Source organism: Thamnophis elegans, chromosome 6 (genome assembly GCF_009769535.1).
Source record: "Thamnophis elegans isolate rThaEle1 chromosome 6, rThaEle1.pri, whole genome shotgun sequence".
Lineage (NCBI taxonomy): Eukaryota > Metazoa > Chordata > Lepidosauria > Squamata > Colubridae > Thamnophis > Thamnophis elegans.
In genome coordinates this window covers 22,626,321-22,698,051 of record NC_045546.1, presented here as the reverse complement: position 1 = coordinate 22,698,051, position 71,731 = coordinate 22,626,321, and the positions used below count along the sequence as shown (strand labels likewise).

Below are 71,731 nucleotides of genomic sequence, written 5' to 3'. Positions count from 1 at the left end.
TGCAAAATAGATAAACAGATTTGAAGAGATGTTTTCAATGCAATTCCCACCCCCCCACCCCCATTCTAATAATAGAAGCATGGAATTGGAAGGAGCCGTCATAAGCCACCTCTTTCCATTCTCTCTGTTTGGTAGGAGCTGAGGTAGGCAATTCAGATAATTTTGTAGACATGCAGGTTGTCATCAGCTACAAACATGGGAAGGCTGCAGGGGTGGGCTTCAAATATTTCAGCAACCGGTTTTCTGCCCGGTTGCTGGGTGGGTGTGGCCATGGTAGGTGTGGTCTAGTCCAGTGTTTCTCAACCTTGGCCACTTGAAGATGTCTGGACTTCAACTCCCAGAATTCCCCAGCCAGCATTCGCTGGCTGGGGAATTCTGGGAGTTGAAGTCCAGACATCTTCAAGTAGCCAAGGTTGAGAAACACTGGTCTAGTCAGCCTCCTGCACAACTGGTTGGGGGGGGGGGCGTTTTTGCCTTCCCCAGGCTCCGGAGGCTTTCTTTGAGCCTTCAGGAGGACGAAAACTTCCTTCCCCGGGCTCCTGAAGATCTCAGGAGGTCAGTAATGGGCCTGTTTCTGGCCTTCCGGAACTTCTGGGAGGCCCATTGTTCAGGCTCTGCACTTACCTCACATCCAAAATTGGCCGCGTGGAGGCTCCTGGGAGGGCAGGATGGGGTTGGAGGGGTTGGGAGGGGCCAGTCAGGGGTGGAATTTGGAGGTTCTCCAAACCAGCTATAATGTTAGCTACAGGTTCTTCCAAACCCGGACGAACCCGTAGCAGCCCACCCCTGGAAGGCTGCCTCTTTGGATGGGTCTCCCTTGTTGGAAAAATCTCCCTCTCGCTGTGTGTTCTTCCCTGGTATAATTTACAAAGCCATGAGCCAAGGTGGCGCAGTGGTTAAATGCAGCACTGCAGGCTACTGCTAGATCAGCAGTTCAGCGGTTCAAATCCCACCGGCTCAGGGTTGACTCAGCCTTCCATCCTTCCGAGGTGGGTAAAATGAGGACCCAGATTGTTGGGGGCAATATGCTGACTCTCTGTAAACCACTTAGAGAGGGCTGAAAGCCCTATGAAGCGGTATATAAGTCTACTGCTATTGCTATTTACTGATTGTTTGACTTCTGCCTATAGCACCTGTATGTATAATATATATTCTTTGGTAGATAAAACCACTATTTATTACAAACCTCTGTTTGTTGTTATTGCTCCTGGGTTGTCTCACGTAGGAAAGCTGTGCACACTCTGACAGTTCATTTCTAAGTAACAGAAATACAAGTAGTTCTCAACTTATGATTGTTCATTCAACAACTATTTGAAATTACAATGATGCTGAATGAAGAGATTTACGACCCCTACCCAACGTTACGGCAATTAGAGTGACCCTCACAGTCACATGAGCAAAATTCAGGTATTTGGCAATCTGCCCACTCTTATGACCAACACTGCAGTGGTACCTCAGCTTATCTCTCCCCCCCATCCTCCCCTCCCCTGCCTTGGGCCTACTTCCCACCCTACTGGGTCCTAAATGTGTTCCCCCCCCAGCCCCATTACAGCAAGCACTTGATGAATTGTAGATAAAAGCATCCACAAACAAAACAAGCAATCCAGCCCAGTTCTGGAATAGCACTGTGAATGTATCTTTACATTTTTCCCTTGCAAATGTTTCTTTTACTTATATTCAGATTATGATGCTTTTTTAAAAAAACACATGGACACATATTATTGGATGTCTAATCTTTCATGATGTAACTGGGCAGATTATTTTTCCTAATCCAATCAGCTTTAATTTTGACGTTTCTGTGTTGTGCAAACTATAAAAGTAATAGTATGTCGTTCTTCATCTAAGGCAGGAGTATCAAACTCGCGTTGTCACGTTGTCCTCACATGACGTACCGTGACTTTCTTCCCCTTCGCTAAAACAGGGTGGGCATGGCCAGCATGTGACCCATCCGGCCCGCAAGCCACGGGTTTCACACCCCTGATCTAAGAGAATCCTTTTTAATTGAAATGTTTCAAATAAGTTGTAAATTAAAATGGTCTTCCTTGTCTCAATTGCTTAACTGGGGTATAGCATACCGAGGCACAAACCTAGAAGCCTAGGCACAAATACATTTTAAGTAGTATTTTTTTGATTATAGAACACACTTTTTTACCCCCCCAAAAGAGGGTGAAAATCTAGGTGCATCTTATACATTGAATATAGCATTTTTGGCCTCCTAAAACACTGCCCCTTCACAAAAAATGGACGTGCAGGGGGGTTGAGAGGCCTACAAAGTGCTCCTGGGGGCCTCCCAAAGCCTATGCATGTTTTTTTGCAAAAAAAACCCAAAAACCCAGGCCTGTTTTCACAAAAAATGGGCCATTTTTTTTGTTTGTTTTTGGTCCCCCCCCAGCCCCCAGCAGCACTCTACAAGCCTTCTAAAGGCTATGCATGCCCTGTTTTTTTTTGGGGGGGGGGGGAAACGGGGCAGTTTTTGTGAAAAACGGGCTGGTTTTTTGCTCATTGTTAGCCCCCCCCCCAGCCTCCAGAATCACTTTGCAGGCCTCTCAAACTCTCTGCATACCCTGTTTTTCACAAATAATGAGGCCTGCAGAGGGTTTGGGAGGCCTGAAAAATATCTTTAAATTTACCTCTTCAAAATATTGGAGCGTCTTATACTCTGAAAAATATGGTATATTTGTAAGGTGACCAGACATCCCGCTTTTGGCGGGACAGTCCCGATGTTTAACAATTTGTCCCACGTCCCGCGGCGTTTTAAAAAAGTCCCAATTTTTGTATAAATAACCGTGTTGCATAGAGGTCACACACCTCGTTGGAATGGCAGCCTAAGTAAGGACGATGGCCAGAAGCTCGGCTAATTTGGGGCGCGGGTCTAATCTGAAGCATCGGGCAGGAAAGGGCGAGACTGTTAGCTGTGAAAGAGGGCCAGGGAGGGAGGGAGAGATGGGGATGAACGGTCATATGCGATTTGCACCGAGCAGCGCTCACCCAGGGTAGTTTAGTAGGAGCTGGGTCCCCCCCCACTATTGAGTTGTGTTAAAATAATAATAATCCTGGGAGATTTTTGAGGGGTTTGCAAAACCGATAGAAATTTGCTAGGAAGAGGGGGGAAAAATCCATCCCAGATGGCTCGATCGGCAGAAGGCCGGCTCGCTTGCAAGCCGTGATCATTTTGCACCAGGGAGGAAGCGCTTGCTCGGCTTACATGCTGCCAGCAAAGGGTGGGTGGGTTCCGTGGGCGGGGAACAGTCGAGCGAGCGGCCAGGTGTGCGGGATGTCGGCCGCGTGCCTCTAATATCCAAGGCCAGTCATGCGCAGGTGCGAGGAGCACAAGTGTGGCGCGATTGCCGGACGTGCCAAGCGGATTGAAAAAGGAGTGCGCGGGAGCAGCCGCTTTGCCTAACTTGCTCGTTAAGGAGTAGGCTTGGATCGTCTGGGACTCTTCCGAGTTAAAGCTTTGGTTGGGGCTTTTATTAGGTTAGAGCCTCGTCGAAGTAGTGGGGGGTGAAAAGTGGGTGGGTGGAAGGAAGGAGGGGAGACTGGTTTGCCACCGCCTTGAAATAGGACCATATAGTAGGACCATGGACCATATAGACCAAATTTTTAATCAAGAAACACCCCCCCCCCCCCGGTCAATGGTGCCCCGCTTTACCAGTGTTAAAATCTGGTCACCTTATATATTTGGCCATCACTGAAGAGGATCTATGGAGTGGTGCGGTAGGCTAGAGGTGGAGCTCTCACCTCACAATCAGGAGGCTGTTTTGAGCAGTTGGTAAACGAATAGCCATCAGCCAAATATCACCTGTAAATAAACATTCTCAAAATAAAAAAAATAAATTACTTGTTTTCTCTTAAAAGTGTTTTGTTTTTTTTAAATTTCAGGTAGACTTGTATCTTACTTTTGTGGCACACAGCCCTTTAGTCTCTTCAAACTTCTCTAATAATATTCTATTGTTTTTAAAGATCAGAGATGGGAAACTAGAACCAAGAAATTGAAGGAAGGGTCTTACAAATTTCCTTTGATGATCCATGAATCAAGAATAATAGTGAAAGAACAGCCATTTGTTGCAACATACTGTATTCTTAATCCCTCAATGACTGGGACCTGTGAGGCATTCAGAGACTGTCTTCCGCTTGGCTCCAAAAGAATCAATAAAGAAACATAGCTTTACAAAACAAAGCACAGAAGATGACAGATTTATAGTATTTCACCCATCCACCCACTCCTCATAGCTCAAATTATGTAATGTGTTTGGCCTTTCCATTGTATCCACAGGATGCCCCACTCTGCAAGGATTTACTGGAAAGGCATGAAAATAGTTTAATCTTTTCCTTTATAGTTTTTGCTTTTGAAGAGAGATTTTTCTGGAACTCCTTCTTTTGTAAGGTGAATGATTGATGATCAAGCCCTTCAGACAAGGTTATTTTTCTTTTCTTTCTCTTTTTGTTGTTTCTGCAATTATTTTCACAAAGAGATGGAACATCTAGCAGTGCAACATACTGTGCTTATGAAACATTCAGAGAGAGAGAAAGAAAGAACCCTCAAGTTGTTTTCACTGCCTAGCAATGGTGGGTTTCAAAATTTTTTAGAACCTCTTCTGTAGTTGTGGCCTGCTTTGTGGGAGTGGCTTGCCAGCCATGTGGCAGGGTGGGAGTGGCTTGCCGGCCATGTGACCAAGTGGGAGTGGCTTGGCAGTCATGTGACTGGGTGGGCGTGACCAACTTGTAAAATGTGGTGAAACTCACTTAACAACGCTCTTGCTTAGCAACCAAAATGTTGGCTCTGAAACTCTGGCATTTGAAGCACGCAAGTCTTAAAGCTGTCAAGTTTACAAGACCCTTTCACCCCTAACCCTTTAGGAAAAAAAAAAACCAGGGATGTTCAAACTTGAAAGCTTTAAGACTTGTGGACTTCAACTCCCAGAATTCCTCCTCTCGCTCTTCATCTTGATGATGTACAGACAAATGGGGGGGAGGGAGCTGGAACTGGTTCTAAACCGCACTGTAGATTTGGGGAACCTCTTCTATAGAAGAGGTTAGAACTGGCAGGAACCCACCCCTGCTGCCTAGATACAGTAGAAGATTTTCCCTATGTGTGTATGCGTGCATGCGTGTGTTTGTATATCTTCTAAAACGCTTCATAAATTTTATTTACCCAATTTTGTTGTATACATGATGTACAGTGACAATGAAGGCTATACTAACATATTGGTGCTCAGGAGCCATGGTGGCGCAATGGTTAGAGTGCAGTACTGCACACTACTTCTGCAGACTGCTGGCTGCCAGCAGTTTGGCAGTTCAAGTCTCAACAGCTCAACGTTGACTCAGGCTTCCATCCTTCCGAAGTGGGTAAAATGAGGACCCAGATTGTTGGGGGCAATAGGCTGATTCTGTAAACCACTCAGAGAGTAAAGCATTGTGAAGCGGTATATAAGTCTAAGTGCCATAGTGCTATTATGGGAGAAAGAAAAATAGATTGGTTAATTCCAAGTTATTTGAGACATATACTTGATCGTTGACACAAGAAACAAAAAAGACCTGGATTTCTGAGCAGTTTCCTTTAATGTTCCTCACCTAGAGACAGAAATATCGCCAAACTAAAGCAACTATTTGCATCACTGTAGATGTCCTCTGAGAATTGCTAGAAGGGAAGATCCTTCTTAACTCTCTTTCTCCTGACCAAACCATCTAAGCTTCACTGCCTTCACTTTGCCCTCTGGGATGCAGCTTCTCCCTCCCAAGAATCCTGACTAAATTTCACCACTGGCTTCAGCATGAAGAACAATGACTCACCCATTCTGCAGTCCTAGCATTCTGTGGACCAGCCTTACCATTAGAAAGTGTGAAGCAGCCACCTGGAAGGGTTAATCAAAGAAGGTGACAAATTGGAGTCAGCCCCATTGTTTGAAACCATTATTTCTTTAGACCTGAGCTTCAAAAGCCCTTAAAGTATCTTGCCTTTTATACAAGTAGCTCTAAGCAGGTCTTCAGAGGAATATATTGTAAAGTATTGTCAGAAGTTCTTCTGAGAACTTTCAGATGAGGGCCTTTATAAGGCAGCAAATCTGGATGCAGTCAAGAATTGAATGTTGGCATGGTGACCAACAAAACAGATTTTATTCCGAGTTTGTTGCAGAAATCAAATCCAGAAAGCACAGAGAGATGACTGATTTAGCAAGATTGATTTAAATAAGAAATTTCTTTATATACAATACCACATAAGTAAATATACAGTACCAGCAGGCAGAGGAGAGAACAGTTTTTAGTTTCAGTTCAGAGAGCAGACTAGATTAGTTTGGATCTCAGCACAGACTCAAGAGTTGCAGGGCTAAGCCACACCCTGGCTCCAAACTGTTTCAGTTTCCAAACAGCCCTCATTGGCTGACCCAGTTGCTATGCTTATTCATTGACTGACTTTGTTACCTTGTCTTCCCAGTCATGAACTCTCATGTACTGATAATTTTTAATTTTTTTAATATCCTGACTTTATTATTTTTTTATGAATAAGGTGGTGAAGATGCCTGATATTCCTTCCTTTTCCTATTTTCCCCACAAAAATCACCCTGTGAGGTGGGTTGGGTTGAGAGAGAATGACTGGCTCAAAGTCACCCAGCCTACCTTCATGCCTAAGGCAGGACTAGAACTCACTCTCTCCCAGGTTCTCGTCTGGTGTCTTAAACAGTAAGGCAAACTGGATCTTTGAATAATGAGAGGAGTAGTTAGGTCTCCTTCCATTTCAAGAAAAGGTTTTTTCCCTAAAACTGCAAGTATTACATTTGCCAGGCTTGTGTGGTAGTCAGATGAGAAGCACACTGATGAATAATCACTCTAACTTTAGGTTACATTTCCACAAAATCACCCGAAAACAATATTTTGTTTGAAAAGCTATTGAGCAATTAATGTAAAAATAAAACTGATGGACATTTCTACTTCAATCTTATTATTTTAAATTCAGGGTTCTATTTTGTAATGGTTGGTGGGTTGGTTAGGAATGCTTTCATATACAGTATTTATTTAAAAGACATATGTAGTGTTATCCCCAAAAGGAACCGCTGCAGTCCAGGTTCTCCTGGCCCACTTGGTACGGCTACCAGTCCACACTGATGCAGAAGTGGTATTCAGCAGGTTTTGACCAGTTCTGGAGAACCAGTAGCGGACGTTTTGGGTAGTTCGGAGCAGTGGTGGATTTCCAGGTTTTTTTTTACTACTGGTTCTCTTGTACACGCTCATGCTGCTTCTGCGCATGCATGGGCAGGTGGGCAGAGTCTCCCGCTGCTGCTACTAGCGGTTCACCAAATCCGGCCCGAACTGGGGGCAACCCGCCTCTGGTTCAGAGAACCGCTAAATACCACCTCTTACTGGCCGCGCCCCAGGAGTGGGTTCCTGCCAGTTCTAACCTCTTCTACAGAAGAGGTTCCACAAATCTACAGTGCCATTTAGAACCGGTTCCAGCTCCCTCCCCCTGCCCATCCGCACATCATCAAGATGAAGAGCGAGAGGAGGAATTCTGGGAGTTGAAGTCCTTAAGTCTTAAAGCTATTATGTTTGAACACCTCTGGGGGTTTTTTTCCTAAAGGGTCAGGGGTGCAAGGGTCTTGTAAATTGACAGCTTTAAGGCTTGCGTGCTTCAAATGCCAGAATTTCTGAGCCAACATGACTGGATGAGGAATTCTGGGAGTTGAAGTCCTTAAGTCTTAAAGCTATTATGTTTGAACACCTCTGGGGTTTTTTTTCCTAAAGGGTCAGGGGTGCAAGGGTCTTGTTAATTGACAGCTTTAAGGCTTGCGTGCTTCAAATGCCAGAATTTCTGAGCCAACATGACTGGATGAGGAATTCTGGGAGTTGAAGTCCACAAGTCTTAAAGCTATTATGTTTGAACACCTCTGGTGTTTTTTTTCCTAAAGGGTCGGGGTGCAAGGGTCTTGTAAATTGACAGCTTTAAGGCTTGCGTGCTTCAAATGCCAGAATTTCTGAGCCAACATGACTGGATGAGGAATTCTGGGAGTTGAAGTCCTTAAGTCTTAAAGCTATTATGTTTGAACACCTCTGGGGTTTTTTTTCCTAAAGGGTCAGGGGTGCAAGGTTCTTGTTAATTGACAGCTTTAAGGCTTGCGTGCTTCAAATGCCAGAATTTCTGAGCCAACATGACTGGATGAGGAATTCTGGGAGTTGAAGTCCACAAGTCTTAAAGCTGTCAAGTTTGAACACCCCTGGAGTTTTTTTTTTCTAAAGGGTCAGGGGTGCAAGGGTCTTGTAACTTGACAGCTTTAAGACTTGCGTGCTTCAAATGCTAGAGTTTCTGAGGCAACATTTTGGTTGCTAAGCAAGAGCATTGTTAAGTGAGTTTCACCACATTTTACAAGTTGGCCACGCCCACCCAGTCACATGGCTGGCAAGCCACTCCCATCCAGTCACATGGCTGGCAAGCCACTCTCATCCGGTCACATGGCCAGAAAGCCCCTTCCACAAAGCAGGCCACATCCACAGAAGAGGTTCTAAACATTTTTGAAACCCACCACTGCCCATCTATTCACTGCATCCTGAGTCCAGCTGATCGAGTGGGAATGGGGATTTTGCAGTAACCTTCCCCTGGAGTGGGGAGGGAATGGAGATTTCACAGTATCCTTGCCCTACCATACCCACCAAGCCACACCCACCAAGCCACACCATGCCCACCAAGCCACGCCACATCCACAGAACCAGTAGTAGAAAAATTTGATTCCCACCACTGCACTGGTCCTTGCTGAGGCATCTTTACTGGCCTGGGTCATGTAGTGTCGTGGTGGTCAGTTTCCTTTCAGCAGGCAGGTCACATGGTGATCCTGCAAATAACCTGCTCCCATGCCATTTAGGGTTTTGTAAATGATAACCAGCATTTTGAATTACACCTAAAAAAAAAACACTCTAAAAGTCAGTGCAACTCACACAGCAGCAGTTAATTCAGGTAAAACTATACAATGTAGTTGCATTTCTTGCCCTGATTATGTAAAGTGATCCAGATCCTACTGGAACAGACATGTTTACTTTTTTGTGTGTTTGCAGAATTCACAGAAGTTGACCTTCCTCATCTCATCCCTATAGTTTTGCATTGAAATATGAATCCTTATTCTTCCTCTCTTTTCTATTTTCTCAAATTTCTAGGTTATATCATATCTCAAGACCTAAAATGTAGACCTAACATCAAAAATGTCATCAAAAAAGTACAACAAAGAATGTTCTTTCTGCGCCAACTCAAAAAGCTCAAACTACCCCAAGAGTTGCTGATTCAGTTCTACAAAAGAGTTATTATTAAATCTATCATCTGCACCTCCAGAACTGTCTGGTTTGGCTCTGCAACCAAACAAGACAAGCACAGACTTCAACGGATAATTAGATCTGCAGAAAAAACAATGGCTACCAACCTGCCTTCCATTGAGGATCTGTATACTACACGAGTCAAAAAAAGGGCTGTGAAAATATTTAGAGACCCTTCACATCCTGGACATAAATTGTTTCAACTCCTACCTTCAAAATGATGTTATAAAGCGCTGCACACCAGAACAACTAGACACAAGGACAGTTTTTCCCCAAATGCCATCACTCTGTTAAACAAATAATTCACTCAACACTGTCAAACTATTTACTAAGTCTGCATTACTATTACTATTAATCTTCTCATTGTTCCTATCACCCATCTCTTCCCACTTACAACTGTATGACTGTAACTTTATTGCTTGTATTCTTATGATTTATATTGATTGTTTCCTAGTATGATTTGATTGCTTATTTGTACCCTATGACTATCATTGTGATGTACCTTATAATTCATGATGAATGTATCTTTTCTTTTATGTACACTGAGAGCATATGCACCAAAGACAAATTCCTTGTGTGTCCAATCACACTTGGCCAATAAAGAATTCTACTCTACTCTACTCTACTCTACTCTACTCTACTCTACTCTACTCTACTCTACTCTACTCTACTCTACTCTACTCTATTCTTTGTAAAAGAATAAAAAGTAAAGAACACATGTTCTGAATTCTCCTTGAACATACCAGACTGTCTATGTTGTCAATTGTGGCCTGATTGCAACAAACCTCTGGAATGCACCAGGAAGAAGAACTTTGTTATGTGATCTTCTCTTTGTGGAAAGCCATGACCATTGAAACATATGGTTGGTTATTCCTCCTTGGTACTGTGCCCATTTCTATGAATTTTACACCACAAAGACCAAATACAATTATTAGTGCTTCACAAGAGCATTAAGTGATCAATGGAAGCTCACACCCCTTTAATTTTGTAGCCATGCTCTTCTCTGCAAGACTGACATATTTTATTGCTAATTTAGTATTTTATGATCTTTTTAAAATAACTCCTGCTCGCTGTGGCTGGATTTTTGTAAAAGGTGGCATAATAAACTTTAAAGCAATCAATTCTTGAGGTGGTTGTACGTGTGTCTGTCTGCCTGCCTGCCTGCCTGCCTGTCTGCCTGCCTGCCTGTCTGTCTGTGTATGTGTGCATAGGCTTGGGTGTGTGTGTGAGAGAGAGAGAGAGAGAGTGTGTGTGTATACACATACATACATATGCACGCATTGCAAAGAAGAAAGATTTATTTCTCATGTGCTTCTTTATCTACTATGAACTTGTGCATTTTATTTAAGAATGTATGTAGATGTAGATAACTTCTACATGTATTTATTCAGGAATGGGGCAGGGATTAACTATTTCCCAGAAATTCTTGAAAGATTCCTGTTGCAAAATGAAATCTATGTACACTTGGAATCTTCTCCCACATTCTATTTCAATACTGTGCTTAAATATAGTTTCCATGGTATCTGCCAGCATCAATTTTCCTCTCTTCCCTGATTTCGCTTTATTTCATTTTTTTCTTTAAAGAGCTCTCAAAGACCCAGAAGTTATTCTGTAATATTTATTTTTGGAACACTTTTTGGATTAAAATGAATTTTTGAAATGTTCATGTGAGTATTATAAATAGATAATTTATTATATTGTGCCACTCGAGGGAGGGCCTTCTCTGTAGCTGTGCCGGCCTTATGGAACGAGCTACCCGCAGAGATCCGGATCCTTACCACTCTCCCGGCCTTCCGTAAAGCGACTAAGACCTGGCTGTTCCGGCAGGCCTGGGGCTGTTGAGTAATATTCCAGCCCCACGTGACTGAATGGTGATTTTGTTTTAAATAATTGTATTTTTAATATTTTATGTCTTTGCTTTGTTGTGAGCCGCCCAGAGTCCCCTGGGAGTGGGCGGCATACAAATTTTATTAAAGTTACAAAGTTAAAGTTACACTCCAAAAGATTCTGGATGGCTGAGAGCATCCAATATACAATGAGAAACAATGAGAAGCACAACCCAAAGTATAGTAGCTCAGATTAAAAACAGAGGAAGGAAGGAAGGAAGGAAGGAAGGAAGGAAGGAAGGAAGGAAGGAAGGAAGGAAGGAAAGACAATGTCCTAAGAACCAAGAGACTTCCAGAACCTTAAGCGTAGGTACCATATCTATCTCTGGGAAGATGCTATTCCAGAAGGCAGGGTTTGCAACAGACCCACAAGATGACAATGGTTCAATTGAAAAGACCTGGAGCACAGGAGGACCCAAAGTTGTGTATAAGTCTCAAATGGGGAAATGAAACTTGATTCAAGACCAGAGGTGGGTTCCTACCGGTTCGGATTGGTTTGGCCAAACTGGTAGTGATTTGATAGCCTGGGTCGCTGGAACCGGCAGCGACCCAGGTCTGCCACGCCCCCAAACTGGTTTTCCTATGGGGCCGTCATCTTGATTTTCAGTTCTGCATATGCGCAGAACAATTGTAATTGCACAAATTTAATTGCGCGCACCGAACCGGCAGTAATGCTGGGAGCAACCCACCCCTGTCCAAGACCATCAATGAAAAGCTCCTCACCCGGAAGATCAAACACAAGTTTGTCAAAAATGACCCAAAATTCCTCCCCATCCATACTTGAACAGCCTCCAGACCAGGGGTCACCAACCGTAAACACTCAAAGAGCCATTTGGACCCCTTTCCCACAGAACAGAAAACACCAGGAGCCACAAAACCCTTCCCGTGCCTGACTATTTCCTGAGTGGCCACGGAACAAGCATTAAACATTCTGTTTTCTTCTGAAACTTTTCTTTTCTTGGATTTATCAGGGTTTGAAAAGCTCAATGAATTGTGTGCCCACAGGTATCACACATTGGCCGTTTTGGTGCATATTTTGAGCGACAGGGAGCCGCTGCAGAGGGATGAAAGAGCAACATGTGGCTCCAGAGCCACAGCTTGCTGACCTCTGCTCCAGACCCTGGCTTAGTGCACTGGCAGAATCATTTGCATAGCCTGGAGTTAAGAAGTGTAGTTGGTAAAATCCACATACTAATGGTACCAAACCCTAATCTGATGGATGATCTCACCCAACAATTGCATGAAGAGGTTAAATGGGAGGCGGGGAGAATATTGAACACTAAAGTATTCCACACATTAGGACGATATTGCCTCTCCTGTCAATACTAACTAGAAATGACCACCGAGGAAGTGAGCCACTGCATCACATAGACACACCTCACACACACATGAGTGTTGTGGCCGGCAGGAGCCATTGGAGTTGCCGCCCGACTCCGACGGCGAGGGGTCTTATGAGTCGGCCCTGGAGGAGATGGAGGACCCTGGACAGGGTGCCAACTCCAAGCAGGGCGAGGAGAGACTGGTTGGCCACCAGGTGGCACCGGAGCCTTGGATCAGAGGGAGTGATCCGGAAAACACTTGTGAGTTGTTTCGGGATGCATGCCATTGAAGGGCTACTCGGCGGCACGAAAAACTGTGTAATTATACAAAATGATTACGCTCAGCTGATGCTTATTAAGATCCTCTCCTGATAATAAAACAGACTGCTTATGCCACGCCCTTTTGCAGAAGTCAACGTTCACGATTAAGAGAAACCAACTTGGAGAATTGGTTTGCTGTGAGAGCTTGTTTGCATTGCTGCGAAGTTTGTAGGACTTGCTGCCAGAGTGCTTATCTCTTTGTTTATGTGGCTTGCAGCCAACGAGAGTCTGGACTGATTAAAAGAAACATTCTCTTTTACATTTGTTTTGGCATTCGTTCCTGGACAGAGGAGGAGGGGTCAGAACACATGAGTATCACTCATTGCTGATCCAGAAGAATATTGTGGTTGACAGTTATTAAAAGCCATTGAAAGATTGAGGAGCACAAGAAAGAATGCACCATCCCATTACAGCTCCATTAAAGATCATTGACAAGCTCAACCGGTGTTGAGCAATACCATTTAGACTTATAGACCACTTCATAGTGCTTTACAGCACTGCCTAAGTGGTTTACGAAGTCAGCATATTGCCCACAATAATTTGGATTCTCATTTTACCAATCTCAGATGGATGGAAGGCTGAAACGCTAGGTCAACCTTGAGCAGGTCAGGATCGAACTCCTGACACTCTGCCCTGGTCTTAAACCCAAATGAAACGGATTAGAAAATCTTACTTGTTGTTCATATCTTGAAGTAGCTGCTAAGAACTGCAAAGAACTAGCTACTTTACGGTACTATGATACTGTGTTTTGGGGGCAGAGCTATTTAAATACAATAAAGGTAAAGGTTCCCCTCGCACATATGTGCTAGTCGTTCCTGACCCTAGGGAGCAGTGCTCATCTGCATTTCTAAGCCAAAGAGCCAGTGCTGTCCTAAGACGTCTCTGTGGTCGGTCATGTGGCCGGCATGACTAAACGCCAAAGGCATATGGAATGCTGTTACCTTCCCACCAAAGGTGGTCCCTATTTCTCTACTTGCAATTTTATATGCTTTCAAACTGCTAGGTTGGCCAAAGCTGGTTCAAGTAATGGGAGCTCACTCCATTATGTGGTGTTAAGGATTCGAACCGCTGAACTGCTGAGCATCGTAGCCACTGAGCAAACGTGTCCCTTTTAAATGCAATACTTCATCTTAAATGTCAAGAAGGTTTATTCCTTATCATATCCAAGGTTGAGTTCTATATTGTTAGACTTCCTGAAATTTTTTATTACAAGTACACAGTTGCTTACACTTTCCTCTGAAGTGACTATTATCTGCCACCTCAATTGTACACTATTTTGAAGGTGCTTTAAAGATTATTACACTGAAGAATAGTCTAAAATAGGAAAGAAAAGCAATAACCGTAATTTGAAAGCAGTTATTTTGAAACTTTAGAGTGGCAAAGAAAATATAACCATTCACTGAAAGAACAGAATATGTTAGAATTCAGGAAGGATTATTTTAAAATGTTTAAATCTAAAAATTGTAGATAAAATAGTTCGCAAGATGATTCATGCAGTCTTTGTAGCCAATTAAATGGTCAGAGAATTTCTCTTCAAACATCAGAATATAATAAATAAGAGGCTTGCTTGTTTTAATGTCAAGGGTGTAGAAATATGTATTTCTAGCCAACTTCTAATTAGCCAGGAGTCAAGCTCAGTTTAAGGGTAAGTTTACCTTTTTTGTTTGTTTTATATACAGTACTTGTCTTTACACATATGCTGTAATGGAAAGATGATAAAATCCTTTTATTTTAGAGGAAGTGTAGGAGAGGGTATCCTTCTGTTCTCATCCTTTCTTAAGTATCTGGCTTTAAAAAAACATCAATTTTAATGGGGCAGTAAATGGAGGACTGTAGGTGTATGTCAGGGACATGCAGTCAGGGGAGGCAGAGGAGGCAGAGCCTCACCACTGTCATCATGAAAAGAAAAAAATGTAAAAGGAAAAAGGCAAGAGCTGAGGTCAGGCTGAGCTAGTTGCTGCCAGAGTCACCATGGATGACTCTGCTTAACTGTTTAAAAAAGCCTCTAAAAAGCGCCCTCTACAGGAGGCGGCAGGAGAATGAGGTGCCTCATCTAGTCTGACTTTATGATCACTTGAGCAGAGCTAAGCAAGGGTTAAAAGCTGAAAAATTCCTGATGTAGATGAGGCACGTCGTTCTCCTGCCTCCTCCTGTTGGGGGCCTGTTTTAAGAGGCTTTTTTAAACAGTTAACCAGAGTCATCCACACGGTGACTCTGGCAGCAACTAGCTCAGCCTGACCTCAGCTCTTGCCTTTTTCCTTTTACATTTTTTTTCTTTTCATGATGGCAGGCAAGAGCAGAGTTGAAATCTTCTCTGAAACATCTGGAAAAGGTATGTGTGGGTTGGAGGGAGGGGGAGGAACTCAAACTTCATCCTCCTGGTCCAACTGTGTGTGTGTGTGTGTGTGTGTGTGTTTGAGAGAGGGGGAGGGAGCATATTGAGACAGTTCTTTAGTTTATGCACTATGTAACACTCTAATACTATGCCTTTGGGTCTTCTGAAATTTTAATTATCCAATCATAAGCAAAAACAATGTTTTCAGTAGAATGAATTTGCAATTCTACTTACACCTACCAGCCAAAATGCTGCTAGTGATATTGCTAACATCGGCTGAGGAGGAAAACCTAAATTTTCTGAATCCTGGTGCAACTTTGTGTGTATGTTAGGGTGACCAGACGTCCCACATCTGGCGGGACAACCACGTCTTTTCATAATTTTTCCCGCGTCCCAGGGCATTCTCAAAAGATCCCGCTTTAATTTTGGTGCATTCTCGCTCGCTCCCCCGGCTCATCCGCTGCCGCTCGCATGGGCGAGGTAGTGTAGCGAGTGAGCGAGCGGATGGGCGGGGAGCGAGTGAGCCGCTCATTCGTTCCCCCGCCCATCCGCTGCCGCTCACATGGGCTGGGTGTAACGCTGCCGCTCGCATGGGCGGGGTAGTGTAGCGAGTGAGCAAGAGGATGGGCGGGGAGCGAGTGAGCCGCTCATTCGTTCCCCCGCCCATCCGCTGCTGCTCGCATGGGCTGGGTATAGCGAGTGAGCGAGCAGATGGGCAGGGAGCGAGTGAGCCCTCATTCGTTCCCCCGCCCATCCACTGACACTCGCATGGGCTGGGTGTAGCGAGTGAGTGAGTGGATGGGCGGGGAGTGAGTGAGCCGCTCATTCGTTCCCCCGCCCATCCGCTGCCACTCGCATGGGCTGGGTACTGTAGCGAGGAGCGAGCGGATGGGTGGGGAGTGAGTGAGCCACTCATTCGTTCCCCCGCCCATCCGCTGCCACTCGCATGGGCTGGGTACTGTAGCGAGTGAGCGAGCGGATGGGCGGGGAGTAAGTGAACCGCTCATTCGTTCCCCTGCCCATCCGCTGCCGCTCACATGGGCTGGGTACTGTAGCGAGTGAGCGAGCGGATGGGCGGGGAGCGAGTGAGCCGCTTATTCATTCCCCGGCCCATCCACTGCCACTCGCATGGGCTGGGTGTAGCGAGTGAGCGGGCGGATGGGCGGGGGAGTGGCTCACCTTTCCAGCCCCACTTCCACCCAGACAAGCCGTGGGAAAGCCTCCGCCTCTCCAAAAAGAGCCACCTGTGTGTGTGGCCCTCGGCGGGGTCTGGAAGCGGAGCCTTTCCCCAAAGCATCCCTCGCTCACTTCAGGGGCCGGCGGGCGAGGCGAGCACAGCGGCCGGAGACTCCCCCACGGGACCACTGTTCCCAAGGCAAGAAAACACCGCACAGCACTTTTCAACTCCCGCACAGCCGCAGTGATTTGTTTTGATGAGGACGGGGCGACTGGACTGACAGTAAGCCCCCGCCACCACCAGACTAACTGCTGCTGCCTCCTCCTCCTCTAACAGCACCAATTAATCAGTGGAACAGCTTGCCTCCAGAAGTTGTGAATGCCCCAACACTGGAAGTCTTTAAGATGTTGGAGAGCCATTTGTCTGAGATGGTAACCATTTGTCTGAAGTAGTGTAGGGTTTCCTGCCTAGGCAGGGGTTGGACTAGAAGACCTCCAAGGTCCCTTCCAACTCTGCTATTGTATTGTATTGTAAGGTTGTAACTATAAAAAAACTGTCATAACACACATTTTTCAGTGCCGTTGTAACTTGGAACAGTCACTAAATAAACTGCTGTAAGTTGAGGGCTACCGGTATGTATACTTAGGGCAGTGATGGCTAACCTTTTTTCCATCGTGTGCCAAAAGTGGGGCGAGCACAGGGGGGTCATGCATGGGCTTGCCACACCCATAATTCTATGCGTGCGACCACTATCCCTCGGCTCCAGTATGGCAGCACTGAAGCTCCTCCAAGATGGATTCGGCCAGGCCAGCTTCAGGGTTGACAATGTGGACTTCAACTCCCAGAATTCCCCAGCCAGAGTTGAAGTCCACCCAGCTTAATCTTTGGCAAGAGTTTATTAAAAGGAATAAATACAGTGTGTCTTCCGGATTCACTCACATGCATGCATGCGGCATCACTCACATGCATGTGTGCAGTGCACACGCGCACACGCATGGTGCGCACATGCATTGTAGCTGGAAACGATGCTTCTGCAAGCCTCCGTGACACTTCCACAAACCCTCCACGACAGTCCAGCTGCTCAGCGGAGCGTCACACAGGTACTGTATGCCCGTGCGCAGAAGCGCCAACAGCTTTAAAACATGGTAAGGAGCTTGGGTGGGCAGGTGGGCCCTCCAGAGCACCATACCGGAATGGTATCCAGTGCTCCGGGCTGGCTCCGGTATGCCTGTACCGGGGCGTACCACCTGCAACCCACCACTGCTTCACAGACTTATCAGCCATACCGCTTTCCTAAATCATTTTCTATTTTCCGGGGCGAGAGGGGGGAGGGAACCAGTCTAATCTGCCTGCTAAGTTATATTTCCTATTGAGGAACATCCAAAGCAACCATGCCCACATCTGTTGAAATGGGACATGCAAAAAGTATAATTATTTACAGTAACAGATGACAGTAAGGTGTCACAAGTGTAAAGCTGTTACCACATGCTCTTCTATTATTGCAGAGAGAATTCTCTCCTCCAACTTCAGTAATAAGAACTCCATTTCAATGACAGGAAGAAAGGCAGGTGAACACTTTGCCTGTCAAGGGCTTCACACAACACAACCTGCTGTTAAAGCTATGATTATATCCCACTCAATTCCTCCTGGTGTTTATTCTTCTCAGAATTGCTTCTAAACACTTCACAGAAGTTTCAAACAAGGTTAGAAAGGACAATCAACCCTATACATACAACTGACAAGGACGTTTTGATTTCCCTTTTTTTTTTTTTAAAAAAAAAGGAAAATTAATTCAGCATTTCTGAATAAAAGGGTCCCCGCCCCCATCACCCTCCCTGGGGCCTTTCCCCATATTATTTTTCCCGTCCTAGTTTGCCTTCTTAACTACTATCCACCACAGCATTTAGGAAAAGCACTAGAACTTGGGGACTGGCAGTGTCCAGTGATGGGATTCACTTGGGTCTACCACCAGTTCACAACTGTGAGCATGTACGTGCACATGCTCACATAGCACGCATGCCCAGCTTCTGTGCATGCATGCGGCCTTCCACGCATACACTTTGCATAGCATGTGCGCTGCATCAAAAATGAGGCTACATAGGACGTTTTGAAGCCAGGGCAGGTGGAGGGGCCAACCCACAGTTCGGTGCTATCAGTTCGGGCGAACCAATCCAAACCGTCTGAATACAACCTCTTTCAGCATCTGCTCCCATCCTCCAGCAAAAAAAAAAAAAAAATCTGCACTCCTTTGCTGTCACTCCATTCTTTATTCAAACTAAATCAAACCAGGTCAGGCTTCTTTCAATCTTCATTTTTCTGCCAAGGGAAAGCCTTTGAACAGGTGTTACTTGGCAGGCTAGGTTTCACCATCCATGTTTGTTCCCTTTGCTATTTTGCAACAAGCAGGATTTTTTTGTTACATGGAGAGCTTATGTACATGCAAAGGATCTGTTGTAATAGCAAAGCAGAGAAATGGCAAGTATTTCTTGTCTCTGAACTGAAGGAAGCCTGATATTGCCAGTATCTCTTGCTGAGTAACACATTCGTCCTGTCATCTCTATCTTGAAACAAATTATAACACTGCAGCACTGGTATGGTTGGAACGGGCCAGGCACCACCCACATGGATGCGTACTGCTTGGCGGAGTGTCGCACAAGTGCCATACGGGCCATGCACATGTGTGGAAGCACCAAAGGCTTAAAGGACAGGTGAGGAGCTCAGGCAGGCAGGCAGGCTCTCCGGAGCACCGTAGCAAAACAGTACTCGGTGCTCTGGGCAGGCTCCAGTACGTCCCTACCGGGGTGTACCACCTGCAACCCACCACTGCACTGCAGACTCCATGGTTTGAAATATCTAACACACATTTTTGCCTCTTCATATTTTTCTTTTGCGACATTGTGGGGATAAAGTCTGAAGAAATTCACACTCTTTTTTTAATATATATTTTTTATTTTTGAATAAACACACAGACAAAACACAACAAACACCACAAAAATATCTTCCATTACAAATTGTAAAAAGTGTGTCAATTGGTTACAAAGAGCTTTCATGCATCCCTTCCACAGTCATCACCTACAAAATTCATATCAAGTTATATATTTTAAATCATATATATATATATATATATATATATATATATATATATATATATATATATATATATATATATATATATATATAATACTATCATCATACCTCAATCTTCATATGACTATAATTGTTTTTACGTCCCTTTATATAAAATATTCCAAAATTTAAAGCAAAACCACATGATGGCATTCGTTATCTATTTTCAATATCATCCAGCAACATTACATCTTTATAACACTTTCTAAATAAAAATTAATTATGTTTAATAACAAAGTTTCTAAACCTCCTTTCTTAATCACTGTTTTTAATTTATATCCAATTTCCCTTTTATTATTATCAATCATTTATTTAACAATATCCGTCATCATTTCATATATATTTTTTGGTCTTAGTTTCATTAAATTTAACACTCTTTTTTTAATATTATAAGCTTTCATACATAAAAAAGTTTCTAAACTTCCTTTCATGATCACCATTTAGAATTTATACCAAATTTCCTCTTATCTTATCATACCAATACATATTTGTACATTGTTATCATTATCAATTATTTATCTAACTATAACCAATATCACTTCATTTTTAATATAATGCTCTAATTTTAACTAAATTTGACTAATATTTTGTTATTAGTTTTCATATCTCAACCTGTATTTTTCCAGTAATAGTGCAGTCTTATGTCTTTTGCCATTTGTGGAATTTGTCTTCTGGTTATTTCCTTAATCAAATTTGTGTGGACTTCTCTTTGCAACTTGTTGCCTTTTACATATCTTGTAAAATCTCGAGACCCTCCATCAGCTTTTTTAATCAGCTTATCTTTGGTTATCAGTAGTGCTTTTGTCAAAGTTTCTCTCCTTGAATCCATCAATTCTTCTCTTTTCTTCTTCTTCTATACTTTGAAATCTGGGGTAGAGCTCCTTTCCATCTATCTTCCCTTTCCATGTTCTACTCTTTCCATCTCCAACCACACTCAGTTCACTGTCAGTATCCACAATTATCTTGTTTCTTTGTTCATTTCTCCCCTGGGTTTTTAGGACAATCTATATTTTCCAATCTCTTCTCAATTCTCTCTGTTGTTTCTAATAATTTTTGAATTTCAAACATAATCTGTTTTAATGTTATGGTTTCTTTTTGGAGCTGTGCCATTCTTCCAACTAATAAACACTGCCATTCTAGTTTCAAAGCAAGGTTTTGTTTTCACCTCTCTCCAGCTGCCACGGAAACATCCAAAGAGTATCTGCATAAACAACCCATGTTCTTCTCCTTATCTCTTCTGTAAACAAGCTGAAGCCTTTGAAGTGCAAAGTCAAAATGTTCAAAGAGACAAAAGAGGAAGCAATATTTCCAGGATTCAACCTCCAACCTCCAAGTGGCAGTGCAACTTCTTTTCCCTCTGATATTACTACCCTCTTCATATTCCTTTTATATCTTCTTTTATTCCAGGCTTAAAAGAAACAAAATTCTTAAATGGAGCAAAATAAAGAGAAAAAACTGATCCAAACCAATATTATAAAAGTAAAGAAAAAGATTTAATCCATAGGTAAAAAAAGAAATAGAAGAAGAAAAAACAATACTTTCACTTTAAAAAGTAGGAAATATTTGCAAAACTTCCATTTTCTTCCATAAAAGAAAAAAAAAAAGGATAACACACTGTCCAATATAGCCTAATTTTGCTGCTTATTTTCTTTTCTTTGCAAGTTTAATTTAGCTTTGATTTTTTTTGGGGGGGGGGGCAGTCTCTTTTATAACTATAAAATTTCCTCACCAGATGGACACACTTTCTCTTTCCGCTTTCCTCCCGTTGTGTAGTTGTCCCAACTTCAGCAGCTTTTGGCTGTGCTTTTTGTCACTGGCAAGAAGAGATTCTCTTGGATCAATCAGGGACTTTGCGATGTCCCTGAGATCAACAAGACATACTCTTCCCTGTCACTGTCTCTTCAGGATGGTTTAGGTCCAAAAGGACTGCCAAGCGGCAAAAAAAATCGACTTGGAGCTCCGAGATCGCGCATCATATCATTGCAACGTCACCTCCTGTCTCAAGAATTTTACACTCTTATTGAACATTTTGGGGTAACAAAACCTTTTCAGATTTCTCCCAAAGGTGATTTTCAAGAGGCCACTGGACTTCCTTGTTTTTCTTTGAAGACGTTTTGCTTCTCATCCAAGAAGCTTCTTCAGCCTTGGCTGGATGGTGGGAAATGGAAAGATTTATATTCTTTACAGACAGCTGGTCGTTTGCATTCTTTTTGAGGCCACTTGGAAGTTTGTCTCTGTCCTCAGGGACACCTGAGTAATGCGTGAGGAGCCTTCTTGGAACTGCTGAAAGGACTGTGTTGTGGAGCTGTGCTTTCTGCAGGATGTTTTCTGCCCTGTGTCCCTTCACTGTTGAACATACAAATAGGCTTCTAGGGGTGAGTCTGTTGTCTGCAACTCAGATTGAAGTGCAAATGGTGCCTATAATCTGCAAAAAAAATTTCTGGGAATCTGTTCATACTGGATTTCTGACTCCCCCCCCCCCCTCTATGGACAAGCAAACTTGTCTTTGATGTTTTTACATGCTATGGACCAGGGATGGGTGGCTACAGGTTTTACTACCAGTTCGCAACCTGCACGCAATGCATGCAATATTCAATGGAAATTGTTCTGTGCGCATGTGCAGTCACTAAAATCCAACATGGCTGCGACATCAGTGGCAGTGAGGGAACCGGTTCGGGGGCACGTCAGGTCTGGGTCACTGCGAGTTCTGCAACCCAGGCCTGAATTCCACTACTGGTTCAACCGAACCAGGCTGAACCAGCAACAACCCACCTCTGCTGTGGGCCCAATCCTAATGCAAGACCTAACCATGGAAGTCAAACGGATGCTAGAAATCTGGGCACTTTATCTTCTCAGGCAAGTATTTGGTATGATGGGGGAGGGGAGGCACAAATTTTAAACAGTGGCATCATTTCCTTCTACTTAGTATTAACTTTGTCCTTTCCTGAAGCCAGCCAATGAACTGAAGCCTCTGAGTCAGTCCTCTCTTTCAGCAGATGAATTGCTTCATAACTAACTTGCCTTTGTGGAGGTGTGGGAAGGCAGTGCTCTTTATTTTTACATAAGACTCAGAAATGAATAGGTCTTTTTTTACCCTACATCGCATCCCAAATTAGAAAATGTTTTCATCTCTTGAGATTTGATTGGCAATCAAGCCTTGAACATTGCTGATAAAAGGATGAGAAGCCCGACCAATGCATTCTCCTTTGTTCATTCTGTGTAAAATGCAATGGGCTAAAAAATAACCACAATGCTGAAATCTGATTGTGCATGTATATTCAAGGTAGGTATTGATTTGTATACAGATAGATCTCGACTTGCAACCACAATTGAGCCCAAAACGTATGATGCTAAGTGAGACATTTGTTAAGTGAGGGGCCAATCACCTCCAAGCCTTACTCCCAAGTCGCCCCTTTTGTCTTAACTCTTCTTGCCTTCTGGCAGCTCTATCCATGCGCGCACTGGGAACAGGCTCCTCCTGTTCCTCTGCCTCACTGATGTCTGATTCTGGAGGCTCCCAGATGGCCCTGGCCCACTCTCTGCCCCTCTCTGCCTCTGACGCAGAGCCCTCATCTGAGCCTTCCCCAGCCACCAGGACTGGCCCATGTTCCTCCCCAACCTCCTCACTGTCCGACTCTGTTGCCAGCTTTGCAGGCCGCTAGCGGACCACAACACAACCATCCTAAATATGAACCAGTTGCCAAGCATCTGAATTTTGATCACATGATAACCCGCATCCCATCTTTTTTTCAGTGCCGTTGTATCTTTGAATAGCCACTGAATGAACTGTTATAAGTTCATTTATATACTGCATGGGATGTCAAACTTGATTTCATTGAGGGTTGTGTTTAACCTTGGAGGGCGGAGGGGGGGCAGGTGGCCGGGAGGGCGTGATCATGGTGGGAATGGCTGGGATGTGCGTGGCCAGAGTGGGCATGACACAGGACCTCCGCACACATGGTTTTATACATTTATAAAAGTAGAGAGGCGTACATTTCTGCGGTTTTTTTAATACATACTTAATCTACTTGATCACCTTATGAGAGGTAGACCAGATCAAGAAACTGACTCCATAGGAAGACTAGAACTATAAATTTTTGACATAGGCTATAGTAGCAGAATCCTGCCAGCCAGAAAGATAAAATATTTTACCTTTCCTCCTCTTTATAACCTTTTGAGTGAAGGAGACGACTGGTCCCACAGGCCCGATCTAAGCACCCCACGGGCTGGATGTGGCCCACAGGCCTTCAGTTTGACACCCCTGATATATAGCCATGGGGGCATGGGGCCTATATGATTCCCAATGATTAAAAACAGTTAAACAGCCAATTGGTAAGAGCTGTTAAAAACAACAAATTAAATAACACCTGGTGGTGCTCAGTCCCAATATGGTTAATTAACTCTAAAATGTTTCCCACAACAGTCTTGTTTTTACAGTCTTTCCAGGTTAGGGATGCCTGTGTGTGTGTGTGTGTGTGTGTGTGTGTGTGTGTGTGTGTTGTGTGTGGTGTGTGTGTGTGTGTGTGTGTGTGTGTGTGTGTGTGTGTGTGTAAGGGCGGAGGGACCTGCCTCCAGAGCCTTCCTATGTGGTAATATTGGAAGAAATGTCCTTCTGGGTTCAGTTCCAAGTGGGGAAAAAGGCATTGGAAACATAGAGACTGCTTGGAAAAATGATTTTAATGGTGGACAGGACCACATAGTTTGAGGTCCTGAGGAAAAAGGCGATCACATGCTTCAACATGTTGGGTGAAGCAGAAAAAGAGAGAGAAGGGCTTGCTGAGAGTTCCTGGATTTTTTATATTCTCTGTTTGGCCCCATGTCTCTTGTTTCCTGTTCCTGTCTAAGAAATGTATTCTGATTGGTTGTCAGACTCCCATGGGGCCATGCAGGGACAACTCTCTAGGCTGTGTTTTGAGTCCAAGTTTGGTTGAGCATTGCTTCTTCCCAGGTGCCCTGTGGCGACATGGGTGAAGGGCTAATATTATAATGCCTTAATCCCATCACCCTGGAGCTGAAGGGGGGAGATCTTAGTTATGTAGAATAGACTGGCCCAGGCTTTTTAATGACCCATTGGCAAAGGTGCGGTCTATTAAGAATGAGTCTGTTTCCTGCCTAAAACATCTTTCTCTGTTTCTTATCCAGGGAAAGATAATATTCTCCCTTTTCAATATTTCCTAGGATATTTCATTCTTCTAGGAGAGGGCTGGGTGCTAACTTCCTACAATAAGATTTTAAGTTTTGCTTTCTGAGTTAACCATATGGAGCAAGTTAGTTCTACTTGAAAGAGGCAGTCTTGATGATTGTTGAGAATCCCATCATGAAGGCTTCAAGAGATTAAAATCAGCACGTAGATCTGAAAACTACAAATTTACTGGAAAAATTGGTTGGATGAAATCCTTTACCAGTAAGAGAGAAGATGGTATCAATGGCATTTCCAAATTCTTTTTAAAAGCAGCCCTATATAAATACATTGCAATAGACTAGCTTTAAGAAACCATGACAGGAATGACTGTCTGTTAATTCTCTGAGTTTATCATTCAACTCAATGATTCATACAACAACAAAGAAAACCAAGGATTAGGTTGGGAAATTAATAATACTATTTGACTAACTATATATAGCATGATATACTATTGTAAAATATCATCTCCTATAAAAATTGTTAATTTGTTGTTTATTAAACTTGTATGCCGCCCACTCCCGGAGGACTCCGGGCGGCTAATTACATACATCGACTTTGTTGATAATGCAAATAGATTTATATTTAATCTTAGACATTTATATACTATTGAAAATCTAATTGTCATGAGCTTTCACTGGGCAAAACGATGTATCACAGGAGGACAAATTTTAAATCATTATGAATGAGATAACTTACGGAATGTTACAGTATTTTTTGGAGTATAAGACGCACCTTTTCCCCCCTAAAAGGGTGTGGAAATGTTGGTGCGTCTTATACACCAAATACAGCTATTTTTGGCTGCCAAAGCCCTGCCCCCGCATCCCATTTTTGTGAAAAATGGGCTATTTTTTGCCAAAATGAGGGTGTTTTTTTTCCTTTCCCCACCCCCCAGAAATACTCTGCAGGTTTCAGGAGGGCTGGGGGAAGGAAAAATGCCCTGGTTTTGGTGAAAAATGGGGGCATTTTTGCCTTCTCCAAGCCCTGCTGAAGCCTGCAGAGTGCACCTGGGGGCCGGGGAGGACAAAAACCTTTTTCCCTGACTCACCTCTTTGAAATCTTGGTGCGTCTTATACACCAGTGCATCTTATAGTCTGAAAAATACAGTAGTTATTTGGGACTCATGACTCCCAAGGGAATGAAATTTGGGGAAATAGTGGCTACTTCCATGCAATTGGCTGTTGCTATGATGCTGGACTGCTGGTGAAGTCATGTGATTTTCATTTTCAACATTCTGTGGCAGTTTCCTAGCCAGTCTTGCAATCCCTCATTTCCTTCCCCCATCAAGCAGCAACTGCTCACCTGGCTGCGGGAAGGGAAGGGAACCCTGTGCACCTTCCAAGCCTGTGCCAACTCCCACATTCACTGCCATACCTGTGCCATCCCCCATGTGCCTTTTGTGATCTATGCCACCCACCTGAATGCCTTCTCTGTCCCATGCACCACCTTTGGGGTACCCTCACACCCTTTCCCTGACCCATGCCATCCCCCAAGCACTCTCCCTAATCTATGCAGTTGCCAGGTGTCTTTCCTGATTCATGCCGCACATCTTGCACACCACTACCAAATCCTTATCCTACCATGCACCTTTGCTAACCCATGCTCTACCTCTACCAAGGTGGCGCAGTGGTTAGGGTGCAGTACTGCAGCCACTTCAGCTGACTGCTAGTTCTGCAGCTCGGCGGTTCAAATCTCACCGGCTCAGGGTTGACTCAGCCTTCCATCCTTCCGAGGTGGGTAAAATGAGGACCCAGATTGTGGGGGCAATATGCCGACTCTGTAAACCGCTTTGAGAGGGCTGAAAGCCCTATTAAGTGGTATATAAGTCTAACTGCTATTGCTCTACCTCTTATGCACCCACATCCTTGACTACCCCTCCCGCATGCATTCCCTGACCTGCATAGCATCTGTTGTGTACTCAAACCACATCATGCCCCAGCACACCTCTCACATACCCTTGTGACCCCCTCCCTGCCTTCTTCTTGACCCACACTGCCCCAAGAAAGGAAAGATTTTTTTAATGATGCCTGCCAACTTCTCACCAGGAAACTCAATGTGCAGGCCACCAAGAAGTTGGAAGTCGCTCCCACTCCCACTTCTTTCCCCCCCCAACTATTGCCATTCTTTTGTTTAGATAAGGAAATATCCCTGAAACAATGACCCAGTAGGATATGGATTGTCTACTGTCAAAGACACTCTAGAATCTGTCAGAAGCAAGTAACCTAGAACAGAAGTTGAGTTCAAAGCACTAAAAGTTTATTATATGCAACTTATAGACAAGAATCTGATCTACTAATAGTCGAACCAAACTGGCACTAAATAAGGGTCAATGGCATTCATAGGGAGTTGGGTCTCTTGTGGAAGTGTAGCAACTCCAAACTAATGGTGCAATTGACCCTGCCATTGTGCTTAGCTTATTCACCTTCTACAAAATCATTCCTATCTGATACTTTGAACAGATTCTGCTTTTAAGTATAATCCAATGCAGTGGTCGGATTCAAATAATTTAACAACCAGTTCTCTGCCCTAATGATTTTTCCAACAACCAGTTTGCCAAACTGTTCAGAAAGTTAACAACCGGTTCTCCCCCGAAGTTATGCAAATTGGCTGAATCCCACCACTGGTCCAATGTAGACAACCTACAGCATTGCAGATGTTGCTGAATTAAAGTTCTCATCATCAGCATCCAAATATATTAGACTCTTATTTCCATAATTCCAGACAGCAATAATTGGCCATGTCTCCTAAGGATTCTAAGAATATAATTGAGCAGCATATGGAGCCAGTTTGTCTATCTAGATGTCAATTAATCAGTGGAACAACTTGCCTCCCGAAGTTATGAATGTTCCAACACTGCAAGTTTTTAAGAGGAGATTGGATAACCATTCGTCTGAAGTAGTGTAGGGTTTCCTGCCTAAGCAAAGGGTTGGACTAGAAGACCTCCAAGGTCTCTTCCAACTCTGTTATTCTGTAAATTCTTCTAACCCAGCTATATTAGATTAATTCCTATTATCCCAGGCAGCAAGTTGTCTAGGGAAGATGAGTATTCCAACACATTTGGAAATTACACTTGCTGCAAGAGCAGATGTTGAAAATGCTGAGCTAGAAAAATAAAGAAGAAAACACTGACTGGATAAAAGATAATGGCAATCTATAACACTGTGGTTTAGAAACACCAATGGCTTGGCAAGATGGATATTCCAACATATTGAAGCAAAACAAAATATTCTCTTTTTCAAAGTAGGCTATTTATCTGCTATGGTTTATGGTTTTCATATTAAGTGCATACTCAGTTATAATAATGACTTCATCAAATCATGTTTAAAAAGAAGCCTGAGTTTGCACCAGACAGCTTCTTATATTCTTGGTAAGATTAGATTTAAGGATAAAATCTTTCCAAAGGCTATCTATAGAACCTAATGGATGAACATGTTTAAAGCAAAATAAAATAGATAAGGCGTTACAGATTTCAGTGAAATCAACCAGCAACTATGGGAATAATATTCTGTACACTCTACAAATCTATTAAAAATACTACTGATTCATGGAATTTACTCCTGGGTAATATATTTACATCTAGTAATTTTGCACACTTATCTGTCCACTGGCTGTGTTTCTATGTTAGTTCCATTGTCATGGGGCACATTAAAAAATAAATAAAAAGTAACCTTTTTAATCTTCCCTTTAGGAAAGACTGAGTTACTGCACAAATATAACAAAATTGCCCTATAAATGAAGCCAATAGATACCATATAGCTCATTGAATAATCTATAAAATATGCACCACAGGTCAGTGAGTAAGATTTTAAGCCACTAGCTAGTTTGGATAATGAAACGTCTGGAAGAAAACAAGCAAGTTCAGAGGGTTTCCATGGCTGACAGTGATTAAAATTTGGGTCTTCTTCTTTTTTCAATGCTTTAACTGCTACAATTATAGAATTATAACTTGTCAAATTCTGATAATTCCAAAATGCATGATTTTACACCTGAGCTACAAATATTCCCTTTTAATGGAAACTCTTTTAAGTGACCTATTGGTTATTATTGAAAGAGAGTGCCTTGAGCTCCTGGAGAAAAGTTGGGGCATAAATCTGGTAAACAAATAGTTCCCTTGCCTTATTTAAAAAGTAAATCTCTAATGGAACAGAAATATAGCTTTAATTCAATCATTTTATTTTATTTTGTTGCAATAGGTAGGGGAGGAAGAAAAATTCATATGAAAGTAATTCAAAGGATGTTGTATATTTTTATCTAGATAGATAACAACAGCATCAGTACAAAAATAAAAATCTTCTTATAAAGGTGTAATTAATAAAACAGTTTTGAACAAAGGCCATTTCAAAGTCTATTTCACTTTGGATGAAAGAGCCTGTTTGAAACGTCTCTTGAGGTCTTGCACGTTTGGAGATTTGGGACGCGGGATGATGGATGACCTTCTTTTGTCTCGGCTGCCGTAACTGTGCTGTTTACTAACTTCTTTGCAAAGGTATTGAAAGACATCGCATACACCTTGATAGTTATCACTCGTTGAGACTTCCAGAAACACAACACCCAGCTCATTGGCCAACTGTAGGCCATCATTTGCTGCAACCTGGCGAGAATGCATCAAATCCCCTTTGTTCCCTACAATGATGACTGGGGTTTTTGAGTCAGGGCGAATCTTCTGGATGTGTAGAAAAAGTGGCCGAATGAACTGGTAGCTATGACGGTCAGTAATTGAGTAGACCAAGAGAAAACCATCTGCCCACTTGAGACAACCAGAAACTGAATCTAGCGCTTGCGGTAAGTCTTCTTGGATCTGAAAAGAAGGAATGATTATTTGCATACATTTATAAAGAACAGAAAAGGTTTCAGTTGCAGACATAATTTCAATAAAGTACAGGGGTCCCCAAATGTGGCAATTTAAGACTTGTGGACTTCAACTTCCAGAATTCTCCAGCCAGCATAGCTCCAGCATAGGTGGCTGGAGAATTCTGGGAGAATTCTAGAGAATTCTGGGAGTTGAAGTCCACAAGACTTAAAGTTGCCAAGTTTGAAGACTTCTGATAAAGAAGTTCATCTCACAATTCAACTATTCAGTGTTCAACCTTGACCATCATATTTCAGACTGAAAGTTCTGAGAGCTACTAAAACTATTGGCAGTGATCATATTTGACTTCCTGACTGTTTGTTACAGGTAATCCTCTACTTACAATTGGTCATTTAGCAACCAGTCACAGTTACAACATTTCCCACCCCCAAAGCTACTTCATCCCAATTCTAAAGTTACAATATCCAGTGCCTCCCCCTGCCGCCAAACCCCAGTGGTCATACATAACAGAATTTTAGGCATGTGGTAACCAGTCCACATTTGCTCCATGGTCATCTAACCACAATTTACCAATTTATTTCTGGACACTAATATTTATTTTTTATTTCCAGAAGAAAACACCCCATAATAGCAATAGCAGTAGACTTATATACCGCTTCATAGGCCTTTCAGGCCTCTCTAAGCGGTTTACAGAGAGTCAGCATATTGCCCCCAACAATCTGGGTCCTCATTTTACCTACCTCGGAAGGATGGAAGGCTGAGTCAACCCTGAGCCGGTGAGATTTGAACCGCTGACCTGCTGATCTAGCAGTAGCCTGCAGTGCTGCATTTAACCACTGCGCCACCTTGGCTCTTGACTCAAACCCCATAGGAAACCTGGGTTTGCTTAATGACCACAGCCTTCATTCAACAACCAATGTGTTCACATAATGACCACTGCAAAAAAGGTGATAAAATCGGGTCTAGTAGCTGATGAGCAATTTTACTAGCGTCAGAACTTATGACCATAATTGCCTGACTCAGTTACTATCATAAGTTGAGAATCTTTAATGGCAGAACACTGCCTTAAGCAGCAAGAAATATTGAATAAATGAGGCAGGATGACTGCATAATAAAAGACGAATCAGCTTTTCCTACATTTGTTCTCCCTTCATTAAAAGTAATTGGAAGCAGCGAGCAAATGAAAATAAAATGAATAAATATGCAAATATGAAGAGCCCAATGTGTTTCTGTAACATAGAAGCAAATCCCATTTGACCATCAGAACCAATATATTTTTAAGATTATTTTGTACCTCCGGGCATCCTGGTGTGTCTTGGATCTGCAGAAACGTTTGGTCACCTTCTATATGAACAAGTCTTGAATATAGATTCCCTGGAAAAATGAACATGAAAGAAGCGAGTAAGAAACTTGTACTTATATTGGGGGCAAGAAATAACCTAGAGGAACTAGAACAACTACTGGTCTCCTTCATGTTGGCCCATGACACCCCAGAGGTCAGAAGTCCAGGAACCCAATACCGATTGGGGTCCTTAACACACACACACACACACACACACGCACCAGAATATGACTGCCAACAATTATACTGGTAGCAATCGGTCCCCATTTTGAATTGTGGAACATCTGAAAACTGGTGCAAATCCTAAACACTAATTAAACATGTGACCAAAATTTCTTAAATTCCACCCAAGTCTTGGGGGAAGGGAAGGAAACTCCCATCCTCACTTCAGATCACTATCTGCTGCTGTTTTTGTTCAACTACCCCCCCAAACATTGAGTGCAGTCCCCGTAGCCCCTATAAACCTTCTCCCCCTCCAAAAAAAACATTGAGTACAGACAGTCCCCCAACCTTCTTCCCAATTTATGCAGAAAAATCAATGCAGTGTAATGTTAAGATCAAGCTTCAGAATGGGATTCTGGAGCTTTAGCTGGTTGGTAAATAGCTTTCAGAGCCTTGTTTCTTCTTTCCCCTTCTTTCTAGGAGGCTAGATGGGAAAACACCTGCATTCCCACGTTTTTTAAACGTGAAGGTTCCCCTTGCACATATGTATGTGCTAGCCGTTCCTAACTCCAGGTGGCTCATCTCCCTTTCAAAGCCAAAGAGTCAGCACTGTCCGAAGACGTCTCTGTGGTCATGTGGCCGGCATGAGTAAATGCCGAAGGCGCACGGAATGCTGTTACCTTCCCACCAAAGGTGGTTCCTATTTTTTCTACTTGCATTTTTTACATGCTTTCAAACTGCTTAGTTGCCAGAAACTGGGACAAGTAACGGGAGCTCACTCGGTTATGCAGCGCTTAGGGATTCGAACCGCCAAACTGCCGACGACAAGCTCAGCGTCTCAGCCACTGAAAAAGTCCCTAAAGGAAGCGTGGCCAAAGCAGATTCCTTATGGCATAAAATGATGCTGCCCTCCCTCAGACCTCACAACTGGCTTGTGGAAAGGGAGAATCTTTAAGAAGAAAACTCACCCGTGTTGGGTTCATAGTCTCCAATAAACCTTTTGGTGAGGAACCGTACAATCATGGCTGGGGGGGAAAAGAGAGAGAATCTCGATGAGAAAACCAAATGAAGAGCTTTGATGCCTGTGGAAGCGTGGAGCAATTTTCTGCTTAACCCAAGAGTAGTTGATGTTCTGCTTGAAAAGGAGCCCTTTAAGCCACCCAACCAGTCTATGCGCCCATCCCAAAGTCCTCCCAGACAGCTGGATTTTCATTCACCGGCTGATGGGCGTTGCATTCCTCCATATGTGGACGGCATTGCGATGGGGACGGTAGCCAGGACTTCGCTTATCAAGGGTTTCCTCCCCTCCAACATTCCCACCTTTTCCCGGCTTCCACACAGAGCATCCTCATTTTATTATTTCTAGAGTAGAGCATCGTTTTTCCATCTTCTCTCCTCTGCCCCGATCTCAGTCACCGCGCCGGATCCTTCGCCCACCCAGATCCCCAAGCAGCCCAGCCGGACTCGCTTCCGCGGCACTTACCGCTCTTCCCCACGCCCCCTGTTCCGAGCACCGCCAATTTCACCTCCTTGACCAGGAACTCGGCGGGGCATTCTTGGATGGGCGCTAAAAGATAAGGTTGGGACATGATCGACGAGAACCGCATGGGAAACCGCCAGCCCTCCAGCCCCAGCAAGAGAAATAACGGGATCGGCAGCAGGAGCGGTTTTTAGCCCCAAAATACATGCAGAGCGCGGAGGCGAGGAACCAGCGCCGCCTCCAAGCGAAGCCCTGCCGCAGCTGCCGGGGAACCGCGGATTGCGCGGCGCTTTTAAAGTCAAGCCCAAGTGCGACAAAGCGCCACCTCCACCCCCGCCCCTCCTTGGGAAGCCCCGGCCCTGCGTACGCACAAGGGCGATCAGCTGTACGCACGCCTCCGTTCCCAGTACCAGCAGACCTAGACAATAGACATAGCTGGCGATGGACAAGAGATAGCGGGAGGGCAGGCGGGCTAATGGGGACAGTCTGCCCGAGGATTTTACCGGTGCATCGTAAAAGCCGGGTTTTATTTTGCGGTATTTGGGCTCTGGCTTCCGGTGGAGTGAATGTTCCGAAAACAACAAACGAATTTCCTTTTTTTCCCCTTACTGTGAAATGGGTGGGATCGCATCCTCGTCCCCGTTTAGGTTTTCTCCCGTGTAGTAAGCATCGCTCGCTCCCCAATTCGCATTGAAATGAATGAATGAAGCTTCGGGTGCGAAATTGTGACCCGTTTTGTTTGCGCGTTCTTTTGCTTATCTATGGGGACCTCACTGGTAATGTTAGATAGGTGGGTGGGTGGATGGATGGATGGATAGATGGATGATAGGTAGGTAGGTAGGTAGGTAGGTAGGTAGGTAGGTAGGTAGGTAGGTAGGTAGATAGATAGATAGATAGATAGATAGATAGATAGATAGATAGATAGATAGATAGATAGATAGATAGATAGAATTCTTTATTGGCCAAGTGTGATTGGACACACAAGGAATTTGTCTTTGGTGCTTATGCTCTCAGTATACATAAAAAGACATTAAAAATACATTCATCAAGAATCATAAGGTACGATGATACATAAGAAGGTACATAGGGTATAAATAAGCAATCAGGAAACAATCAATATCAATATAAATCGTAAGGATACAAGCAACAAAGTTACAGTCCTGCAGTCATAAGTGGGAGGAGATGGGTGATAGGAACGATGAGAAGACTAATACTAATAGTAATGCAGCCCTAGTGAATGGTTTGAGGTTTGAATGGTGAGGGAATTATTTGTTTAGCAGAGTGATTTTACTGTGTTTTCTGTCATCGATTTCATCTGCTTTTTTTTAAAGGAGGAGAAGGTATAGCTTACTTTAGAATGACTCTTCTGTGTTTTTTAAGAGGAGTGCCTTTTGCCAGGTGCAGAGATGTGTCACACAGGTAATCTTCAAAACGTTTCATTTCCATCTTTTATCTAATTTCCCTGAGAGTCTGAATAAAGGCAGCATCCTTGCAAAGCTTACATTGCTTTGAAGTTGTACATCAACATTGCAAATAGTGTAATTGCCATGGAAACAATAGTAGGCACAGCTTTAAGAGGCCTGGGGGGTGTATGTGTGGAGGGAAGAGAGATTACTCAGAATACCATTCGTATGGGAATTAAAGGCATAGTAATGCATTCATGCAAGGAGAATTTTACTGGGAGGGGTTGAACAAAAATTGAAGGTCATTCACAAAAGCATTTTTCTGCCACCTACTAGCAAAACCTTATCAAACGGATTCCAAAAGTAATTATGTATACTGGAATGGGACAATCCCTGTTTACTTAATTTAATTTATAAATATGATGACCATATTTTCTTTATATGTTCATTAGAATAAAAAGGTTTATAACTTAGTTTTATAAAAGAAAAATCCAGATCAAGAAACATAAAAACATTCTAATAAAAATATCTAAAATGAAACAGCGTATGTAAATTTGTTTTTAAAAAGACAATTCAGTTTCCATGTTTTTCACATGAATGTGAAAGCCTATATACATTATTCAGTGGCACCGTTTATTTGGTAAAAACCGAATCACACAAAAAAAGGACAAAAGTGAGTTTTTGAAAAATAAATCTACAAGACACTTTTCTGAATAAAGAGCCTTCCTTTATAATAATAAACACATAATCAGTGTAGTTATAGGCCATTTACTCCTAAGCGACTTTGGCTGGGTTACAATTAAAATACCTCATTCAGAATACAATCAGTCAGATCAGTAATGAAATGAATAATTAAAAGATTATTTTAAAACCTTGCTTGTAGTTGAATTATTGCTGGTTATGGTATCAGGTGAACTGATATCACAAGTTAAGCTGACTGAAAAGTTATAACGTTGAATTCTGATATAGTGTGCCAGATCATATCATCTTTGTTGTGAGTCTATTGATCCTCTACACAGGGGTGGCATAGAGCTATTGCTGGCACTTTCTTGAAAGATGGGCATTTCATCTTTTTCTCCTCCCTGCTTCTGGCAGGGCGTTTGCCCATTACTGCAAAGTATATCCCACCTGACCCACAGGAGTACATGGCTTTGTTCAAAAGATATGTGTAACACTCCAGTTGATGAAAATTGGGAAACACAACTACCTTTCTCCTGCTTGTAACTTCTTTGCATCTTGGCATGATCACATAGTTTGTTTTTCTGCCATTGATATGGTGTGGAGATGTAGCACTATAGCAATAGCACTTAGACTTATATACCGCTTGACAGTGCTTTATAGCCCTCTCTAAGCAGTTTACAGTCAGCATATATGCCCCCAACATTGGGTCCTCATTTTACCCACCTTGGAAGGATGGAAGGCTGAGTCAACCTTGAGCCTGGTGAGATTTGAACTGTCAAATTGCAGGCAGCCAGCAATCAGCAGAAGTAGTCTGCAGTACTGCACTCTTAACTACTGTGTCAACATGGCTCATTCCTGATGGAGAGAGGAAACTGCCATTAAAATCTGGTCCATATGTCCATATTATCCTAAAATTTGTAAAACAGGGCTTTCTTTGACTTGAGGAGATTGTATTTCATTCAAAAAATTCTGAAGAGAGCAGCCCCAACCTTTTGAAGTATAACTGTGGTCAGTAAAGCTGACTGAACAGTTGCAACATTGAATTCAAATACAGTGCACCAAGTGTGCCAGTTCATATCATCTTCGTTGTGACTCTCCATCTGAGGGCTGATGGACGGCCCAGGCTCCGCTTCTGTCTCTCTGCCAGCTCCATTCCCTCTTCCCCTTCGGAGCTGTCAGGTTGCCTTGATGCTGACCCGGACTCCCACTCCTCCTCCTTCTCTGATTTGGCTGCTAAAGGGGCCGGCGGCTGATAGGCCACAATATGAAGAAAATCTAAATGTGTGGTCCCTAAAGATCAACAACTTGATGGCCCATAATCATATTGCTTTCATTCTATAATAAACCTATATCACAAGAGATACATTACATAGCTAAACATCGCTGCCCAAGCTAATGTTTTTGCTGAAGGATTAAAATTGTGAATCACATTTTCTCCTCTGATTAAAGATAATAAGCACACATCCAATCATAATAAACGAGGCTATAGCCCTCCAGAGAAACACACTTCATGGCAGCAAATTTCACTGAATTTTTCAGGAAATGTAGATCTGAAATGGATGGAGCTATCATACTATCAATCCAAATCAAACATCATAATCCACAGAGGCTCGTATTCTGAGATGCAGCCTAATAATTGATCAGCTTCCATTTTAAATTGTTTTAATATGAACTCAGTGTTTGGCTCTGGAAATCATGCTAGGAGTCTACAAATGTGGGATGTATTAGCAGTTGCCAGAGAAATGGAGGAGTGGGAGAAATCTCTACAGGCAAAGAAGAAAACTCTTCAACAGAATGAAATGTTCATATTCTGGATTCTAGTCAGTCACCTAAGTCTTCTTCTCGGGCACTTCTAGAGCTATTTCCATGTCTCTGGTTTGCTCTCCAGCAATTAGTATTTCATGGGCACTGAACATGCTCAATTTTCATTGGGATAAATCAGAAGTATGTCAACCTTTTTCAGCCTAAGGGCTACATTTTGCAAAATATGATTGGTGAAAAAGATTACTGTATACCCAGCATTTTGTGGACATCTACCATGTTTCCCCGAAAACACAACCTACTCCAAAAATAAGCCTTAGCTTGATTTTTACTTGAGCGCCCAATATAAGCCCTACCTGCAAAATAAGCCCTAATTAAGACCCCACCCACTCCAGGGTGCAAGGGTACTTACCTTCGAACAGTTGCAGCCAGGCCTCACATACCCTGACACCTGCCTTGCCGGCCCATTTCTTCTGTAGCAGGCAAGGCTTTCCTGAAGGCCTCTGTAGCAGATAACAGAGCTCCGGGTCGATCCAGAGATCTGTTATCGGCTGCAGAGGTCTTCAGGAAAGCCTTGCCTCTCAGCGAAAAGGAGGCTGGGGGCAACAAGTGAGGTGAGTCAGTGAACATCTCCCCCCAAAAGGACGAGTTTTTGGCAAAAACGTGATGTGCGGAGGATTTAGGAGGCCAAAAACAGGCCTGGTTTTGGCTTGCAAAGTGCTTCCGGGGGCTGGAGAGGGTGAAAATGGGATACACAGAAGCCAAAAACTATTTTTTTTTCTTGTTTTCCTCCTCTAAATCTAGGTGCATCTTATAGTCTGGTACATCTTATAGTTTGAGTAAGTCAGTGGTGGGTTTCAATTTTTTTTAAGAACCTCTTCTATAGGTGTGCCCTGCCTTCTGAGAGTGGCTTGCCAGCCATGTGGCTGAGTGGGAGTGGCTTACCAGCCATGTGACTGGGTGGGCATGGCCAACTTGTAAAATGTGGTGAAATTCACTTAACGCTCTTGCTTAGCAATCAAAATGTTGGCTCAGAAACGCTGGCATTTGAAGCACGCAAGTCTTAAAGCTGTCAAGTTACGAGACCCTTGCACCCCTAACCCCAGGGGTGTTCAAACTTGACAGCTTAAGACTTGTGGACTTCAATTCCCAGAATTCCTCCTCTTGCTCTTCATCTTGATGATGTGCGGATGGGAGGGAGCTGGAACCAGTTCTAAATGGCACTATAGATTTGTGGAATCTCTTCTATAGAAGAGGTTAGAACTGGCAGGAACCCACCGCTGGAGTAAATCATGGGTTATTTAGTGAACTCTGGTTAAGCAAGCAGACGTATTGTGCTGCATGAACACAGCCTGTGCATAGACTAGATGCGCTGCGTGCTAGCTTTTCAAATGCCCAGTTAATGCTGCTGTAAGAGGCACCTAATAATGTATCCAAGGATGAAGCCAATTCTCCACATTTTTTTGAAGTTTAGAGTCTAAAATCTTGTTGTTCTCCAACAACAGCTTTCCTTTTACCTTTGGCTTAGCCTGCCCTACTTGATCTCAACAGCTGCCTTTGTAGGTAGGCAGATGTGCTTGAAACATGCATAGTCCAGGAAAAACTGCCTTTTGCACTAACAAAATTAGCTGTTTGTTGTGCGAGAAAGAACAATGACTCAATCTCAGGAAAGAAGGTTAAGTGACAGATGTGGGGGTGAGAGGAAGAACTGATACAAAATGAAATGATAGATACAATAGGAACAAATAAGGAGGGGCCTTTGAAGATTCAGAAACATTAAAAAAAAGACTGGAAAATATGAAGTGAAGAATACAAAAGGTTCACCAAGACAAAAGCCTACAGGTGACAATGTACACCCTCAACGTTACAAAACATGACATCAAAAGTTCAGTGACTAATCATTACAAATTAAGCTCCCCTGCAAGCTTCATTTACAACTTCTTTGCAGCCACCAATCTCCACTCCCCAATTTTTACTAATGATTCATGCCAATTGGGACTAATTTATGTATGGCTTTTAGTAATGGGGGGTGGAGGACATATCAAGCAACTTTTGTAGATTTCTCTGATAGTACAATTCCAACCAGATCAGCATTTCTAAAAACAAAACAGAACACTATTATTGGGAAAGGTGTTACAATATCTTAAAATATCTGTGGCTCCAGAATTAACACTTCAACCACTCTAGCCATAACTCAGTGTAGTGGCATTTTGTTACCACTTGGCAATAGTGGACAGAAATTCCTTAGAGGCCATATATCTAAATTAAGGTGTGCATCAAAGGTAAATCTTAAAATTAGTTCTAACTGAAACAAGAGTTTGTCTGAAATGAATCAAATGCCGGCCTCTGTCATCTTGGTTAGGGATAAGAATGGCAGTGTCCTGATTCACACAATATAGGAAATTTGTGGGATTTAGGCTTAAAACATTTGCATCCAATCATTGTAATTTATGAACCAATTTATGACTTTGTATTGAAAGAATTGTAGCATATTCCATAAACCATGAATAAACCTGATTCGCACAGGTTCAGTAGAACCGGTTCAGTAGAACCGGTAGCTAACTTTTTGTGGTTTGGTGAACTGGCTGAATAGCGTGCCTCCCCACACCTGGCATCACCTCGCCCTTCCCCTCGCAGCCACTCCTTGCCTGACTACCTGGCTGCTCACTCAGCTACTCGCCCGGCTGGGCAGCAGAGCCAGTAGCTGGATGTGACGAGCAGTGGCTGGGAGGTAAGGGGCGAGGCATGGCCGGGCATGGCGAGAGGTGCCCCTCAACGTGATGTCAAGCTGGCCACACCTACCCAGTCACATGTCAAGATGGCCACACCCACCATCACCCAGACACGCCTACCTAGCCGGTCATTGAGGCAGAGAACCGGTTGTCAAATTATTTGAATCCCACCAGTGACTAATTAAGCTCACAATTGATTCTAAGTAGTGACAATAGAAAAGGAGCTCCAGATTTTACAATCATTTTTGTGGCAGTTATTAAGTGCCATGGCCATTAAGCAAGCCCATGGTTTGCTATAGGGTGGTTTTTGCTGTAAGTAAGTAAATACGGGTTTCCATCATAGTTCTGCTCTGGTGCTTTACAGCCCTAAGCAGTTTACAGAGTCAGCATATGCATATATTGTCTAAATACATTGTGGAAGGGGACAAGGATAAAAAACGTTCTCTCCCACCCGTTTTTCTCTGCATTTAAATGTTGAAATATTTCATCGATTATATAATTTCCCTATTGTTCTGACATGCTCGTAACTGCTCAAAACCCCCAAATCAACTAAGCAATCCCTCAAAGTCTAAAGCCTGTTCCAAAACTCATTCTGTCAAGCAGTTTGTAAAGGCAGTTGAAGTCCCACCATTTAAAGGGCACAAAGCACAAGTGCTTATTTTGCTGGAAATCAAACATTGTAGTCATATGAAGCTTGCCTGATTTCAGTTTCAAGATCAGGTCTCCTGCAGTAGAAAAGTTGAAATTTGTGTGAAAAGGGTTGCCTTATGTACAGCAACCAGTCAGAATATTTGGTTTATATACACATCACTAAAGTATAATCAACAGGTTTACACATATACAGTATTAACCAAGCCAAAGATATGCAGTTTAATGGTAGGTTCCAATTAAGCACAACTTTATAAAAATGCCTGTCTTTTGTCAGCTGTAATAGTTGGCTTGCCACTGCTTTCCTCTGGAATACTTTGCTGGCTTTCTAGTCTAGCCCCCACCGTAATATTTCCTGGGAGTGTCTCCCATTAACGTACTAACCTCAGTTAACTTTGAGGTAAGTTAATACGTGCTGCCTCTTTTGGCTTGACTTAAATTTGTCTGAATGTTACCACCAAGGAGAGGGATGTTCTGTCCCCAGACGTCCTATCAAACAATGCCATCATATTTGATACCAAACATAATAGATGTACATGATCTATTATTTGATTAGTAACATTTTATCAGACTTGCTAACTTATAACACACATATCTTATCCATATTTTTTCTTAAATTGGAAAATTAATTCATCTTCTCAGGGTTTGCTCCTACCTGTCACTCATTCCATTGTGTTAAATCTTAAAAAACAAACAAACCCTGGAGTTATTTGTGAGTTTTTCATGTTCATCAAAGTGGGGTATGAAGCTTTTAAATGGGAAAACATTTCTGAATACAGAATACAAGTGGACAATATTCATTTAGTAGTTCTCACGTCAGATTTTTACAAACTTGTGATCTGAATGTCACGATCAATTTCAGACTAATTCATACTACTAGGATTCCCTGACATTGGTGGGTAAGGAAGAGAGGTGAGATACTTTTAGTAGTTCGTGCAAATAACAGATATAGTGCCAAATTATCAAGAATGGAGAGTATCTTATTAGAAAACCAAAAAAAGAATTTGAGAAATGTGCTAGTTTCTCAAAAATAATTGAAACAGAATCAGCAATGTTTTTTACAAACCTCATTCTTTAGATTTATAACTCCAATATTTTCTATCTTTAACACATTTTTAATTTAGAATATACTGGGAAGTAATTGTAAGAATATTCCTGTTTATTTATAAAAACTAGTTGAAGGCTACCAACAGACAAGTAATTTATGGTTCACAGAAAAATAGCTGCCTCTTAGTCTGCCCATAATTAATTGTATGCTGAATTATAACATAAAGAGTAAATAATAGAAATACAGAACTTTCAATTCAGAAATAATAATTTTGAATACGCAAACAAGTGCTTCAATTCCTTTCAAGTTATTTTATTTTGTTCATACAGACTATGCCATGAATTCATAAGGAATTGGTTCCAGCAACTCTGGCTCTTTGTTATTGGTTCTAACAAAGTGAGCTTCTCTTGGAGGTGCAGGCTGTAAAGAAGAATACAAAAGAAGTGTGTTACAACAATGCAAGATATATCAAAAAAAATTTTTTACTGAGCATTTTCTACCACTACACACTTAATAATTAGGTCACTTTGTCTTCACTCAAAATTAGGAACATATCTTAAGAGCAAAGACAAAAAAAAATTATATAGTCTTTTATATTTGAGAAATTAAGCTAGTTCTTTTAATAAGGTGACCGACAACTTTAAAATCATTTTTTGACTCTTCGTGCCCCCTTTGATTTTCCCCCCAATTTAGCTTGTTATGAACAGTAGACAATAGATCAAGACATGCAGTAACATTTAAACACTATATAAATTAAAGACATGATATTTTATTTACAGATAGTTCCCAACCTACAACCAGACAGTTATTCAACGCTACAATAGAATCCTCCCCAGAGAAGCTTATGGCCTGCTTTTGAAATTATGATGATCACACACTCCATGCACAACTGCACTTGGGACAGTTGGTAATTGGTTCATAGTTAAGGCTATTTGCAGTATCCCAGTCACCTAATCACAAATTGCAACATTTTTCACCAGTTTCCAACAGGAAAAATGCCCATTGGGGAAAACTGATTTGCCTAATCACCATGGAATTTGCTTAAAAATCAGGTCTGGTTATTTGACTAATGACTGCACTTCCAAGCTCAATTATGTTCGCAAGTTGAAGACTACCTGTATGTCAACTAGCTCTCCCTTATGTGAGATCTGACAGGGATAATGTATATGACATTAGATAATGTAACATTTTTGTCTTGTTACAAATTTAAACAACTCTCAACATTTTTGTCTAGTTACATACAAGGTGTTTTTCAAAGTAACTTTAGATTTAGAACCAACTACCGTATTTGAGATATATTCTCAATGTTACCTGGCGTTTTAACTCAAACCAAGTGCCCTTTTCCTTTGCTTCATTTTTCTTCCTTTCATTTTCCTTCACACGCTGCAAAAAACTGTCTCTGCTCTTAGAATGCTTAATGTGTTCAATGCGCACGTTGATTCTCTTAGCAAGGATCTTGCCTCTAGGAGAAAAAAAGATATGGGCACAGTCAGAGTTTTATCAATTTTTTTTAATAAGCAAGAACTAGATCACTGAGATCAAGTCAGCAAAGCTCTATTGTCTGACATTTCCAAACTATATATTGTTGCAGAAGAGACTCAGCATCTGTTTCCTCTGACAGGATCCAAGCCAGTTAAATATAATCTGGCTGGGTTTTAAAAGGATAATTGCTGTAACCCCCCCTGAATGACCAATTAAGACAAGAAATGTCTAATTGGTAAAGTGAAGGGGGAAACAGACATATCTTAACATAACATTCAGTAATGAGGAATAAAGTCGAAAATAAGGAGAGCACTTACTTAACCTTCTTGTTCACAATAATGCCCACAGCATGCTGAGTAATGTTATATACTCTTCCAGTCTTGCCATGGTAACATTTGTGGGGCATGCCTTTTTGAACTGTTCCTGTGCCCTGTTAGTACAAAAAGTTACACCATAAATAGTTATAAATAAAAATGCCTGAGAATGAAAAAATCTTGGGAAAGGACATCAAAGAATTATTTACAACTGAATGCCAGTGTTCTTAAATTAATGAATATAATTGCTGCTCTGCCCACATAGTATAAGCTTTTCTAGTCAAATCAGAACAAGCTTGCTTACTAAGTCAGCTACTCAAGAATGATTAAACGATTTTCTGTTTTAACTGAACCCCAATCTTCCAGTAATTTTATTAATCAGCCACCAAATTATAAATGGTATCGGCAGAATTTATGAGCCCAATGAATCACACATGGCTTACTAATCACATCATATCTTTATTACATTATAAATCAGTATAAACCCCTATCCTAATTTTATTATTTTGTCTGGGGGCCTAAGTTTTCTGGAGAGCTAGATAATGTCTCTGGTTTGCTTTCAGTGCCGGTGAAATGTTTTGCTCAGTTTGCTTTACTTATTACAAAGCAATCATAGGAGAGATTCATCATCAAGCACCAGAGCATTAAAATAATGTAATGCAGCATTACAAAATCAGACAGTCAAATTAGGCTTTGCGCTAAGAATTCAGCAAAAATTTAACCCAGGCCATTTGATTAAAGTTACACATTAGAAAAAATATCACTAGTATTTTTCAAGAAACAAAACTATATCCAATCTCAAGTGAAATACTGCACATCTGATTACAGATGCTCCATTACAACCACACAATTTTTACTTTTAAAAAATTGTATATATTTATTATTTTTAAATAAACAAATATTAATTAAATTAATACAACAAATTAAATATTAGATACCCAAGCACTCACAAAGTTCAGCAATATAATTTGAAGACAACTGTTTATCCTTTTATATTATGGTGTTTTACACTTTTATTTTAATAAAGTAATAACAGTTGTGTAACATAATTTTAGTTTCAGGAAAGTAATTTTTAAAGAAACATACCTTAATATCAACAATATCACCCTTCTTATAGATTCGCATGTAGGTAGCAAGAGGGACAACACCTTTTTAAAAAATGCAACAATTACTTACATTTTAGTTAATTTAATTTCATGTACTTTAATACCCCAATCCTGTATTAAGGATTAAAATTAAAAATAGAATTAAGGAATTATTTCACCCAATAATGATCAACAGTAGGCATTAGGCAAACGTAACAGTGAATTTTAAATTATGTGATGATATTCCTTTAACTATAGTGCATGTTATATAATTCACACAGGTAAGGGATTCAACCAACATTATTTCCATCATTTTATTAAATTTAACTGGCTCAATAAATTTTACTTACCATGTTTGCGAAAGGGTCTTGAGAACATATAACGCGTCCCTCTCCTCTTTCCCTTTGTGTTTGTCATCTTGACAGATCACTGTAAGAGTAATCAATTTACAACAATTCAGACAAAAGAAATATAAAGATAACTGTGTTAAGTTTAAATGGATTTTCTTGTAAATACTAAAATAGTGATGCTTTATTATTATTGAACACATGACTGTAATGAAGAGAATTTATGTCAGAAAAAAACATTTTCAGCTCTTGAAATCTTGTAAAATTAAATTGAGCTTGGTAATTTGTATATGAATTGAACAAGCCCTGCCAAAATACAACTTCCACACAAAATCCTTTAAGTGTCAAATTCTTATAAGGACCCCCAAGTATGATTGAGCATTTTAATGGCTTTCTCAGAAGTAGAAAGATAGCCTATTTTAAAGACACTTACACTCTTACTTATTCAGCTAAGATGGATATACTATACATATGGGATTTGCCTGTGGCAGTCTACACTAGATCAGTGTTTTTCAACCTTTTTTGTGCAAAGGCACTTTTTTCATGAAAAAAATCATGAGGCACACCACCATTAGAAAATGCTAAAAAAATTTAACTCTGTGCCTATATTGACTATATATAAAGTAATTTTCCCACGGCACACCTTGTACTATGTCACGGCACACTAGTGTGCCGCGGCACAGTGGTTGAAAAACACTGCACTAGATCACCCTTTCCCTATTCAATACCCTGGACTTTTCCTACTTCATCTACCATACCCAGCAGCCAGGATGGAATAGCCTAGTATACAAAGCAAGTGTCTCAAATGTTGATCTGTTCTAGATACACTGTTCAAAATTTAATTCTCTCCGTCCCAAATTATCCAACTGAATAATTTGAAAGTAAACAAATCTTAATAAAATGCAAGTACAGAAAAACAAAGTTTTTGCTTTAGTAATCTAATTGTAGTTACTTTGACGTACAACACCAGAATTGTAGCAATAATTAGGACTCAACTGAATGCAACAAGAATTTCTGAAATTAAAACAGCAATCTCCACTCCGATCCCATCACATTAGACTAACAAGTAAAGGACTGCAAATGTAGCCTTCTCCCTTAAGGAGAGGGAGCCTTTCTGGCCTAGAAAAAACATTACAAAGATCTGAGCTTTGTCTTTTCTGAATGTGGTAACCTCTCCCCACACTTACTGCAATGCAACCCAGAAGAAAAGTATTAGCAAGAGAAGTAACTAAACTTCAAGCAATTCAAAAGATCGTGGGTTGAAGCGTTAAAAAGGACCGCCATATTTTTAAGTCTAATTTTTAAAAAAGTTAAATCGATGCGCCAGATCACTTCCCAAGACCTACGATCATATCCTTGCACGTCGATCAGGAATACTCCCCCAATTGATGGCCTCCCAAATAAGCCAATTCGCAACCGATCTGACGGTAGGCACCAGGTTAGAGAAACCCACGTCGACCAGTTTCAACTTCTTGGGGGGAAATATACGCAACTCTGCCATGCCAAATCGCAGATGGACTCATGATGGAGCGATTGTGTTTACTATTTTTCTCGAGGCTGGAGGGGACATCTCTCTCCCGCCCTCACTGCATTCAAACCACGTGCTTCAAGTTACTAAACTTTATTTTTATTTTATTCTTATTATTTGTCGAGCATGTGTAAGGTAACAGATACAAGTATAAACATGATTATGAATACATGAAACGGATACGAATAAATGGGCACTTTGGTGCGTACCGTCAATGTCCCCATTTATTCGTATCCGTTTCACGTATTTAGTCAGAGAAAGCTCTTAGGCTTATTAAATGCAAAGCTGGGCTCTTCCCAAGCGCTGGGCTACCAGAGGGGGAGGGAGAAGAGCAGGCCTCTCGTCAGCAGGGCTTTTGCCTTAGCCACGTGCGCCTGGATGCCCTCCTTTCTCCCGCCGCTGCCGCTGCCCGTACTTCACTTCTGGCCCGGATCTGACTCCGTTCTCTCGCTCTTCTATCTTCCTAGCCTCCCCGCCCGGCTCCTCTCATCCCCTTCGCTTCCCTACGCCTCCCCGCCGCTCTCCGCCCGGCCTTTATATCTGCCCGCCGCTCCGAGCCCACCATCTCAAAACAGCCCAGGCCCTCCCGGATCCCAGCGAGCCGGGTTTCCTTTCACCCGTTTCTCCGGCCAGCCCCAAGGCTACCGTTCCCCTCCCGCCACCCTCCGCATACCGGGGCCCGACGGAAAAAAAGAGCAGCCCAACTGCAGCGGGTACCTTCAAGATGGCGTCCACAGGCCGAAAAGAAAGAAGGCGGCGCTTCGCCAGGTCTCCGCGCCTCTCTTCCGGTTTAGCGCGAGGAAGGGAGGGACTAATCTGACCCGCGCCTGTCTTTAAAGCGCCCGATTGAAAAACGGTTTCGCAGAAATACCTGGTTGGAGTGGTGGTGGGGGAACTGACTATATTCTCGCCGCAAGTTGAAGGAAATAGGAAGGAGGCAAATATTTAAGTCGCCCCAAAATAAATGTTCTGGGTTTTCTTAGGTGTTACGATACTGAACTGGAGCAGGCACTGCTTTAGACAGCTTTCTGGGAGGGCACTCATATGAGGCTAAGAAAAAAAGGCGGGGTGTTTGTACTGTTGGCCATAAGTGGGAGGTTTGGGGACAACTCGATGCCGTCCCATAGGCAGCAGTTCTGCGGTCCTGTTTCTTGCGTAGTGGATTAAGGTTGAAGCTCGCTCAGACAGGATTAAATAAACCAGCACAATAGAAGAGGAATAGAATAGAATAGAATTCTTTATTGGCCAAGTGTGATTGGACACACAAGGAATTTGTCTTTGGTGCATATGCTCTCAGTGTACATAAGGAGAATAAAATAACATGCATCAAGAATAAAAAGATACAACACTAAGTTGAAAGATTCATCCCGCATAAATTAGCTCAAAAACAATGTCTATGGAGATTCTCAATCATCCCAGGTCATGGTTGCCCCAAAGGTGCTTTTCAAAAGGCAAAACTGGACTTTCTTTTTTCTGGAAGAAATTTCACTTCTCATCCAAGAACAGTTCTGACTGAATGGGGGGAATGAAAAGATTTGCATTTTTTGCAATCATATCCTTGTTAGATCTCTGAGAGTCGTTGAAGCCCCTTGGGGGTTTATCCGTACCTTCAGGGCAGTGGTGGGTTTCAAAAAGTTTTGCTACCGGTTCTGTGGGTGTGGCTTGGTGGACATGTTATGGCTTGGCGGGTGTGGGAGAAGGATACTGTAAAATCTCAATTCCCACCCCACTCCAGGGGGAGGTTACTGCAAAATCCCCATTCCCTCCCAATCAGGTGGGACTCAGGAGGCAGAGAATAGATGGGGGTGGGGCCAGTCAGAGGTGGTATTTGCTGGTTCTCTGGACTACTCAAAATTTCTGCTAGCGGTTCTCCAGAACTGGTCAGAATCTGCTGAATACCACCTCTGCCTCAGGGTCATCTGAATCAGAGTGCAAATACAGATAAGTACAAATACAGAGGCCAAGTGGCCTGAACTACTTTCAGAGAGCTAACAAGATGATTGCAAAAAATATAAACCCTTCCACTTCTCCCCCACCCCACAATTCAGTCAGAACTGTAGAAACTTCTAGGATGAGAAAAGAAACATTTTCAAGAAAAAAAACAGTTCAGTTGCCTTTCCAAAAGCACCTTTAGGATAGTTTTAAGTCAGGGCATGCAAATCGCAATGTTTCGATTCATGCAATATGCTATGCCAAAATCAAATATGGTTTACTCTGATATGTGAATCCAGCTTAATATAATATATAGTATGGGATTTTAGGAATTGAAAGTTGGAGATTTTCCTCAATTCACACAATATATGAGATTTTAATGTACATTTATTTTTGGTTTAGCATAAGTCAACCACTGTAATTTGTAAACCATGGCTTCAGATTACATTGAATCAGACTTCCATGTCTTAATAGACAAACAATGGGTTAGAGTGATTTGAATCCACTGGGCAGATTTTACAGCAAGGTTGATCAGAAATTCAATTAAGATTTAGCCGTAGATATAGTGTTTAGATAGATGCTAAATAATTTCAAATAATTTGATATTCTGATTGGGCTTCTAGTTGAAAAATAATATCGGGAGACTTGTCTTTTCAAAATTAAGCAGAGGACAATATTTCAAATTTGTATTTGTAAATGCGTCTCATATATTTCATACACATACACACCAAAATGGATGCTAACAACATCATTGCATTTTGCAAACTTACAAATGTAAGTAACTTATTAAGATTTTGTTCATTTCTCATCTTATTAATGAAAGCTATTATGCACATAAATATATAATGCTAAATTATAGATCATGTTTAAAAATGCAACACATAGGAAGTTGAAACAAAACAGGCCATGTTGTAGCAGCCTACAATTCACTCATTGCCTTGAAATATTGACATTGCCTTGAAAAATTAATTGTAGTTCTGATTTAATTCTCTTTATGTAATTAAGCAAAAGGATATATTATCCAAAGAAGCTTTCTCCCAGTTCTTTGTACATGGGAATATATAGTTTACAGTATTCTTTCCATGTCTAATATTAAGATATTTAATAAATGTTAACAGCTTCATCTGACTAAACTCAGTGTTCATATGATTTTGGAAAATTCACATTAGTTTATATCAAGTTCATTGCCTTTACAATTGAATAACATCTCAATTTTGCCAATGGTTTTCATTCTGTAGAAAAATAAAAGGAATATATATTTGTATTACATACATTATTTAGGAAGGAGAACTTATTACTTCATTCAAGCATTGTATACTAAAAGCCAAAAAGGCTACATATCTTTCAATTCCAAAACGCTTAAAATGCTAGAAAAAACATGTTAATAACCTTCCAATATTTTAGAGAACTCTTTCGTATAAATAAGAATTTGCAAAAGGAATACTTGATTCCTTCCAATCAGTGTTTTGGTGGTCTTTCATTTAATTTAACAGTAGCATTTCTGATACAGATATATAAAGAAGATTCAAACAGATGGAATCTGTTCATCAGGGTGTATTCATAACCAATACAGATTTTTATCCTTGGATAAAGCCAGATGGGAAGTTTAAATTAGTTGACCATCTGCAATTAATTAGAAACAAAACCACAGATTTTTTTTGGAAAGGAAATAGTATAGTATAATATAGTGAGAAAGGAAGCCAATCAAAATTACAGCTTCCACTTTTCTTGATAAGGAAGACAGCATTGCTTAAAACATTTATTGTAGCATAAACATAATAATGGCAGAATAATCAGCAAAGAACAAGCTCTTTCTAATTAACATGTTTTGTGTTACAGGAAAAATTATGCCAAACATCAGCTTTGTATCCAAGTAGCAAATTTTACTGAATATATAGCATAATCCTATTGTATATTCCAAAGAAATTAAAATAACACATAAAGAAAAATACATGACTATATAATTCAGTACATGTTTTGCTTAGAGGACATCTACGGTGTAAGGAGCAATATAAATTAAAATAACATTAGTTGCAATAGTTATATTCAATTACTGATACTTCCAAATAAATTTAAATAATCCTTAGTGCTTTACATTAGGTGTTATCAATTTGAGTTGACACCTGATGATTGTATGGGCAAATGACCTCAATCCTTGTTAGTTATTCCAAAGACATTTAAGAAAACTTTGCAATTTGTCCTCCATCTTGTCACTCAACCAAAGTATCTCCTTTGTTTTGCTGTTTTCAGTCAGCAATATTCACAATTATATATTAACACTGGAAAACAACTTTGTTGTCATCGAAATGCCCCTATTATGAAATATAAATAAATAAATCCTATCCATCCAATCCCATGTTAATGTCTATGGCAGCTGAGCTGATTTATTTATTAATTTAGCTGCAATTTATTGAGAAATGGCTTTGGATAGGTCATTTTCTTATGATGTGATCCTCGAGGCTGCCTTTATTCCCACATATTAAACTATTGAAAAATAATCTCAGCTGTTTTAGATTGAATAGGGGAGCAACTGATTTTTCCACCTCCCTCCCTATTGAAAATTTTTAATTATAAGTATTCACCTCCACCATTAAGTAAGAATGTGGAAATGCCACTGGTTCACTGTCTTTGAATTTGCTTTCTTGGTGAGCTGAGAGGATAATTCATTACCTCATGTGGTGTTTTCATTTTAAGGTCAGTGATGATGTTTTTGAGAGTTGGGAAATGAAAATAAGGGTCCTGTGATATGGGAATTAAGCAAGTGCAAAACCATAGATTGCTTGTGGAAAGCCTTAAAGAAGATGAAACAAACATAGGAGGAATAGGGCTGTCAATGGCTGTTAATCTCAATGGCTTACCTGTTCACATTTTAATTATACCTGCAATGCACTATAACACATAAAATGAAGATAATTTTAAGAATTATTTTGCCATTTTTTGCTATATTCAGAGCTGGACAGCATTACCTGATTCATTGCCACCTTTAATGTCTCAGTCTCGGTTCTTCCCAAGTTATTTGCACTTGCCCCACCCCCACAGCACTAACTTCTGCTTTTTAAAATTTATAGCGTTTCTACAGTCTTTCCATTAGGACCTTATGTTCTGCTGTATACACAAAAGTTTGTTTTCAAAGTGTTGACATAATAAGCAACCATTACTCTATATTAGAGGATATGAACAATAGTCAAAACAGCTTGAGAACAGAGGGAAAATGAAAAACTGCGGTAGTGAAAATGAAAAAACCGGTAGAAGTGCAGTAGGAAGACAGCATTTACATCTATATAAATGTTCCAAATCTTCAGAGAGAACTGCCTGTTGTTGCCTTATTCTATTATCATTTAAACATTGGTGATAATTATTTGACAAGTTTTTTATTCATTCAATTTGTATAGACACTCTTCCCAAACCTGGGTTATTGGATAGCGAACAATCATAAAAATAAAATAGAAGAAAATTTAAATAAGTTGGGATTCTCTATTTTGTATTATGTACTAGATTTAATGTGTCAGTAGGTATAAACACAGGTGGTATAAATGTCATTTAAATTCTTTCATATTGTTAGACTTTGGAGTACCTGAGGCTATCATTTCTGTCACCCAAAAATCTGTCTTCTATAAGGATATGCATATATTGATATAGGCTATCCTGTTTAATTAATCAGTAGATCTGATGAAACCGGTGGAATATATTGTGCCAGTTTGTATAAGATATAAGATTAAACCACAATTAAACTAACTTAAACGACTTGCAATTATACTTCAAGAGTGCAAACCTATTGCAGAGGGATAGAAACAGAGAGATAGAATTAAGATCACGTGAAGTGTTAATACCACTTTATAATGCCTTGGTAAGGCCACATTTGGAACACTGCATTCAGTTTTGATCACCACAATGTAAAAAAAAAGACTCAAGACTCTAGAAAGAGTGCAGAGAAGAGAAACCAGGATTAGGGCACTGGAGGCTAAAACATGAATGGTTGCAGGAACTGGGTATTTCTAGTTTAATGAAAAGAAGGACTAGGGGAGACATGATAGCAGTGTTCTGATATCTCAGGGGCTGCCACAAAGAAGAGGGAGACAAGCTATTCTCCAAAGCACCTGAGGGTAGAACCAGAAGCAATGGGTGGAAACTAATCAAGGAGAGAAGCAACTTAGAACTAAGGAGGATTTTCTTGACAGAACAATTAATCAGTGGAACAACTTGCCTCCAGAAGTTATGAATGCTCACTGGAAGTTTTTAAGATGTTGGATATCCATTTGTCTGAAGCGGTGTAGGGTTTCCTGCCTGGGCAAGGGGTTGGACTAGAAGACCTCCAAGGTCCCTTCCAACTGTTATTCTATTATATTGCAAGAAATCCCACACACGGGGGGGACTAAAGTCAAAGTTAAACGGACCAATAAACCTTCGACTGATAGCAGTGAATCCTTGTGAGGATTTTATTGGCTGTGATATTCCACCATGCTACTACGCCACGGTAAGAGGATTAACCTAAAGCCTACTAAGCCATAAATCATGGCTTTTACACCCCACGTCCCCAAGCAAGTTTGAGCACGGCTCGAGGCGGGACCCCGGGTGTTTCGGCACCCCCGTTGACATTTAAAATAAGACCCAGCAGCAACAGCTTGGAACCGAGCATCTCTAAGACCTTAGAATAGCAAGGCCGGACAGGGACAGCGTTGGAATAGCGAAACCCGATTGGTTGAGCTCGAGGTTCCGGCGAAACAGGGAACGGCCCGCAGAGCGAGGCGACCAGGGGCGCGCGCGCATGTGTGGGCGGAAGAAGGGCCGGTCCGCGCAGCGGCGCGCGCGCGTGTGTGTGGTGTGGTGGTGCGCGCGCGGGCGCGCGCGTGGATCCTGCCCGAAGCGAAAGCGGGGAGGGGGACGGTTGGTTCCCGAGGGCAGGACGTAGAGCAGCGCGTTGCCGCCCTCGCCTTTTCGACGGGCCGGAGGTGTTGACGGGGCCGTTTCGTTTAGGCGGGGCGGAGCCCTGGTTGGGTTCCGCTGTAAGCTGCTTGAGGGTGGCGCCGCCGGGCTGCCCTCTTCCTTCCTCCTCCTCAGGCGGGACTCCCCCCGGCCGGGCTCGGCTCGACGTTGTGATTGGGTGGAAGAAGATGGCGCTGCGCGGATGGAAATCCTAATGACAGTCTCCAAAATAGCCTCCATCTGTACCATGGTGAGTGTGAGGGGAAGCGGTGCCCCCGACACCCGTTCGCTCGCCCTTTGGGGCCCAGGCGCCGCGGCCGGGTGAGAGGAGGGCCGCCGGGTCGGGGAATCTGGGCGGAGCCCGGGCGAAGGTGTGCCTTACGCTCCATTGGGAAGGACGGGTGTGTGTGTGTCAAGGGGATAGGGGGGACGTTGGGGGTCCCCTTTTCCCCCGAGAGGGTTTCTTCCAGAAACGGGAGACTTGTGTCCTCCTCGTGCCTATTTACTCCCAAGTAAAGCCCATGGAATCAGACCAGACTTACATATATACATGCCTCTCAAAAAAGGCACGCTAGGACTTAATAGAAGGCCATCTCGAAAGAGGCGTGCAGTGATATTTGGTGGGATGCAATCCCTGATCTTGGGGCAAAAAAGGCTTCTACCTAAAGAAATCTAAGCCTGCAATTTGGTGCGGCGCAAATCTTTCTACATTTCCTCAGCAAAGTCGGTTTTAGCCAAAGAGGGGGGGGGGGGACTTGGACTTGATCGCCTTGGACTGCAAGGCGATCAAACCGGTCAGTCCTAGAGGAGATCAACACTGCCTGCTCTTTAGAAGGCCAAATCCTGAAGATGAAACTCAAATACTTTGGCCACCTGATGAGAAGGAAGGACTCATGGAGAAGAGCCTCATGCTGGAAAAGATTGAGGGCAAAAGAAGAAGGGGACAACAGAGAATGAAATGGCTGGATGGAGTCACTGAAGCAGTCGGTGTGGACTTAAATGGCTCCAGAGGATGGTAGAGGACAGGAAGGCCTGGAGGAATGGTGTCCATGGGGTCATGATTGGTTGGACAGGACTTCGCAACTAACAACAACAACAAGGGGGGAGAGGAATAACTTTGCATTGAAATTTGGTGGGAGAAAAAAATAACTTGTTGATGCCTTGCAAATTATCAAGAACATTTCCCAGGAGAGCCAGATGTTAATTTTGCTCAAAGCTCTGGAGAGGGTGAAGAGGCAGGAATGACACAAAAACAGAAAAAACTTGAGGAAAGGGGGAAAAAATGGAGGTGGTGGGTGTGGTGAAAGGAGAAGTTTAAGTAGAACAAATTTAGTACACAGATAGAGGGGTCATGTTGCAATATGGAGTTTTTAACACGAATGATGTTGGGATCTGTCTGAACTCGTTGAAAATGGTTTAGTAGTGCAGCAGAACAGTGAAGTGTTTTTATGTTTATATATACTGCGTTTGGATTTTTAGCCAGTCTGTAATTTTTTAAAAGTATCTTAATCACGTCAAAGCCTCTAGTAGCAGACCTTCTTATGAAATATGATTTAGAAGAGAAATAGACATTATATACCCCTTTGGGTGTGCTGATTGTGTTTTTTTTAATTTTATACTTTGCTCTTTGGCAGTGTAGTTTAAAATAAGTATGGAGATTTTTAGAGCCATTATACTTGTTTCTTCTTTCAGCATAATGCAAAGGTTCTTTGTGAAGCCAAGTTAAAAGCTCCTTTTCCTCAGGAAACAAAATAGTTATTATTTTACAGAAGTTTGTAAATTATTATCTAGGTCTAATTGATTCATAATACATTTACCTTACAGTCCCCTATTTCTCAGACAAATTAATTTCTCTTGTTCATTCTGCCCTTTAAATCTCCCCAATGCAAAAAAAAAAAAAGACTGACAAATCGCATACCCTAGATAGATTCCAAGTAGTAGAAATAGGATGTATAAAGTTTGTAGGTTGTGTTTCCTTCATTTAGATTACTTTTCCAAAACATAAATGAAATAATCATTTTTGTTGACACTAACTTTCCCAGATTAGTTAGCAATAGTGTATGAAAATTGGTATTCTCAAGCCAGCTACCCAGATCAAAGTGTAAATTGTTATATTGAATTATCACTTTTCTGAATTATATGTAATCTTAATAGTCAACAAGAAGGGATTCTGACTAGTTATTACATAAAATAAATATAATACCAAAAATGCTTGGTAAGTAACCAAGAAGACAAGGATAACTACCGTAACAAGTGCTTGTCAAGTGAAGTAACAAGAAAAACAGAAGTTAGGGACAGCAAAAAGCCATTATGTGCTCTGATAGATTATGTGCTGAGCTGTGAGGAACTGTGAAAAGGTGATTTTCTTGAATAGCTGTGGATTGTAAGTAGAGAGCTGCTGATTGCCAAATAGGAATTGAATGATTGTTTCCTGTTGAATAAGCAAAGACTAATAATATTTTAAAAGGCAAGTTCCAGAGAATGAGATCACGAGAAAACAATAATAGTAGATTGGTGAAAACGTTTAGGTAGGAAATCCCTAAGAAGATTTATTTCAACATAAGAGTTAACTATTTTTGGTTAAAATAAGAACCTGTAAATGGAAAAAAATAAATAAAAGCCTTCCTATTGGCTGTCCAAAAATTGGTGAAGATGAATGTATATGGATATGTAGATATAACCAATAGCACATAATTGCCAAGAATTCCAATTAGGAAAAATGGAGAACAATAGAACATGTCAATATGGTTACATATGTTTAATAAAAATAAAGTTATCTTAATTGAGTTTCCACAAAGATACATTTTGAGTGTACGGTTTATAGAGTCACCATACTGCCCCCAGCAATTTGGGTCCTCATTTTACCCATCTTGGAAGGCTGGAAGGCTGAGTCAACCTTGAGCCTGGTGAGATTTGAATTGCCAAATTGCAGGCAGCCAGCAATCAGCAGAAGTAGCCTGCAGTACTCTGCATTCTAACCACTGCACCACCGTGGCTCATAATGAAATTTACCATATACCATTACAACTTTTTCCAAGTAGAAAACAATGAAGTATAGGATGGACTAGTTGACTTAGTAATAACATTAAGTAGTTGATTGAGAGCCAAAAATATGGTAATAATGTGGTAAGGCTACCCAAAAAATGTAGTTCTAGCCTGGGTTAATAGAAGAATAATTTCCAAATTATGTGTGTCACTTGGAGTAAGGGCTAGGGTTCCAATTGCCACCTTTAAGCAAATCCTACACTGTTGCATCATCCTCTAGTCACACCATTGCCATTTTCCATCTCCTCTTGGCTTCCCCATTGGCTTTACTTGTTAGAAGCCAGCAGTGAAGGTTGCAATTGGTGATCACTTGACTGCAGAATTCTCTGGCTGTTGCAATTGCAAGCTGGTTGCCAAGTGCCCAAATCGCAGTCACGTTACCATGGGGATGCTGTGACAGCTGCAACTATGAGAAACATTGTAAGTTCCCTCGTTCAGCACTGTCCTTACTCCAAATGGTAACTGGAAAAGTGGTCACTGAACAAGGGCTGCCCTTATCATGTTTCACCCCCCTCTCCGCTTCTTCAGGCTAAACACAACCAATACCTTTAACAGTTTTTCTTTCTAGTCCCTTATCATAGTGATTGGTCTCATCTAGACATAATCTAGGTTATTGATGTCCTTCTGAAAATATAGTGCCTGGAATTGAATCCCATATTGAATCCAGTATTTGTAGGAGCGGTCTGACTAATACAAAATGAAGAAAAGGAATGGCTTCTATTGGTCTTGATTCAGTACCTGTTGATGCAGTTGAGGATTTTGCTTATTTTACATTTGAGTCACAATGTTGGTTCATGTTCAGGTTGTGATCCACTAAAGGTGCCCACATTTTTTTTCTGCATATACACTTCAGATGTGCCCTTCTCATCCTGTACTTACGTCTTTGATTTGCCCTACCCAGATGAACTTCGCATTTGTTGCTGTTAAAATTTATCTTTCAGGTTTTTGTCTAGCGTTACAACTTATTAATGCTGTCCTCTAAAATGTTAGCTATCTCTCCTTCTCACTGCAAAATTTATTATCGTATTTTTGGCCTCCTCATTGATTCAGGTCCTACAAGCTCTGACATTTCCCATGATGTTTCCCACATCATGGGAATCCACATTTGTCACCTTCTCTAGTAGAATATCAAGTGAGACCTTGTTGAGTGTTTTGCTAAAACTACTCATCTGCTCTTTTACAAATCTTGTCTTTATTCTTCTAATACAGATAGTCCTTGACTTACATTTAGTGAAAGTTACAACAGCACTGAAAAAAGTGACATGACTGTTTTTCATACTTGAGCAGCCCCATGGTCATGTGATCAAAAATCAGACACTTGGCAATTGATTCATATTTATGATGGTTGCAGTGCCCTGGTGTGATCACCTTTTGTAGCCTTCTGACAAACAAAGTCAATGGAGAAGCAAGAGTCACGTAACAATCATGTTACTAAATTAACAACTGCAGTGATTCACTTAACAACTGTGGCAAGAAATTTCTGGTATCAGAAATAATTTTAGAACAATATTTCTTTTTTAGAAATAGACTGATATCTTACGTTCTATCCCGAAACATTAGTGCAAGAATGATACATGTGTGCAAGCACACGTTAGAAAAAAAGTTCAAAACAACAATTTGAAATATTTTTATTAATTTAAACATTACCTTTGGATTCTTTTTATTTATTTAATCTAAAAATTCATACTTTGTATAATTTGTAGTTTCATTTTTCTTTATACATGTATAACTGAAAATAACTTGTGGTATAAATTATGTTATCCATATCAGCTGCATTATGTACTAAATACAATTCCATAATTTTTTTCTAGTGTTTTTTTACCCTTGTGTCCGAATTTTTATCTTTCAGTTCTATAATCTGTTTTGAACTTTTTATTTTAGAAAAACATGTAATCATGTAGTCTTATTAATGTTAGGTATATAGCTGATTGGAAAAATCATAAGTTTACAATAGTAACATTAACCATAATTAAAGATGCCTGGTATAAGACTCTTCTACCTATATACACATAAATGCTTATTACATGGATGAATATTCTTTCTACCATATCTAATATTAACAGTGTATGGGTTTGTCTTAGTATTATAGGAAAAATTAAGTTGGGAACAATGGCCAGGCCAGTCTAATTTCCTAATTTCCTATTTGGTATACCATGAGCTTTATTATTTATTAATCAAATTTGCTTGAAATTTTATATCACAAAATATTATAAATTATACCATTATTATTTCTTCCCACAATTTATTTAGTTCTTTCTTCAATAAACTACTTAACTTTTATAGTCAGTGTGTGCCAGAAAATAATTGCTCGTAAATACTATTTTTTTCCCTCTTAGGGCGCTAATGCCTCAGCCTTAGAGAAAGAAATTGGTCCAGAACAATTCCCAGTCAATGAACATTATTTTGGTTTAGTAAATGTAAGTTTCATATTTTGCTTGCTTAGAAAAAAGTGGAATTAATAATGTAAAATAAGAAAGTTGTTGAAAAAGGGTTTGCCAGTACATTAGAGATTGATAGTTTTGAGAAAATAATAATAAAAGTGACTATAATGTTTTAAAATTAATTTTAATTAATTCAATGTAATGAACAATGTTTAATGCAAATGCATCTTGATATAAGTCACAAATTATTCATAACTGTAACCCTAATTAATATGCTAAGGTAATGCTTTTCAGAACAGTATAATTTCTACCAAGTAAATTGGAGAATCCTTAAGGAAAGTAGAAATTATAGACAAATTATCTAGCTATTTCAGGAACATATTGGGTATATTTTGGTTTTGTTCATGTACAAAATATTAATGTAGTATGGTATAGTATTATACCAGCATGCACATGTTGGATATCAAAGATTTTAAGAAAATTATCTACTTTTATGGTGGAATTTTCAGAATTACTTGGCAAATCAATTGTAGAAATATAAAAGCATTATATAAAATATAAGTAAAATATAACCCAGGTGTCAGTAAACAAGTGCATGATTGCTGGCCATTATATTTATCCCTGATTCATGGATTATGTTATTCTTCAGAATCCAGAAATCATAATATGCTTTTAACAAATTTCTTTCTGCATGCCATTTGCTTACTTATTTAACTTAATTGACAATTTGTCTTCTAGTTTGGAAATACATGCTACTGTAATTCAGTTCTTCAGGCACTTTATTTCTGTCGACCATTTCGAGAGAAAGTCTTGGCATACAAGAGTCAGCCCAGAAAAAAAGAGAGTCTTCTCACCTGCTTAGCTGACCTCTTCCACAGTATAGCCACCCAGAAGAAGAAAGTAGGAGTGATACCTCCTAAAAAGTTCATAACAAGACTACGAAAAGAGAATGGTAAAATTTTATTTTGTTGTTGTGAAGACTTTGCCTTTAACTAATTTAATCATAAAATGGGCATTTCTCTCCATTGATTTATTCCCAGTATTCTTACTTGGACTGATCTTCAAAATCCAAACCTTTACAATTTTGTCATAAAAGTCCTATTCTTTTCTTTCTAAGTCCAATCTTCCTTAAAACACGTTTATTTTAAACAAATAAGATAGTGCTTGATAGCATCTGATGGAAGAAAGGTTGAAAATGCCTGAAGACATAGTTTTAGTAAAATAGCAGTCAGTAAAATTTTGATAAGACTACAAAATAATTGAATTTGATTAGCACAACTAATAAAATAAAAACATTCTGGTAAACCAAACCAGTCTTAGCTTGGTATCTAAATGGTAACACAGAAGATGACATGTTGAAAATCCCTAAGGAAGCCAAAGTTATTATGATTTACTGTAAACACCAATGTTTTGAATAGAGTTTAGAAATGGATTTGTAAAACTGAAGATTTTTCCTATTAGTAAAATGTGATCACAATAGCCCTCTGAATAACTTATTGAAAATAATTGTTCACAGATATAGGTTACTCTCTCCCTTAAGAATGCACAACTAGCTCACTAGACTAGGTACTCTATCCAATACAAGTGAGACACTATCATGGGATAATTCATTCAAAGAACGTCTGTTATCTCTTAATTTCAGGCACCTATTCAGTTTATTCTAACTGAAATGAAAATGAAATGAAACTGTGTTTTTAGCTTGCCGATCTCCAGATGACCTCTCCCTCAGCTTTACACAAATATTATTAAGCAGGAGGGAGAACATGAAATGATATGTTGCCAAGCATAAAGTATAAATTCTCTAATTTTTAAAAATAACTCTACAACTGAAATTGAGCATTTGTTAAACTGATTCAGAAAGATACCATGCTTATTTATTTTATACATTTGCAACTTTTTCCTTTAGTGAAATTCTTCAGTCCTACTAGGATGGAGACCTATTTGTCTCTTTGATTTATTGTTGCTCCTCAAATACAATTGCATTGTGAAGATGTTTTGCATGGAATAAGAAACTCATTATTATTTCATTTGACCAACCTTTAAACAAATCATTTATATCTGGGGTACATCTGTTTATTCCTAAAGGATACCATTTTATTAATTTGATTCAATGTCTGCTTAGTTAAGACAAGCCCATAGGTGAATTACAGATAAAATTATTAAGCAATTGTGAGGAGCAAAACATCAGGCAATTACTGAAACAAATTACTATTCTCATAGGCTATTCCCATAGGCATTGGGGCTGTGCATTGTTTTGGATTGGCTTCCAGAAGTCCTTTGAGCACTTAATCCAAGAAAGCATGTATCTGTAGCTCTTTAAAGCAGCCATGTCTTTTCAGAGCATCATATTAAATAATAGATCATATCTACTATTGGGTGGAAGCAGGCTTGCGTACTGCAGATATCTTTTTTTGTTGTCTGAAAAATATTCTCATTCTTCTTCAATATGCTCCTAGAAAGACGCCAGGGATAAAAAAATAACACCCCTCCCCCATTTTTGAAAATTTAAGTATATATAGAACCAACTTCCAATAACACACCTGAAATAATATAAAGTACTGGAGTCCAGAATATATGTTCCATCCTGTTGCAGTTGGTTTTAGGGTGTTTTGGATCACACTAAATGTATGAAATAAAGTTGGGAGACTGAAGTTGAATGTTGAACAAAATTCAACTTCAAAACTTAGGTAGCTCAACTCTCTGCTCTATATGAGAGTTCTATGGTATAAGAAAGTTGGCCAGGCAGGATGTGTATAATAGCTTTCTGATATTGTTTATTCCCAGCAATTTCTTTTTAAATGTATTTACAGTATCTATCCAAGAAGTAGATTAAACATATCAATTTTTTTTGTAGAGCTGTTCGACAATTATATGCAGCAAGATGCACATGAATTTTTGAACTATTTACTGAATACAGTGGCAGATATTTTGCAAGAAGAGAAAAAACAGGAGAAACAGAATGGTCGTCTACCTAATGGCAGCATTGATAGCGAAAACAATAATTCCCCAGATCCAACATGGGTTCATGAAATCTTCCAGGGAACATTAACCAATGAAACAAGGTGTCTCACCTGTGAAACTGTAAGCATTTTCTACAAATCTGTCTTAATCTTCTGTATTTATTTATCAATTTTTGAAACTGGCCATCTCCCTTGCAGATGAACTCTGGGTGATGTACAAATAAAATATTGAAACATAAAAACAGTATATAAATTTAAAAAGAGCCAAGGATGATTAAAATTCAATGTTAAAAAATAATTAAAAGTGGGAGAGAGTTTTTGGAATGCTAACCAGCCCCATGGTTATGTATTCATCTCTGGGCCCAAAGAAAGGCCTCAGAGCTATGTTTTCACTACCTTCCAAAAGGCCAAGGGAGAGGAGGCCTGCCTGACCTCTGGGCAGGGAGCATGTTCCAGAGGTAGGGGCAACAGGAGACAAGTCTCTCTTCCTGGATCCTGCCAGTCAGAATTATTTGGCTGACAGAGTTCACAGCATATCCTCCCTGCCTGATCAGATAATATATAAAAAGAAAATATTGTTTTTGATAGTGGATCAAAAGCTGAGTAAAAAATATTGATATGAATTTGAGTTGTGTGTGATTTCAATAAACCTTTTTTCATAGCCTGACTTAATAGAATTGAATCACAGATGTTTATTTGTGTGCAAGGATTTTATAGTAATGTAAACTAAAATTTTAATATAAAAAAGTTAGGTAACAGATGACATTTAGAAAAAGTGAGTATGGAAATATTATTCCTTATGGGGAACAATTGTTTGGTACTTATCATGCCTCCCAGAACTGATAAGTACCGAGATGCCACTGTATTGCCAAGAGAAGTGAATCAATTTCTTTCAGGTAAAAGGATAAATCAAGAGAAGATTCCTGAAATTATTTGGCATTTACTGTGCTTTTAATAGTGGAATATTAACAAATGGAGAGATGAAAATAATAGCATTTTTTCTCTAAGAAGAGTGAATTTTGTTAAAAGTTTGGTTACCATTATTAATTACCATTATAGCAATAGCAATAGCAGTAGACTTATATACTGCTTCATAGGCCTTTCAGGCCTCTCTAAGCGGTTTACAGAGAGTCAGCATATTGCCCCCAACAACAATCTGGGTCCTCATTTTACCCACCTCAGAAGGATGGAAGGCTGAGTCAACCCTGAGCCGGTGAGATTTGAACCGCTGACCTGCTGATCTAGCAGTAGCCTGCAGTGCTGCATTTAACCACTGCGCCACCTTGGCTCTTAAAGCTTATTGCTTTAAGCTTTATTTTGCTTTATTTTTAGTTTTTAAGGTCCTTCAAAAATATACATAAATAGATAATTATACAATTATTTTTAACATGCAGATAAGCAGCAAAGATGAAGATTTTTTAGATCTTTCTGTTGATGTGGAACAAAACACTTCAATCACACATTGTTTAAGGTACGTGCAATAACTTATCTCTGATTCTGTCCTTATAAGCATATAAATTTAAAATTAAGTAAAATGATTTTATTAGACCAGTTTTAGATTAATAAACTTTATAACACTTTTTATATTCTTCCTTAATTGAACTCGAACACTTGCCTACTTAGTGCATATGTTTCAAATATGCCATGCACAGTTTAGTATGAAAAATATTTCAGTGAGTAATTCATAGTTGTTGGACTTTAAGTATAATTTATTCAAAAATTGATTTTTTTACATTCCCATTTTAGGGGTTTTAGCAACACAGAAACCTTGTGCAGTGAATATAAATATTACTGTGAAGAATGTCGCAGTAAACAGGAAGCACACAAAAGGTACCATAGTTATTTATTTTGAGCGTTAGCAATATATATGTACATAAATTAACTGCATATTTTGAGTTTTTGCATTATGTAATTGCCTGGCTTAAACTTTCAGCAAATGAAGATTGATAACAATTCTATTAATTTTTTATGACTTTGTAGACTTTGAAATCTAATTAAATATGGTAATAGACTTTGAAATCTAATTAAATATGGTAATCAGTTTAATTTTGTTTCAGAATGAAAGTAAAAAAGCTGCCTATGATTCTTGCTCTTCATCTGAAAAGATTTAAATACATGGACCAGCTACATCGATATACAAAACTCTCCTATAGGGTAGTATTTCCTTTAGAACTTCGGCTATTTAATACGTCTGGTGATGCCACAAATCCTGACAGAATGTATGATCTTGTGGCAGTGGTAGTTCACTGTGGAAGGTAATAAAATATATTACAATCTGTTTTTTGTTAACCTCTTGGAAAACAGTGCTATGCATTTATGCTAAAAGTCCTAAACATAAAGTTTGAAATTGATTACATATGTAAAGTGGCATTAGTGCTAGGCATATAAATGAGATGAGGAAATACATCCATGTAACTCTATCCTCTTAACTCACACCTTATTCTTATTTGAGTGATCCAGATTTATTTACCATATCGTCCGGATAATATGGAATGCTGATGTATTACATAGGTCAGTGATAGTGAACGTTTTTCTGCTCGGGTGCCAAAAGGCTGTATGCATGCCCACACCTATAATGCAATGCCTTCCCCCGCGCATGCGTGCACAACCCTCCCGCACTCACCCACGGATATGCACACAGGCCTTACTGAAGCCTCTGGAGGTTTGTTGGGCCTGTTTTTCGCCACCCACAGGCTCCGGAGGCTTTCCTGAAGCCTGGGGAGGGCGAAAATGGCCTCCCCCGCCCTCCGGAAGGCTGAAAATCAGCTGGCCAGTGCACACATACGCGCTGGAGCTGACCTGTGGCACGCGTGCCATAGGTTCACCATCACAGGTTGCCTATGTTATAGCAACCAATTATATTTCTTCTTCAAAAATTTTCTCTTCAAAGTAATAGTAAGCAGTAGTCATGCTGTTAAGATAGAATACAGCAGCATTTTTATATAATAGTCCTCACCTAACAACACACATCTCCGCTGCCCATTTCTACCTTTTTGGCTGTCCTGCTCTGTGTGCCCCCAGTGCCCTATGTTCTCTGCCCTTACTGTCCTGGATTACAATACCCCTGCCACCCTCATTGCTCTTTGGTTTTCCCTGCACCCTCATCATCTGTGCAATACTCTTCCTACTGCCCACCTCTCTCTGTACCTGTGGCCTCTCCTGCTCCCAGCTGACCTTCATTGTGTTCTTCCTCCTATTGCTAATGAGATGCATTCAGCCTGTCATGAGCAAGGCAGCTGCCTAGGGCCTTCCTGAGACCTTGCATGGCCTGCAGCCACCTTGCAAAAAGCCAGCATTGGTGCAACTCGGCAACCAGAGGAAAGAGAAGGCGAAGGTCAATTGGAGGTGGTAGAGTGCAGGATGGTCCAGAGGACGGATATGGGAAAGGTGATAAATGGGTAGCGGAAGTTAAAATGGAGGTGCGTGTAGCAGGACAAGAGAAGCATGAGTTTCTCACCTAATGATGTTCAATCCTGGCCTATAATTTTCTATATCTTCCATAACAAGAAAATTATTAAATATTCATTAAATTTTTAATCAGCCCATCTAACCTACAGTATAAGATAATTCTGGATAGCTTTTTGAATAAGTTACAAGATAAGTTAAAAAAAATTAAGATATCAAAAGATTAAAACTATACAAATTATGATTTTCAAACCATACTGGAACCAGAATCGAGATGGACGGGGATAAGATCTTACCCTGTCAGCCATCTCCAGTGGTAAGCATCCCCCTTAGGCCCCAGGCCAACCAGCAAAGGCAAGTTTTGATATCCTTCCGGAACTCTAAATGGGTGGGAACCATTTTTACTTCCAGTGGTAGAATGATCCATCAGGATGGAGCCACATTTTTTTCTTCAGTAAAATAGTCAATAAAGATTATATATTAAACATATAGAAAAAAGCCATAAAGCTAACCAAAGATTCTCTGTAGTATTATTTTATGTAATCCCTCCCCCACATAATATTGAATTTGAAGATGACATACTATTAATTACTTTCTTTTCACAGTGGACCTAACAGAGGACACTATATTGCTATTGTAAAAAGTCATGATTTTTGGCTGCTCTTTGATGATGACATTGTAGAGGTAAGAATTGTTATGATTTATTGATTGTAAAATGTATTCATTAAACTTATGTTTTTGCTATTTGGTTTTAGATGATTAAAACTAGAAGTATTTGGAAGCAACTTAATTGCTTTTGATATAGATCTGTTATTTACCCCCCAAAAAAGATAATTGTGCATGTTTTTCTCAGTAAATATGTTGCTGCAAGTGACAATTATTTTAATATGCTGGTGCTAGAGTCATAGTTTTGCTACAAAATTGCAAATTATTGTTTTTGAGAAATGTATACACCTCTATTTTGTTTCAGAAAATAGATGCCCAAGCTATTGAAGATTTCTACGGGTTGACATCAGATATTTCAAAAAACTCAGAATCTGGTTATATTCTCTTCTATCAGTCCCGGGACTGAATGTGTCTAGGCAAAAAGTTACTTCCTGCCTCATTTTTCTGGATAACATGAAAATGACTTCATTAGAAGACAGTAAAAGTAGAGACAAAAGAACGATAATGCGGTTTGTACTGCGACAAACCCAGGTATTCAGAGAGGCTTTTGAAAATCTTCATATTGTGCTCCATGAATTTGCTCAGGGGTCATAAGGACAAGACTGATGCATCACAAATGCACTGGAGAAACAGATCAGCTACTCTTGTAAGAATTTCCCATCAAGAAAGTTGCATCTAGCAGACTTGATCAAAAGTCCAATTTTGTGGATATATTTTCATAATCTTTGGCATATTTGATTTCTTGTCAGTGTTGTATCGAATGCAAGTGGAACAAAGCAATATAAATTTGGCACATTAATTTATTTGGTATTACTAAAAGTGCACATGATTCTTAATCTTGATTTTACCTATATTCAGTTTCGAGATTTTTTTGCACACATAGAGAATTAGCCTAACAGTTGCTTTCTTGGCCAGAATAAATTTATAGCATATGGTTTTGTGACTGGAACCAAGAAGTCAAATGTGTTTTGCTTCTTGTAAGAAGCTTACATTACAGTAATAAGTACCTTTATGGGAACAGTTTTGAGTTTTAAACTTTCTATGGGGAAGAACTTGATTTATAATTATAATTTTATTTTTATTTATGTGTTACTGCAACTTCTAGAGTTTCTGTGTTTTATATTTCCACAATTTTTGGAACCTAGATTTGTATATTAGATTTTATTGGATTTAAATACTCTTTTACATTGTTCATCTACAAGATTTCTCAGAAAATATACTTTCAAAACCTAAACTAACCAGGGGAAAGTATGGAATTTGCTTCTTTAATAAGGAGCCAATGTCTCTTGCTGTATGTTTCATGTGTGTTATTTAAAAAATTTGAAGTGTCTCTGATGGTGTAAAACAGATTTTCTGTTTTATCATTGCTAAGATGGTATAGGTAGTCTACTGTACCAGTTTTTCTTTTCTAAGTCTTCTAAACACTCTGACTGCAATAATAGGCCAAAATTGCCCATGCTTAATAGAACCAGGATGGCAAATATGTAATTTTGGTCTTTATTGTAGCATTAATTAAAATGTAAAATAGCTTCAGGATATCTCAGTTTCTGTGAATGCAATGGACATGGATAGTTGAAAACTCCCAAAAGTCTTGTGAAAGTTTTACCCACTAAAATTTTAAAATTAAGAAAAAGAATATTTTAAATTTGGTTATTTTGATCCTGAAAGCAAGGGATCTCTACATCATTGATATGTTGTCTGAGTGACAGTGGCTGAATGTAATTTGATGAAATAAAGCTAAATGCATATTTCCAGTTAGATCAATTGTGCCTTCATATTTTGGCACTCCTTCCTTTTCATCATAGTTTTGTTTTGCTGGCAGTGTTAGTATGAAACTCTTTTTGTCTGCTGCTATAATTAATGCATTCAGTTTACCTATACAGTTTAGCTCAGGAATTTAACATCATCAAACTGAACAGATTTTTAATGTAGGTTGTGTTATTTAACTAATGTGAAAAAAAATCATGTTAAATTGTAAAGATTTTTTTATTAAAACATGTAAAGCTTTGTTTCATTTATTCTATCATCTTGCTGGGGGATTCCACTGAGAATGAATATTCATTTTTAAAAGTGATTTATATAAAAGTACATATTGTTGGACTATTTATGGATGTTATAACTGCATAAAACTTGAATTCGGGATTACTGTCTTTGTCTGGTTGGAAACATCAGTATAATTTATTGCTTTCTACATATTTTGGAATGTAACAACTATAATCCCTAAATATTGGCCATGTTGTGGAGTTGTGTTTTTGTTTTGTTGTTAGCATATGGCATTGTTACAATAGCCAGGAGACCACAATGCTGTTACAGAATAGTAGTTTGGCTTGCCAAAGCATCAACCCTGTTATAGGACACGTTTGCATGTTTCCCAAGGTGTGCCACAAGAGGGCAAGCTGGCTTTGCACCAGAGAGAAAGTCTAGTGGTTCTTTCTGCAGCATCATCCAAAGCCCCCTTCCCTCTCAGAACTGCCTCACACATGGGGATTGCAACTGGAAAGGTTCAGAACTGTCAGGAATCTGATTGCCTGCACAGAGCACCAGCTCATCTCATGGTACCTATCTATCTACTTGCATAGAGGAACATGCTTTTGAACAGTAAGGCATACAGAAGCTGTGACAGGAGTTCACTCTGCCACACAATGCTTGGACTCAAACCATCAGAACAGAGGTCATCTCCACTGTCATTGAGCCACTGAGCCATTGCGCCTTTTGAGGGTTGTCTTGACTCCTGGTGAGTTTCCTAGGCAAGGTTTCAGAAGTGGTTTTCCATTGTCTTCTCCCTAAGGCAGAGAGAGAGAGAGAGAGGCTGGCCCAAGATCACCCAGGAAGTTTCATGCCCTAGGCCAGACTAGAACTCACAGTCTACTAGTTTCTAGCCTTAATTCCTGCACCAAACTGGCTTTCTTGGTCCTAAATATCACACAAATTGCTTCTCTCTTAAGAATATGCTCAGCTGTATCCTTACTAGAAATCAGAAGATTTCTAATTTTGGAATGATTCAACAACTCCAGTTTGAAATGCTGTGTGTAACTCACAAGTTTCATCAGACATGTTTAAAATTAGTTACATGTATTTTTTTGATATTAGATACCTTGACGGTTAAAATGAAAGTTGGAGTGTCTGCTCAATCATAGAGAATTCAAGATGAAGGTCTGCTACAGTTTGTCCAAATAATTTTAAAGCATAAGGCTATGTAGTATATCACGTTCAAAGGGAAACATTTGGAACCCTGACACCCGTGTAGGACTTTAACAGGCATACCTTCAAATAGATGCCTTTCATTTATTCATAATTTACATATAAAATGTTTACATTGCTTTAAGGAGTGTCAAACTGGCTGCTGTCCAGATGCGTCATATGCAGGCCACGTCCATCCCAGCTCTGTGAATGGGAAAATCCACAAAAAATACTGTGACACTGCAAGTTTGACACCCATGCCTTAAAATATTCTGTCATTCAAAAGGGCAACAGCAACAATCCAATGTGATAATATATTTATAGAAATATAATATTTTGACAATATTTATACATCTAGGCATCAATTATTTCCTTCTAATTAGGGCCATTGAGTTTTAGAATAGCCATGATTTACTAGCTTCTGAATGGCCATTAAAATGAGAGCTATCCTCATCCGAGGTGTGAATCCTATTTTTAAGTCCCCTCCTACCATACTTCTCATTAGGTAGGATCCAGGAGGCACTGTTCACTGGGACTGGTCGGGAAGAATCTGTTTGGGTTAGGCAGAATTGTCTATCCTTGATTATGGATTGGAACCAGCAACTCAGTTGTTAAAATGATATCTAAGTGAAAAATCACATGAATATATATGATTTTACTTCCCTTTCCCCTTGCATTACAGCATCAGGAGGATTTAACCCCAAAGAGGGAAGGTTTCTGGAACTTGTTTCATGAGGATGCTTGCTAAAAGGGCAAATCTTCTACTCCTTCTTCCCCATTCTACCTTTTGGAATCTCACTCAGTTCCAGTGGTACTTAGCAAGAAGAGGATTGATGTTACATTTATTGGAGAGGAAATTATTGCAAGTGTTTTAGTAAGCAGGCACATAGACATAGGATACACATCAAATCCATTAGGGTCAGCTGGTTGCCTAGGAGATCCTCCATGAGCCGCTTAAGAAGAAATTAAAAACCGTGAATATGAAACTCCTTATGGCAGTGGTTCCCAAAGTGGGCGGTACCGCCCCCTGGGGGGCGGTGGGATGACTTAGGGGGGCGCTAAGAGGCAAGGGGGGCACTAAGAGGCAAGGGAGGTGGCAGAGGAGTGCTGGAGGTGTTCTGCTGTATTGTACTTCCAACTCGCCTAGCTTAGCGTACAGGCGCGGAAGGGAATGCGATGGGACCGAAAGCGAGAGTCCTTCCCCTTGTGTGGAGGTGGAGGCTCAGTCTCGCCTCACCAGGAACCAGTGATGCTACGCCTTTGGGAAGGCTTGGGTCTCGCACGCGCCTTCAATGGGTGGAAGGGCTGGGTTCTTCGTTGCGCAAGACTGGTAGTTAAAACTGCTCCTCCAGCTGTGGGGGGCCTGAACCCCTAAATGTAACGATGGAGTTGTCTTCCCTGCTTCTTGCTGGCTTTGCCACCTTCCTTCTCCGCAACTCCTGTTATTTAATGAATGGGCGTGTGGGTGAACAGCTTCACAAGAGGCGAAGGTCCTGTCCCACCCGACATGAGTGCACGGAGACCCTCGGTCGGTCTGTCATGTTGTGTAGAAACTGAGCTGCTGCCTCCATAAAAATTTGCAGGGGAAGCTGAAATTTTGGAATGTGATTCTAAGAGGAAGAGCGTCTATTCCGCTTGAACTACTTTCTTATGTAAATAAGGATTGAACAGCTGTACAAAAAAGGTTGTGGATTGTAATCCTTTCATGCTGGGGCAGGGCGTGATTTTGCAACTACTTCATAGATAAAAAAAACATAGATGTTTTTTTTCTATAGTATTAGTATTGTTAATAGGATTCTTTTAAAAATCATCTAGATTAATAAACAATCTTAATCTTGCCCATTGCTGGAAATGCTCCAGAAAATGTGTTTTAAATTAGTAATAACTTTTATAGCATTAGCTGGCTGGCTGATCTGCTGAAAGAGGGAGGCACATTTTGTTCAGAATAGTTTGTGGAATTGAGACAAGGGGTTCTCAAGCATTGACACACCTAATAAAAGTAGCTTACAGTGCAGTTTAACATCTTGTCCTGACTACATCCTTGTGTTTCCCCCCAAAATGAATTGTCATTGCCCTGATCTCATTCCCAGTAATGAATGAAATATCTTTAATCATTAGTTGTACTAGCTATAAAGTGGCATTTTTCCTCCTTTCCTATTGACTTTGCTTGTCAGAAGGTCACAAAAGTGACCAACATGACCCCGGGACACTGCAACCATCATAAATATGAGTAAGTTGCCAAGTGTCTGAATTTTCATCGCATGGGCATGGAATGGCGCAACGGTTATAAGTGTGAAAAACAGTCATAACACAATTCTTTCAGTGCCATTGTAAATTCATACTGTCACTAAACTAATAGTTGTAAGATAAGGGCCACCTGTATTTCACAAATTGCTAGGGAAGATACAAACTTGCTCTCTTCCTGCCTACATTCCAAACTGCTATCTCTTTGCTCTCTGAAAAGCCTTTTTCCTCCTGCTGCAGACTACAGATAGTCCTCAGATTATGACTATAATTGAGCCCAAAATTTCTTTTGTTAAGTGAATTTTGCCCTATTTTATTATCTTTCTTGCCACTTGTTAAATGAATCACTGCACTTGTTACTAACGTTGTTAAGTGAATCTGGCTTCTCCATTGACTTTGCCTTGTCAGAAGGTTGCAAAAGATGATCACATTTCTGCAACCATCATAAATACAGTATGAATCAGTTGCCAAGCATCCAAATTTTGATCTTACAACCATAGGGATGCTACAATGTGTCAAAAATGGTCATAAGTCACTTCTTAAATACCTTTTCAATGATGAAGATTTTGATCGTTTGCTGCTTCATACAGAAGTTTGTTGGCTATCAAAAGGCAACTGTGTGAGATGCTTTTACAATCTTTTTGACAGTGTTATGGAGTTTTTTTTGAAGACAAGAATGCCTTGCTCAATGGTGAACTCAAAGAGATCAGGCATGACATTACTTATTTATCAGAACTATTTGCAAAGTTCAATAAAGTGAATTTGCAGTTGCAAGGAAATTAGGTCAATTCTTATTAAGGCCAAATCTGTCATCTCTACATTTATTTCAAAGTTAACTCTATTCAAGCACAATATAGGCCATTGCGAGCTATACCAATTTCCGAGCTTCTCTGAGCTAGAAGAGAAAGGTGGGATACGAGATGATGATCTTCAAGTTTTTTGTGACTATTTGGACATGCTGCATAAAGATATGTCTGAGCGATATCAGGATCTTCTTTTGATGGAAATTCCAGATTGGGTGATAAATCCATTTTCAGATACTGAGGAAGATGGGTTAGTGGAGGAACAACTCATAAAGCTGCACAATGACATTGAGCTGAAGCCAAAGTTTAAGAAATCATACCAAGAGTTTTGGTTACAGAAAGAAATTTCTGATTGCTATCCTGCACTATAAAGAGTGGTTAAGAAGTTCCTTGTTGCATTTCCAACATCATATTTGGTGGAACGTGGCTTCAGTGTGGCCATACAACTCTCCAAGCAAAGAAATCAACTCCAGATTACTTAACGTGGTGATTTAAGACTCCTGCTAAGTAACTTAAAACCAGACATTGGGAAACTGATATCGCTTCATCAAGCCCTTCCGTCACATTAAGAATTTACTGAACAGTGAAGTAGTTACTAAATTTTACTGAGTTTACTAAGTTACTAGTCACTAAGGTTCTTGATAAATGACTATCAGACTTTGGAAACCTGGTATCACTGGATCATGTTCAACAATTCTGTTGAATTAACATTAACTAAAAAGGTTTTCAAAT

General features: G+C 40.4%; 3 protein-coding genes and 2 non-coding genes across 6 annotated transcripts; 1 reads left to right on the top strand and 4 right to left on the bottom strand.

Moving 5' to 3' along the window:
- Nucleotides 1-28,982: 28,982 nt before the first annotated feature.
- Nucleotides 28,983-32,558, bottom strand: LOC116509856 (ras-like protein family member 11A). The gene is made up of 4 exons (XM_032219136.1): nt 32,435-32,558; nt 31,920-31,976; nt 30,742-30,821; nt 28,983-29,435 (listed from the first exon to the last, which is right to left on the bottom strand). The coding sequence occupies exons 1-4, from the start codon at nt 32,556-32,558 to the stop codon at nt 28,983-28,985; spliced, it is 714 nt and encodes a 237-aa protein (XP_032075027.1).
- An 8,437-nt stretch (nt 32,559-40,995) lies between these two features.
- Nucleotides 40,996-46,213, bottom strand: LOC116510650 (60S ribosomal protein L21). Of its 2 annotated transcripts, none has more exons than XM_032220277.1 (6): nt 46,134-46,213; nt 43,936-44,014; nt 43,587-43,648; nt 42,504-42,616; nt 42,016-42,166; nt 40,996-41,124 (listed from the first exon to the last, which is right to left on the bottom strand). In XM_032220277.1, exons 2-6 carry the CDS (start codon nt 44,000-44,002, stop codon nt 41,035-41,037), a joined length of 483 nt encoding a protein of 160 aa, XP_032076168.1. In that variant the 5' UTR covers nt 44,003-44,014; nt 46,134-46,213; the 3' UTR covers nt 40,996-41,034. The 2 variants fall into 2 exon arrangements, with proteins under 2 accessions (XP_032076168.1, XP_032076169.1); XM_032220278.1 differs by having other exon boundaries at nt 46,178-46,203.
- Nucleotides 42,308-42,440, bottom strand: LOC116510855. The gene has a single exon (XR_004255689.1). It is a non-coding gene; the product is annotated as a small nucleolar RNA SNORA27 (small nucleolar RNA).
- On the bottom strand, nt 43,055-43,136 carry LOC116510845. The gene has a single exon (XR_004255681.1). It is a non-coding gene; the product is annotated as a small nucleolar RNA SNORD102 (small nucleolar RNA).
- Nucleotides 46,214-52,304: 6,091 nt separating the features above from the next.
- LOC116510631 (ubiquitin carboxyl-terminal hydrolase 12) lies at nt 52,305-66,914 on the top strand. Its single transcript, XM_032220252.1, has 9 exons — nt 52,305-52,565; nt 57,697-57,777; nt 58,480-58,693; nt 60,596-60,822; nt 62,096-62,172; nt 62,448-62,531; nt 62,759-62,956; nt 64,712-64,790; nt 65,077-66,914. The coding sequence occupies exons 1-9, from the start codon at nt 52,518-52,520 to the stop codon at nt 65,176-65,178; spliced, it is 1,110 nt and encodes a 369-aa protein (XP_032076143.1). The 5' UTR covers nt 52,305-52,517; the 3' UTR covers nt 65,179-66,914.
- The last annotated feature ends 4,817 nt before the right edge of the window (nt 66,915-71,731 follow it).

Excerpts from the sequence above, each read along its gene's own strand:
- LOC116509856 (XM_032219136.1), bottom strand. The coding sequence starts at position 32,558 with ATGCGGTTCTCGTCGATCATGTCCCAACCTTATCTTTTAGCGCCCATC. Across the intron at positions 31,977-32,434 it reads AGGGGGCGTGGGGAAGAGCG|CCATGATTGTACGGTTCCTC; the intron begins GTAAGTGCCGCG and ends TTTCCCCCCCAG. Across the intron at positions 30,822-31,919 it reads AGACTATGAACCCAACACGG|GGAATCTATATTCAAGACTT; the intron begins GTGAGTTTTCTT and ends TCATTTTTCCAG.
- LOC116510650 (XM_032220277.1), bottom strand. The coding sequence starts at position 44,002 with ATGACAAACACAAAGGGAAAGAGGAGAGGGACGCGTTATATGTTCTCA. Across the intron at positions 43,649-43,935 it reads AAGACCCTTTCGCAAACATG|GTGTTGTCCCTCTTGCTACC; the intron begins GTAAGTAAAATT and ends TTTTTTAAAAAG. Across the intron at positions 42,167-42,503 it reads ATTGTGAACAAGAAGGTTAA|AGGCAAGATCCTTGCTAAGA; the intron begins GTAAGTGCTCTC and ends TTTTTCTCCTAG.
- LOC116510631 (XM_032220252.1), top strand. The coding sequence starts at position 52,518 with ATGGAAATCCTAATGACAGTCTCCAAAATAGCCTCCATCTGTACCATG. Across the intron at positions 62,957-64,711 it reads GTGGTAGTTCACTGTGGAAG|TGGACCTAACAGAGGACACT; the intron begins GTAATAAAATAT and ends TTCTTTTCACAG. Across the intron at positions 64,791-65,076 it reads TTGATGATGACATTGTAGAG|AAAATAGATGCCCAAGCTAT; the intron begins GTAAGAATTGTT and ends ATTTTGTTTCAG.